General features: G+C 39.5%; 1 long non-coding RNA gene across 1 annotated transcript; it reads right to left on the reverse strand.

Annotated features, from left to right (window-relative positions):
* Positions 1-38627: 38627 nt before the first annotated feature.
* On the reverse strand, positions 38628-57723 carry LOC125320335. Its single transcript, XR_007201080.1, has 3 exons — positions 57454-57723; positions 47966-48073; positions 38628-46073 (listed from the first exon to the last, which is right to left on the reverse strand). It is a non-coding gene; the product is annotated as an uncharacterized LOC125320335 (long non-coding RNA).
* Positions 57724-72089: the final 14366 nt, after the last annotated feature.

The following is a 72089-nucleotide window of genomic DNA, read 5'->3' on the forward strand; positions in this document are numbered from 1 at the left end:
TAATAAAATGTAGCTTGAATATTCATACCGTACAGTCATGTAATGCCTATAAAATGTTTCCTGCCCCACTACCACAAAAACAGTTTGCAGATGTCTTTTAAGCTAGAAATACTGTCTGTCTAAGGCAGGGGGAGAATGCCAATACCAGAGCCCTGCTCCTCTAAAATCCAAGTGGTTTGTATTTTCACATAAGGATCGCGCATATGCACTGGCACATCTGTTCCCTACGCAGTCCCACAGCCTGGAATGGATAATGCTGACTTTGGGGATTAATGTCAGCCTCACTTGAGCAAAGTGCCTCACTTCAGGCACAGCAGAACACTTGTACTCTAACAGTCCTTGCAGCACTCAGACAGGATACACTTTTCTGGACGTTGTGTCAAAATGCAAAGTACCATCCCATCCTGGCCTCCCTGGGTGATCACCTGTTTCTATTTAATGTCTTCTACTTAACAAATATAATATGATGGTGATAGAGCCAGAGTGTTTCAGAAGCATCCTGGAACAATACTCCATGTGGAAAATTACAGTGTCCCATAGTGCTTCACATCTACCCCAACTATATTAAACACTACATAAAACAATCTGAATTCCAGACATTCTCTCTAGATATTGTAAGTATGCTATGCCAGTATTTATGAGATCAAAAACATGCCAAGGTTTTAAATCCATGATTCTGAATAGAAACTTTGTGTTTCACACAAGACTGAGCTCTCAGCATATTGCTCCCCTCCCCTCAACATGCCACAGCTTCAGCTTTGAATGTGACCAAAAATGTCACCCTGTCACTTCTCTTGAATCAAAAGACAGAAAAGCAGGAGGGTTTATCACAGTGGAGGACCACTTTTAGAGACCAAGCAGTTCAGGTATTGACATCCAGTGACTCCCTACAATTCATCTGATGCCTCTGCACCCAGACATGGCAGTGCCTCTTCTGACTCTTGGCTGTGTTGGTCAACATCAGGAAACAGCCACTGCTATTTGGCACTCGGTAAACAATCAGGGCTGTAAGAGAAACGGTTTCACAGGCCTGAAGGGAGACGCAAGGGAGATGTGTGAGAGGGCAGGGAGGCAGCCACATCCCCTCAGGCTCACAGGCAGCAAGGTTTGCCATCATCTCCAGCCACACACAGGATTTGCACCACAAGTCCTTTGCATTGTCATCCCAGCCATTGCTGAAATTTCTCCCTCCCCTTCCAGGCCATTTCAGTCTCACTTACCTGCTTAAGTCTGTAGGAGTGCCAAGAGCAGGGGGCTGAAGTACCAGGATAGATGGACGGAGCAAAAGAGGAGTCAGGGCCAAGGGTGAAAGCTGTTTGTCCTCGATGGAAAAGTGTTCCCATGGTTCTGTCCCACTGGACAGAGGTACCTCAGGACAGGAAACCACCTGGCACAATGTGAGGGGAACCATCATGACGCAACTGCTTTACACACACACACACACACACACACACACACACAGACAAAAGTAGCTGTTCTGGGGGGAAATGATGCAGGTTGGAGTCCCTTGAGCTCAGAGAGTTTCACCTCAGGCCAAGGGGCTATGCGATCTGGGTAGTTTTGTGGTAGTTTTTCTTTTTCCCAGGGGTGGATGAGGGTTTCCTGAAATAATACATGTGCACTTCCATGTGCTAAATTGCACTTTTCTCTCATGGCTGTCCAGAGTGAATTGTGGAGGGCTGAAGCATGCTAATGTGGAGAGCTTGCACTGTATGTACTACATAAGCCATTCCAGGGAGATTTTAGTCTCCAAGGATAGCAGCCCAACATACTTAATGAACACTGTTACTTTCTATTATTTCCTGTAAGAGAAAGTGGAGAGACATGATTCACTAAGGAAATCTGCATAATTAGGGTCCATCATTTCCTACAGATGGGAACATCACAGGCAAAGCAGAACACTTCCCCCTATCCTTTTAGCAATTCTTCTCAAGTAGCTGCTAGCTTCTCCACCTCTGGGAAGGGAGAATGAAGAGCTAATGCCAAAGAAATCTTCACCAGGAGAACTGCTTCCCCCTTGCTGCAACTGTTACTTCTCCCCAGCTTTCTAGCTCCACATCTTTTCTGCTTAGGAAATGTGCAGTTCAATTTTATTTTCTCTTATGATGCTTGGCTTTATGTCAATTTATAAATCACATACTAACCACAAACTGAATTTTGGTCTGGCAGCTCAGGAACAGCATGTTGGTGTGGTGAGGCCTGGTCTTTGCCAGGATCTGCCCAATGCCATGGGAATGGCACAGACTTCTATCAGATCAGTCCTTGAAGAAGAGCAGTCTTAAATCCCTGCTTTGGCCAGCTTCATATTTGCTCTGCCCCTGTCCCAGCAGACAGGGTGACCCTGTGTGAGGTTTACATGCGAGGGATTACTCAGCCAGTGGTCACCAAATGGGGAGGAGGGAGGGAAGGGGGATGCTGAATAGTTCAAAATGGTGAGAAATGTGGAATCACAATTTTTTTTTATTTTGTATTACCTTACAAGAAATGAGTGGCACACATTTCTTAACACTTAAAATAATTTCTAGATAGTGCTGTAGTATGAGGTAAAATTCACTGCTACCAACAGTGTAGATCCCACTCTACTCCACTAGCTCCTGTTCAGGGGTAGCTGTGGCATAGATTTGGACAGCCCTCCTCCCTTTCCAGGGCTGGTTTAACTCACTACTTGGGCAGAAAACTAATTGAAAGAGGGTGAAGAAAGGACAGGAGAGGACTAGGAGAGGGTTAGATTCTGCTGGCTCAGTGAGTTAAAGCAGCCTAGGAACACATCTGGAAAATGACACAGCAAGTGTAAAGGAGAAAGCAGGGCCATAGTGTTGCAGTGGGGATCCTGCAACACGCATATATCAAACCAGGAGTCCCGTGGAAAGGAAATATATATAGACGGACAGATTCTTGATAGCTGTTTCAGAGAGATGTTTATTTCTCCAGCCGCATGGCCGGAGCTCTGCTCAGGAACTGTTCCAGTCACGGGACCAAGGGTCCTTCTGCCCGCGCAGGGAACACAAACCAACCAATGGGAACGAGGCTGAGCAGGGGCAGGGAAACCCCGTGTCTGTGCCCTCAGGGCCCCTCTCCCAGGGCTGCACGGCAGGGGAGGGACCCCAACACCTCACCCGTTTTATTTTTAATAAAAGGAGAATGAAAACAACTGGATAAACATAACAAGAACAGATTCAAAACAAAACAAGCCACCCTCCTGAGTCTTTAAATGTCCAAACAGATTCTCTGGAACATCTTAGGGCTGACAGAAGGGAGACAGAACTCTCTGAGCATGCTTTGTGGGGAAACTGAGGCAGGAGAGGGTTTAACTTCTTCCCTCCCCCTTTTTCATCCCCCACTCGGCATTGGAAAGGGATTTTTGGGGAAACAATTGGCAAAAGCATGGTTTTGTGAGGGAAACCATGGGTGAAAAAACGGATTGGGAATACACTGGGGGTAATAGGACATAGGGTAAAAGGGAAAGGTGGGATTAGGAAAGGGAAACTGTAGGGGGGGCTTACAATGGAGATACTGTCTAACATGACTACGATTTTTTGCATATATACTGCCTTTTACAGGAACACCATCAGGCCCAGTGACCTGCGATGCTTGTAACCCTTTTCTCCCTAGTACAATATTAAATTCCACCACCTCTCCATCTCCCAAGCTTGGGATGCATTTTTCAGGGTTATTCTTTTTAATAGCAGTTCTATGCACGAATATGTCTTGCTGGTTGTCACACCTTGTTATAAAACCATAATTTTGCTTAACATTATACCATTTTACTATCCCTAAGGTCTTAGTTGCTATGATCTTTTCCTTTTTCCGAGTGGCTGCTGTTTTCTGTCTCGCTGCGTCTTTGCTGTCTCTTTCGGTCGCTCCCGTGTTGGAATTGTCGGAGCTGCTGGTGCCTGCGCGCTCTTCCCGGGGTCGCGTTCGGGGCCGTGCGGGCCGGGCCGGGCCACGCCACTCAGTTCTCCGTGCGTCGCCTCCTCTGGTCGCAGCTTCGCTGCCGCTGCCGGGCGCTGCACCCACGTCTCGGCCGGGCCCCCGGGCGATGACTCCCCCGCGCCCGGCTCCAGCGCGCGTCTCGGCTGGGCGTGGCTCCGCTCCACCGCCATCGCCGCCAGCCGCCGCCCGCGTGCCGCCCCTCTCGGTCGGGCGTTCCCGGGGCTCGCTCCACCACGCGCTGCACGGGACCATTCGGGCACCGCCGGGTCCCGCCGCTCCCCGCTCCGCCACCGACACTGCGGCTCGCGTGGCTCCGCCCGCGCGCGGGAACTGCCTCGCTGCTGCTCTCAGAGCGCTCGGTGCACGTGGCCTGGGCCGCACGGTCCCTGCGCCACGCTTCCCTTCACCAGGACACAGCTGACATTGCTCAACAGTCTCGGTAACTAAATAATATTCACGAAAATATTCTTCCATCGGCATATATTTTGACTCCAGTATTAACTGTGTCCAAACGGTTTTCCAAAAGCCCTTGGTAAGAATTAAATCCCAAGAAACATAGAAAAAGTTCTTAAACAACCATGACAGGAAGTGTTTCAGTTCTTTTTGAGCTTGAATCAAGCTAAAATTCACAAATCGTTGTTCAAGAATCATTTTAAGTTTAAGATAAATGTCCATATGCGGCTCTGAGAGCCAAGAGTCTTCCCACGGTTCCTCCATAGTTTAGATATGGAATAGCAAAGCAAAACCAAGAAGAGGAATCCAAAGTTTCCAGGGTTTACTCACACAAATCAGTCGCTTAGGGATCGGGGATCGTTCTGCTCACAAATCTCCACCATTTGTTGCAGTGGGGATCCTGCAACACGCATATACCAAACCAGGAGTCCCGTGGAAAGGAAATATATATAGACGGACAGATTCTTGATAGCTGTTTCAGAGAGATGTTTATTTCTCCAGCCGCATGGCCGGAGCTCTGCTCAGGAACTGTTCCAGTCACGGGACCAAGGGTCCTTCTGCCCGCGCAGGGAACACAAACCAACCAATGGGAACGAGGCTGAGCAGGGGCAGGGAAACCCCGTGTCTGTGCCCTCAGGGCCCCTCTCCCAGGGCTGCACGGCAGGGGAGGGACCCCAACACCATAGGGCTAGGAACAGGGTAGGGGAAGAAATCAGAGGGAAGATCAGTATTTCAATAGCAGCCAATTCTTTTACAGTCTAGATTGCTCTTAGAACAGCACTCTTTGTATCAGCATGAAGGCAAAAAATACCAGTCTAGGACAGCTGTAAGTTAGGCATCATCAGAGTGGGTTTGCTTTTAAAACCACTTCAATGCAAAAATCACCTATATACAAAGGTTGGTGGGGGCAGACACAAAATGTGCAAATCAGGCCTGAGTTTACCTTCATTCAGAAGCTCTGAGCAACGTCAGAGCTGGAATGTCATGCTTGAGGATGTCTACTGACCTGTTCTACCTTCAAAACTTTTCTCAAGGTTTTTTTTCAGTTGGGTGTTTGCATTTATGTCTTACTCTCTTATTCTGCAATTCTTATTCTTATTCTGCAAATTGATAGGAGAGGCTTGGAACCTGGATATCTTTAATACAGTTTTTTAGTTTTTGATGTGTTTCAAAAAGAAATTTTATGACAAGTGAACAACATATAACTCTTCAAAAGAAAATCCTCAGAATATTACACTATGTAGCGTTGATCAAATTAGGGTATCAAACAGCTTTTCTAAAAAGTGTTCTTGTGTCAACAGATTATCATAATCTCAATTTTCTGGTAAAGCACGTAGACTGTATCCTTTCAATTTGCTTTTCTTTTTTACTTCTCTTTTGTTTTCTAATTTATGAAATTATCTTATCTCCAGTGTTAATCCCCTTTTCTTAGTAGCTCAATACATTATCTAAACAATCATTTTTCACAACTCTGAACTGAAGTCCAGCAGAAGTGGGAAGTTTCATGGATCCAGTGAGAAAGCCTTTCCTTGTAGGGCCCTAAGAATTATGAGTCTGGATAGGTTTTGTATACAGTCATAAGCACCTCATTTTTTTGTGCTAAACCTTCAAAAGGTAGAAATTAACCCCTCTGCCTTCCACCTTTTAAAATGAGAATCATTACCCTCAGCTCCACAGTAGCTGGAAACTTTAAAGTTACATCTAAAATCTGTATTGTATCTAAAGACGGAATGAAATGTTTTTTGCTTTTTTTTTCTTCCAGTACTGTTAATACTGCTACTGCTGTGTAGATCAATAGTCGCTTTTCCTAGACAATAGCATACTTCATAAATCAGGGGGGTCGTTTTGGGCAATAATAAAAAAGCCATTTTTGTGCTGTGATTAGTTTATTATAAAGTATTCATCAGCACACCTCTTTGGGGAGGAGCAGATTGTGAACAGGGCTAACAAATGGCAGCCTGCCGCTCACAGAGACCACAGACCTCACTGATTTGCCCAAAAAGCAAGTGCCTGAGGTTTCTTATCTCTTCTAAAGTTTCACACTAAACCGAAGACCTCTACAAGAACTTCCTGTCCCCTTGTAAAAGCCCCTCACCTAAAAACTGCTGGAAACTTGTGACCTTCAAAGGTGAGATCTGAATATCAGCTCTCCCCTTGTGCCACTTTGCAATACAAAGGAACCTCTGAGCTTTAATTGTCAGACAAAAGACTCTCTTTTAGCCTACACAGTCCCTTTAATTAGGGTCTGCATGTGTATACATCAGTGACCTTTAATGGCAGGCCATTAGCACCTTTAAACATTACACCCTGATTGGTTTAGAGTCTGTGTGCAGAGAATGTTTTCGGTATTAAAGGTCTCTTTAATCTAAGGGAAAGGATAATAAGATCCATTGCTTGGAAACAAAAGTCTGAGGAATTTTGTACCTGCTTGTTCTACACTGAAGACACCTTGCCACTGACAAACCTTCCCCAGGTGTGGTCTCACTTGGAATTTAAAGCCCCTTAGTGTTGACAAAATGAAACCAGTAAAGAGTGGTAAACAGCAGGAAAGGAGTGTAAAGCGTAGAGGGGTATTACACATCTGGCCACAGAGCTGTTTATGACTCGGTTAACAGAGCTCAGCTGAATCACTGTAACCGGCTCTCCCCTGGGGCTCCATTACAGTCCTTGGGGCTGGATTCTTTCTCCAGCCCTTAGGCCAGTGTTACCACCATCAGCCTTTGTGGTGCTACAGACTGAACTAAGCAAATGAAATAATTTGGGGGGCGGGGGGAAGGGAGGAAAGACAATGAAGCCTGGCCCCCAGCCTAGCCTTCTTCTCAGTTGGGCCAAACTAGATTAATTCATTGATCTGCTTCGTGGCAAGACCTCCTCAACCACTGAACCCACAGAAGAAGGAAGAGTGCTTTGTGGTTCAGGGTAAGGAATCACTGCTGCGGGGTAGTGCCACAGTACTGCTGCCAAGCATTTAGCTTTTGCCTTTTATATGTTGTTTTGCAAGGTGAAGTAGTCAAAACATTGAAATTATCAGTTTAGTTATATGGAAAAACTGCAGAACAAAACCCAGTAGAAATCTGGAAGGTTAACCTCAGTTCTCTGGCCAGGTCTCCTGCTAGAGGATTTTCATCACCTGCAGCTTTCCAATAAGAAACCCCTTCCCCTCTAGGAAGCATTATCCTCCATGGTCCTGGTGACCGTGTCTGTTACGGTGATACTTTTTCAGGCCTTCGACTAGGAAATAGTTCATGTTCCTTTTAAAAGAAAATAATCTGAAACAAAAAAAGGTGTGAATTAGTTCTACAAAGCCATAGTAGCAAGCTTACTCCCACTTGTATCAGGAACAAATGTACCACTTTAAAATATAGTACTTTCCATTATATGTGGTCCCCTTCTAATTCACCCAATGATTTTCATGATAACTTCCCCACTCCTTTGCACCCTTTCAGGACAGGCCTATCTGGTCACCTTCTGCTCTCTAACACTCTAACATCCCAGAGACTGCCATTTTCCATTTCATATTCTGGACAGAAGCACATTTTTCACCTCCACAGGCATCCCAGGGATGGGGACTCTGGGATCCCACCTATACCTTTACCTTCCTGATAGCTGTGAATCTCTAATCTATCCCTTCAGAGCACCTATAAAGATTTTCAAACTCTCTGCTTACAAGGAAAGCAAAGGCCTAGTGAGTCGGGGAAACAAGGGCAAGCCTTAAAACGTGGAATTTGCTAAACCTATTGCATTCCAGGTAGATGTCAGAAGTCCATGGACAAGGACTTAGAGGAGTTCTGAGGTGGGTAAGAGACACTAATCATTATTTCAGTGCTGAAGGTGCCACCACCACTTTCAAACAGCAAGCTGGTACAGATTGCAAAGGCATAATCTCAAATCATATTTTGCTGCTGATACCTGACCTGGGTGAAACTGGGAAAAACAGTGTGTGGATCCTCAGGAACCAGGACTCAGCCAGCCAGCAGTCAGTTTTGCATCCTGATCCTGCACAACCAGTAGATGCTCCTTCCTGCCAACACACAAACAGCTGGAACCACTTAGATTATTGTTGTCGGATGTGAGAAAATGTTCCTTTACCTTCCTTCAGCTTCTTATTTTCTTTTCTACTGGTCTTCTCCTCACATAGAAGCTGTTGGCCAAATCTGCATACAAAGCTCTCTTCCCTTCTCCCAGACTTGTTATCTGGCTTAGGCAGACACCCAAGCCCCTTCAGACTTCAAAGTTTTCAGCGTGCATGCCAAGAACCAGCCATGTTTCGTTCACTCCTTCTCCTCTCAACCTCCCCCTGACATCTCCAGGCTGTAAAACTCCAAAACAGAGTTTTCAGCTATCCAGAGATCAACTGTTTATCATAGCAATACCCACCAGGGTTCCTGGAGGAGTCACAGCGATGAGACTGAGCATTCCATAAGCACTGGAGAGAGCAGACATAGGCCCTCTCTTTGAGAGAATGCCCATGTGATGCTGACCCTTCCCCTGCCAAAGCCCAAAATAACTTGTTTAGGAGAGTAAAAACACAGTTAGTCATCACTCCCTGCAGATAAGCACTTGTAATCTGACAGTGCTGGGTCATGTTTGCTGGGGAGATAAGTTGGAGGCTGAGGCACAGGAAGTGCTTTGGTCAAACAATGTTTGTGGGGATGCCTGGCCTGTCCCCAGTTCCTGAATTAGCAACATCCTTTTTCAGCTCTGCAAGAGGTCTAGTGGCACCAGTCTAACCAAAGCAGGGAAAATCTTTGTAAAGAGGTTCTTTTGCCACACTGACCTAGAGCATGGCATTTATAAGAGGAATTATCTGTGGTCCTGTGCAACCAATCTCCTGCATGATTCTAGTACAGTCAGCCTGCCTACACCACCTCCATTAAAGATCCGTGACCACTTGGAAACTCTTTCCTCTTTTTCTCTCATGCAAGAGCATCATTCAGAAAGCAGTGTGCATCCCACACTGTGAAATGTCGGGGGCCTCAGGGTGTCTCTCCAGAACACCAGCTGTTACGGCAGAAAAGAACTCCCAGACATCAAGCCTCCAAATAAGAAATATTTGTGAGTATGAAAAAAAGGAAATGGTGGGGAAATCAAGAATCTGACTCACAGGCTACTGAAAGAGAACAGGAAAATATCTGCTTCTTACATTTCCTTCTTACCTTCCAGAGCTGGCAACTCAAATCATGTTGGTGATTACAGCCACTGAGCACCTTGCTAACCTGGAGCCAAATAGGAACAGTGTCCAGCAAGGGCTTCTAGACTCCCAACATCACAACTTGTATATTCCAGAAAGATCTGATGGGGTTTCACCACAGATAAGGGCAAAGCTTAGAGAGAAACCACAGGTCTTTGGATTTTCATTAGCTGAGTTCATTCAGCAGACATGGTAAAGCACAATCAGGGGGATGTAGAAGTCCAAAAGGATGCTCTGCACCCAGTTAAAGGGTAATATTGCAGCTTAAAATAATAATGTATTTTACACTGTGTGGCGAAGAAAGTAGTTCTACCTTCAATAAATAAAATGTACTCTACTTGACGACAACCCCTTGAGATCATTCCAGCCATATACAATGGCGCACTACACCACTGGAGAGACCACAGCTTCTCTGTGGCAGGCAGGGACAATAGCAGTCTCCTGCTATCTCATTTCTAACCATGTTCAAAGAAGTGCTCTTTTACCATTCAAGGTGCTTGCAGCAGCTGAAGAGCATTTTCCTCTCCATGCATTCACCACTGGAACATGCCAAGGCCAACTAGCTGGAACTAATGCTAGCCTGCTTTCTGAGCGAAGTTGTACCCACCTCTCTTTGCTCTTGAATGGGCATTTAAATTCTCCTTTCAGTATTTGTACTACAGCTATATTTTAAAGCTCTGCTCAAATATTCATTGTCTGGTTTTGTTCTAGATAAAAGTGCTAAAGGACTTTGTGATTCAGAAGGTTTTTGCTCATTTCACTCAGTATCTACAGAAATCAACTGATGAAGGGGGTTTCCATGCAGTGGCCTGTTCATCTGTGGCAGACCAACCAAATGTACTTGGATTGCTGGCAAAAAAAAGGAGTTCACCTACAGCAGCCACAAATTTCACATGGGGAAAGGTCAATAATTAAAAATTAATTGATTAACAACGGAGTTAGAATAGCAAAAGACATCCACAACCATTAACGATGTGTGCCAAGATCTTTATAATTTATTGGCTGTATTTTTGACAGGCAAAACCACTACTTTTTTTATTATGACTTCTCACATTTTGTAATTGAAATTGTGGCTTTCGAAAAGTTTATGCCAACCAGTCTGTGGGGCTTTGGCCTCAACTCCATACATAAAGGAGGTCTTCTTAACCATGATGCCCATCAACAGTGTCAGAGACTGTAAGGAGAATTTCTCTGCTAAATGCAAATGTGATGGTTATCTAGGTTATCCTTAATATCTGGTATCTGGTTAGTGTATCTAGTTTTTATGGAAGCCTGGGGTGAGCAGGATGGGTGCAGATGTCTTCTCTGTGGATAATTAAGTGAGATGACTCTGAATGTGTTCGTTTGCGGTGCAATCTCTTCCAGCAAATCCACCTTTATTTTCTGTGTCCTGAACAGACCAGAGAGAATATCAATGCAAGCCATCTTCATTAGGTGTCTGTTTATGTTCATATCTTTGGGCAGATTGCTATCATCCTTCCAGAAAAGGATGCAAATGGTAAATTGCGTGTTTCAGAAATCTCCAGCTTGGCCCCTTAATCTTGGAGATTTCTGATTAGACATCTTCAAATACCCCATAAACACTTAGGAAAATATCCCATATTGCAGTGAAACAGAAAAAGCATATAATTCATGGGAATTGTTCCTGCAACTAGAACAGATTTTTGTTCACATTCAATGCTTTCAAATGGAAGTGCAACTGGACAGCTTTCCATTTCCATGGCATTTTCTAGTCTGGGACATAACAGAAAAGGATCTTAGATATTTGATTTAGTGGGTAAGTACTGCTTTGACTAATTTGGCTATTTGAACTCAGCAGATGCAAATGTGGACAATTTGGAAAGCACCTGCTGTCTCCAGGGATATTTGTGAAAATGAGGTGCTGTCTCCCTTGAGGCTTATCTTGGCAAACAAAACGCAGTAAAACTAAGCCCAATATTGCAAAACATCTCTTACTATTTTACATGTCTACTTTTTTGGTGGTGGTGGTTGGTTCAGGGTTTTTTTAATCTATGAGAGCAAATAGATCCTAATTAAGTTAAATCAATTGAAGGGAACAGAGAGAGAAAAGGAGAGAAGAATATTTCAAACAAGCTATTTTTGGTTTTGCTTTTACAAAACTCTTTTTCTTTCTTTGTTTATATGGCTGGGCTCAGATTCAGCTAAAACAGCTGATTCCAATAAAGAAGTACTGGCAGCTTTCAGACCTGCTTTCCCCCTTGAATCTAAGAGAAAAACAGAAGAGAGTTTGCAAACTTTTCCAAGTGGACCTGGAGGGGCTCACCTTCTAGAATTTGAATGTCTGGCAAAAGAACTCATGCTAATTATAACATCTTAATGCTCTCAGCTTCCCAAACCCTTTCACAGTCTTTTCCCAGAGCAGGAAAAAGGAATGTGCAAGACTTCTATTGCCAGAGAATGGTAAAATCAGGAGCCCCCATTTCTTCCCTTTCTCCAGCTGAACCCACACCTGCCTTGGACAGGTCCATCCATAACAGATGTAAGTTGCATGTGTCATCCTTGTAGCTTGGAATTGCTATGATGTGAGACCACGGCAAATTGAAAGCCTGTATCCTGCTAAGACAATTTGTCAGCCTTCATTTGTAGCAAGCCGTGTGGCGATGCCACTGCTAGTTAAAGGGTCAGTATGACTTTTATTTCAGATTACCTGTTCTTTTTGAGGGCCTCTATGCCTTCTCTCTTGTGGGCTATAGAATTCCTTTTGCAACAAGCCACAGATCTGCCTTGGAAAGCTAGGCCCATAACAGAGTACCTGAGAATGCATGCAAGGATGACTCAATTACCTGCTCCTCATTAGGGACTCTGTCTTCCCAATGGCTGCATCACTGCAGTGAAGAGCAGCTGGAAACCCACTGTACATTTTCAGACTAAACCCTTCCTTTGCATAGGCATAGATTATGAGCAAATAGCTAAACGTTTTTGGCTCCTTAAATATTCTCCATTACAATGCATTAAAAAGGACATGATTTTTCAATCTGGCCAAACAGCACATGGGTTCATTGTGAGAGGAGCATGAGGAGTCCTGCTATATATGTGTTTCAGGAAAGCTGGGTACAACAGTGATACAATATGATTCTGGGAATGGATCAACATCCCCCCAGAGATTCTGGTTTGGCCTGGGACTGAGATGTCCTGAGGAAGAATTTCACAGCTGGCCCTGCTTCCTTTTCCAAATGTATCTGTAGCACATCCTCCAGTGCAATTCTTTGGATGTCACAATGCCCCTGTATGCCAAGAGAATCTCCAACTGCCCAACCAGGGATGCTTTTTACAGCCCTTTCTGTACAGCTGAATAGTGGATGCCATAGCTTGACCCAGAATGCTTATCTTGTAAAAGAGTCTATTATTCAAGCAGGAATTGTAAAGTGTTTTAAATATTTTTTAAACAATTATTTTAATATAAATATCATGCCTTCTATCAAGAGCTAGTAGTTTATTTTCCAAGTTATATTTCACCTCTGAACACTATTTTCTGTCCATTTATTTCTCAAGCTTCCCTTTTTTTCATGTTTTTTTGTGTGTAATGACTTACTTATACATTTAATGCAAATGGGAAAAAGCATGGAAAATTAATATAGAGCAAATAATGTTTCACCTGCCATCACAGAGGGAAAACAGAGAAATCAAATAAAATGGTATTATCTTCTGAGCCCTATAATGTCCATATGTATTTGTATGCATTCTTCACCTTTATCGTTGTTCCTACCTTCTGATATTTGTTTGTAATTTTTGTCCTGGACTTCTAATACCTTATTCAAACAATGAATATCTCCTAATTTCCACTATCTTTTCTGATAACCTTGAGCCTCTTTTTATCTCAAAAACTAAGCAAATGAGCCTGTTTTATTTTTATATGCTGTTTGCTGAGCCTCAGCTAAGCTTTGGATTTGAAATACTCAGACTAAGTGGAACCATAGGTTTGAATACAAGCAATTTAAACTTTCCAACACACAAACCTGAAGTGGAACACCATTCCTCAATGAATAAATTCTTTCTCAAAATCACACCCAAAATGACAGGCTTGAATGAACACCTTAAAACCAGGCTTTCTTAGAGGTTGCCTTATAGAAGATGAGTAAGTTCTGAAGACAGAGCCCCTCATGGGCCATAAACTTCTACTTGCCAGCTCCTGTTTTATGGAGCTCAGAAAATAAAATGTGCATCTGCACAGATTTCTGCTGCAGCAGTACAGCACACAGGGAGAATGTAGTTTCAAGGGACAAATGAAGCTAGTTAGTATATTGTAAATCCAAATCAACACACTAAACTCCACCCAAAAATCAATAAGCAATCAACATAAATCACAGGGCACCCAAAGTACAATAATCTCAGCACTTCTCCAGTGAATAGCTGGAATCCTTTTCTCTGTGCTAGCAAAATTATTCCAACAGATTTAAGAAGCAGAGTTTACATAGATCATTTTAGTGTGGGTTTGCACCTATGCATGAAGATTGTACTTGTCCACATACAAAGGCAAAAACAGCTTTTCCAGCTGCTATTATGATAATAGTGGAATAATTGAGAATCAAATCAGACAGTTCACTGGTAAACAAAAAACTCCAAATGGCTGACAAGCACCTGCAATCCAACAGAAAGACATATTCCTCATAATAATCCCATTTTTTTATCTGGTTTGGGCATAGTGACAGGATGCCAAACTGGCTACCATAGGACTGGGTCTAGACCATTGCTCCACTAAGAAATCTTCATGGAAGACCAAAGACAAAACAAACAAATTTTATTGGGAAAAAAAATGGGAATGCAACTTTTCAAATAAGGAAAATGAAGTAACCAAGGACAAATGAATAGGATTGTTGTTTGTACATAATCTTTTTCCTCGTCCACTACATCCTTACTTCCAGGCAACTTCTTTACTGTGGAGTAGAAAAAAACTCTTCCCTGTACATTTTGAGTCCTAGACATGTTATTTTCGTCACCTCTGAGGCCTGACTGGCTTCTCCCAGCACCATGCTTCCATCTCCCTGTTCCTTTGCCAGGTTCATCCTGCACTCTCTTCATCCCTTTGTGTCCAAACATGCTCATAGGCCTGATGAGGAGGAGCCACCTCCCCTTCCCCCAAGCCCCTCATCTCCCAAGAACTCCCTTAGGGAAAGACATGTAGAATTGTGAAGATACCAGTAGAGCAAATGTCATCCAACACAAAGCTCAATTAAGTTTCCTATAACCATGTGGCAATACCAGTCAGACCCAGGAACTAGGATTTAACAGTGCCATCTGGAGCAGAGGAGAGAAAAGATAAAAGCTGATGTGTGTCTGTTCAGTGAAGGCAGCCTAACCAGGACTTCACACCAGCACTTTCAAAAGCTTGTTTTCAAGCTGAGCAAGGGAAACAGAGCAGGATAAACTCTTGCAAAATAGTAGTTCTCAGAGGAGATAAACTAGTTGTCTGAGGTTACTCATAAGGATTTTCTCTGGGTAAAGTGTAAGAGCAGAGCAGTGCACACTACTCAGGCTTATAGACATTTTAACAGTATCCCGTGAATAGCCAAGGGGATATGCATAACTGCTCTGACTTCATCCAACAGTAGAGAGAAAGTCATTTGCCAACCCAACAAAGTCAGTCTTTGCATTATGCTCTGACAAGCTTTGATTACATATATATGTGTATATTGCATTTATATGTGTGAGAGTATACAGAGAGAAAACCTGTAATTTTTGTCTCACTGTGACCTTGCCCATAAGCTTTATATCCACACAAGCTTCACCAGCCATATCACTGCTGTTTTAATTGAAGTTACTGACCTGGGCTCTTGAAGTAACTACTTCATTTACACAGGACCTAGTGCCTCCTGCTAGAATTTAATAGCTGTGAAACGCATGGTTTCAGCCTCCAAGTTGTGACCCAAATGTCACCAATCTCTTCCCTACTACACAGAGCATGACAAGAACAAAAATTAAGCAGAAATATTGTAGCATTTCTGCTGGGGAAATATTGCACTAAACCCACAGTGGCAAAGTCCATCTGAAAGCAGTCTGATTTTTCTCTCAAGTATCTCATGTCAGCCATGGAGTAGAGCCAGGTAGGATTTTTCTCCTAGATATCTGCAACCTAGAGCAACTGGGGGATTTGGTAAATCCTTTGGGAAATAAATTTCTTCTTTGCTTCCTATGTTGTGAAGGGTATTAGAACTTTTGCCATAGTTTTGCTGCAGTCAGGTGACTTTTGATTGACAATACTCCAGTGAGGTTACCTCCTGCTTTCTTGGCCTCTAGAACTGCTCTGGATGGTCACAATCAGTGTGATCTCCAAGGGAAATGTCACAGAGGGGGTTACCTTGGGGCCAGCTCTGGGTCAAAATCCATCAGTACAGTGCCAATAGAAGAAGAAATTATCTTCCTCAGGGTCCAAACAAGACTTTCATCTGTTTTTTCAGGAGAAGCCATCAAAACAGGAGTCCAATGCTAACAACAGAGCCATGACCAAATTTATGATTACCAGCCCTGTGTCCAAACCTGGTCTCAGGTCAAATAGCTCAAAGATTCTTGAGGCTCCAAACAGCCGCTAACTCACACCACGGACTGCCAGAAAGACCTGCACCGTGCAATGAAACAGAAAGCTCCCCAACTCATACCCCCTTTTTCCTGTGGCTCCCCTTTTGCAGAGGCTGAATGAATCCCCAGCCACCTGTCAAGCTGTGCCTTTCCTCCTGCTCTCTTGGCATCTTGCTTTTTATTGCCTACCTGTCACACGTAGGCAGCAGAGCTGGCCACCCAACACCTTCTGCTATGAGTCATCCCTCTGAAAAATACCGCAGAAAATCCTCAATCCTGCCAATCATTTTAAAGAGCCCTTCAGTAGTTTTCACAGTGGGTGGTATTTTTTTTAAGAGCCATGATTTTTTTTGTCAGTTGCTAATCTGGAAAGAAGGTCAAAACCTCTGTGAATATATACACTGTTGAAAGCTCTATTGCTGGTGTATGTTTAAGTTATCATAAAGACCTGTGAGAGAGGAAAGTGTCTCAATTTCTAATTGCAAAAGCAAAATTCTTCAGAAGGGGAGCAGGACAGAAGATCAAGGAATTTGGCAGTGTATATAGTCTGGAAACAAATTATTTTCATTTCTTTCAAGGGTGAATAAAAATGAAATATTAGAGGATAGAAAAAAACCTTTTACAATAACTTTTGAGGCTATACGTCATCTTATTGTTTCAGTAATCAAATACTTTATCAAGCAAAAAGAGATTTTAATTTGCTATTTTAAAAATTCCCCAGCTGGAAATAGTCTAATCTCTAAAGGAAAGAGTGCCAGATGCATAGGACAAGAACAGTAAAAGCTCTAACCCAGCAGTCTTCCTCTTATCTCCACTGATAAGAGGAAATGAATGAGTCAGCAGATCAGAGAGGAAGAAATGGAGTGTGTCGCTCCAGCAGTTCTGAAACATGTGAACCCAAGAAAATGGCTGAATTATCAAGCAAACTTTTAATGTTAATAAAGAATTTCATTGGAAGTCAATGGAAAGATTTCAAGTTTGGCAGCATAATAAGCCGGAGTTTCTTTGTACCCATCATTATTTTGGACCTTGGTTCAGTAATAATACCTAATTCTCACAAAGTATTTTTCATCATTTAATCAGAGACTGCTTTACTGAGGAGTTCAGTATTCTTCTGTTGTTAAATTGAAGCGAAAAATAATCTAAAAAAGAAGTGAATCTTTATTGATAAGACATTACGAGAGCTACAGGGCAGTCAGTGTCATGTGATCTAGACTGAAAGAAAACACACAAATGAGTTTCCATATTTGTCTTTGATTGATTAGATTGTGCTGCTCTTGCAATAATGATAAGCATGTTAACTAAGATTGTAACATATCTTAAATGGCAGGAAACTGTCAAAGACTGTAAGAAGTCTTTGACTAAATTAATTTAGTACTGAAAAAATGTTTAAAAAGAAAAACTTTGGGGGAGAGAAATAACCAACCCCAGTTTAAAGTAAAATTCCAAATGTTTCAGAAATTTTTAGATAAATATTCCATATGTTAAAGGTCAATCCACTTCTTTTAACCCTCAGTCTGATTGAAAAGCTGCAAATCACACAAATTCTAAGAAGATTTCAAATACTAGTTGCTTTCACACAATCTGGAATGTTCTCAAAATACAAGTCTCTTTCAAAGTACTTGGTATTTTCACTTGTGGTCATAGATGTATGTGTTAATTTAAAAAAAATTCTTCCACTTTGGATTAAAGATATTGACTAAACCACTTCAAACCTGCTAGGAGAGTTGAATTTTCAACCTCCCTTCTATTTACTTAACTTTGCGTGGCTAGAAGCTACTTAACATATTTCTGATGAACTGTATATCGTAGGTACCTAGAACGAACTCAAATAAGGGGTTTTACCATTTTCCCATTTTCCCTACAGTAAATAACTTCAGAGGTTTTTACTAGTTGACCAACTGCAACAATCTAAATATCTTGTTATTTTTTAATTCCATAGTTTAAATGGAAAGAAAAAAAATACAGAAAATAAAAAATAATAATCCAAATCAAAAGGTGAGTTCATGAAGCATACAGAATTTTTAGCTATTGATAGCCTGTGAGAAGGTGAAATTGGACCCCAGTGGTTTTCATTTTGCTCTGAGCTGGTTAGAGAAGCGTGCCACTCATGATTAGTGCATGTGGACTGCTGTTTTTGAGGAGCTCTGGCATTCTGTGCACATGAGAGGAGATATCCCAGCCCCTCTTGTTATACAACCAAGCCTCAGAGATGAAGGGTGAAACTCTCCTGCCCTGCAAAGGTCTACCAGGCAAAAGCCACCAGCTTTTCCAGGCCAGTTTTTTTCAAATGCTTGTAGGGGAATGTCTTACCTACAAAAATAACAGCATTTATATCTCAGCTTGTTCCAACCTTTTGCCTGAGATCCGGTAGTGATCATGGTATTATGTATGGTGATGGCATTGACACTGTGCTCTCTGAGCATGGGCTCCTGTCTAGTTTCACTGGAATCATACTGAGAAGATACATTTCCTTTACTTAATGAAAATATATAGGCCCCCCCACCCCCATGGTGCCCACCAGGAAGCAAGGGTGGCTGTCACTGGGAGAGGACACTGTCCCCACTGTCCCTGCTCCTTCCTGAGCTGCATTTGCTTGACTTTCATGGGCAAAGTCAAATGTGGAAAGTGTGGACTCATTAACAGATTACTCTCAAATTCTTAGACTGAAAGTCTAATAAACATGCCTGGAGAACCATTTTTAAATAGCAGCTCCTGGACATGCCATCACCAGCAGCTAATTCTCATTCAAATGAAACAACGTGAATGAGACTCTGGGCTGCTTTATTAGGAGTAGAATCACTCAGGCGTGGCACTCAGCTTTGGTCCAAAATGAGCTTTCTCTCACCAAATGGCTTCCTTTAGCAGGGTAAACAGCGACCACCTGCTATTCTCTGAGCTGCAACCAAAGCACAAGGAGCACTTTTTTACTTTAACTAGCTTGCAGCCTGAGTTGCATATCCCCATGGATATTAATCAGCAAATTTAGAGCTGTAGTGCTATCAAAAAATGTAACACTTTAAATTTATTTTCGTAAAGTACAGGGTCAAAGTGAATGTTAATCTTTAATGGGATGAAAATATGTCATTTCCTTGTGGGAATTAAAAAGTAGACATAATCTATAACTGACTTATAAAGTAGACAATAAGGCAGTCAGCTTTATCCAGGAATAAAATATTTGGCATTTTAGAGGAGTATTTTCTATGAATTATTCAAAACAGAGATAGAACTATGCCTCGGCTGTGAAATTATTTCCTGGCATTCGTCAAAGCTCTTTTCCACTAATTAACTAAATATCTTCAATCAGTGAATTCTGTGTTTATTTATTAAATAGGCCACAATACATTGCAAACCATGTTGCCAAGTTGTCTTTTATTTTAAAGAAATAATATTTAGAAACCAAATCGCCAATTAGAATGTATGCCTCTGAATTTCAGGGTGCCATTCAGGTATTAGTAGAAATTAGTTATCTCAATGTTTGTATCTTAGTCTCCTGCTACCTGTGGTGAGGTTCTCACTTTGGAATTCAGTATATTGTCTCTTAAATGATTTCTCTATTTAAAAAAAAAATAAAAATTATTTACAAAACATGATACATAAATACCTTAAACAACTGTTTGATTGGTCAGTGCTTTTCCACAGTTTGGTCTGCTTAAAGTGAAATAGAAAGGGGAGTTTAAGAGTATCTGTATTTCCTATAAAGAAAGAGAGCATCAGTCCTGACATGTACTGGGGAAAGTCTTTTTAACTTTTATTGTGTTATGCAAATATAAAACTGGAGTGGTAACACCAGTTACTTTTCCTCTTTTTAGTTATGGTTTCGGTGGAATGATTGTTTCAGGATTTGCTAGTGAGATGAAATGTTTATGAATTGTTACTTATTAAAATAATAATTCAAAAGTTAAAAATGCTGCACAAAAATACAAACTTCTGCACAGAAATCACTATGTCCCTTTTGACAAATAATAGTCACTTTCTGTGTAAAGACAAAGCTACTGTTCAACAAGGCACAATGACACTACACAGCAAAGAAGATTGAGGACCAACTCTCCCTCTTACAACAAAAACCTGGTTTCACGACCTTTTTGTTCTGCCTGGTTGCTGTCATCTAAATGAGGTTCAGGTTCAGATGCTCACAGGCCACCACTGCTTGGGACTTCTGATTGGACTTAGCCTTGAGAACGTGATTTTTTTCTCAGAGTAGTAACATTAACCACATTTTCCAGACTCACTTTGTTTTGTATACATGGTTGAGAAAGTAAATGTAGGTGTTGGGGAGCTGTGGCCTGCCTGGAGAGGGGCTGGGGCTGCAGGGCTCCCCAGGGGTAGGCAGGGAGAACCAGCCCAGTCAGCCAGCGGACAGGACAGGCTCCGTGGGGATGGGGATGGCCAGGGCTGGGAGGGAGGGACATCAGCCCTGGGGGCTCCCTGGGGCAGGAAGCTGGGCAGGGCACAGCTGTGGCAGGGCTGGAGACAGCATCCCATGGATGGGGCAGGACAGGCTAAGGTAGGGCCAGGGGAGATGTGAAGACCTGTGGGTGCCCTCAGGGCCCTGATAGTACGAAAGTTTGCTTGTTACAGGAAAAAAAAAGGATTTAAAATTATTATTGTGTTAGTTGTCATTACAACAAAAATTTCTAAGTGGAACACCAGCAGAAAGAAGACATGGAGGTGAAGGTCCTAACTAACCAAGGGCCAATGCTCAGCCTTGTGTCAGCTTCGAGACAGCGAGGAGCATTTACAGACATCCCATTTCAGAGCTGGGAGTCCCAGGCTGGAGGCGCTCTCAAGTGCTGAGTAGCTTCAATTAGAAACATTAGAAAGCATGCATCTCCAAGCCAAGGAATGATTGGGCCAGCAGAAATATTTTGAAACCAAACCCATCTCAGTTCACTGAATACATTTCCATCATTTTGTGGTATTATTAACTAATGATTGACATATTTTCTGCTACACCTTTTTTCTTTAAATAAGCAACTTTGAGCTTTGTGACCTGAAGTGTTCCTGATAGTTTTAATCCCTTTTTAAAAAAATATGTAAACTGGCCAACTTAAAGAGAAGGACTTTTGTCCACAAATTCTTTATGCTCAATCTTCTTTTTACCTTTTTCACTGTCATTTAATATTGCATTGATGCATTCAGAGAAGTCCCCAAAATTATTTTATCTCATAAAAATATGTTTATAACCCCTGACAATGTACCTGAAGCAAAACTTACTTTTTTGTGCACATTTCCCTGCTTTCACTGACATTGAACTTGATCTTGATATGGTAAGTTATTCTCTAGTTTTCCATGGCTGAGAGATTCTTTTGTAACTCTTCAGAGTCAGCTTCAAGACAGACTATGCCAAAAATGTCTATGTGATGTAGAGACTTAACAGTGACTGACAAGACTGATTCAGCCTCATTTTCAGTTCCAGACTATGTTGAACTTACACGTCCCAGTACTGATCTTAAGAAGATTTTGCAAAATTTTGGGTATATAACCCTTCTCCATTTCTCCATTGTATAAATATGTCATTTGTTTCTAACCTTCTTTGATCACCCATTAATCCATAAGAAGAATTCCTCTGTTATCCCAGGGGTGATTAGTTTCTTTAAGAGATAATGTCAAATGCCTTTTGAAAATCCACGCACATTGTATCCTTTGGATCAGCCATATGCACATGTTCATTTATTCTTTTCTCAACTGTAATAAAATTATGACTTTCACCAAAAGCCTATTCCCAAGTATGTCATATTCCTCACTGCATTACTAAATTTATTCATTATCAGGTCATTTAATTTCAATGGTTTTGTGGAAATCAGATTTACTGATTCATATTTCCCAGATTCATGAGTGGAGCTTTACTTCAAAGCTTGATGACGTTTCCCATGTTCTTTTCTTTGACAATAAGACAGATATAAACAATAATCTCAAGTGTTAGTTAGAAGCTCAACAATTTTATATTTACCTTTTTTTAGAAGTCTACAGACAGCGCTACTAAGTTTTAGTGATTTGTTACTCTTAAGTGTGTTGACTTATTTTAAAACTCTGTCATTGACAGATCAGTCTGAAACATTTCCTCGGGCTCATTCCCTTTACAGAATGATTGTGATCCAGTCAGCCTGTCTGCAATCACTACATGTTAGAAAAATATTCTTACTTAACAATATCTTGGAACTAGGCTAGCTTTCTTTTTCTGATAGGTTTGAGTAAGAAGCAGATTCTCTATCACTAAAGATTAGTTCCTCCAAATTTTTGGCATGTTTTTTGTGATTTTGGTTTTAACTTGTCAAGGATTATGGTCCTTTTTAGCCTTCTTTCCTGGATATCTTTTTCACATTTTGGTTTTTAAGACTTAGTCCAGAACTTGCTCATATACGTGCACTTTCTTGTTTTTCCTTCACTCTAGTTTTCCCCTTTATTTTTTAATTAATTAATTTTTAAAACATTTCCTTTGGTTGCCTTTTTTTAAAGCTTCCACTTTACTTAAAATTTAAGAGGTGAGGGAGAACTCTTTCTGTTTCACATATGAAATATGAATACACAAAATTTCTCCAAGACAAAGGAGATCCTTTTACCTGAGCAGAGATCACACCATCAACTGGTTTATTCTGTATGTCTTCAGGTATGAAAGGAGGACCTTTAAACGATGTCTTAATACACTTATGAAAATGAATTAATGGTAAATGGCCTTAAAATCTCACTTACAAAACTCAAATCTCTGAGATGAAATTTAAGAGCCAAGCCACTTCTAATGTCACCTGATTGCTAGCTTTAAGGGGGTGGGACCTTACTTATTCCTAGTTTTCCCATTTACCCAAGACTACTAAAATAATCAGGTTTTTATAGCTTTCTGTATAATTTACATGTGTGATAAAACTGTAGAATTAATATAACTTACAGATAAAATGGATTCTTTGATTAATAGATTCCCTATATCTCTGACAATATTTAGCAGCCAGAAAATAATGTACTGCTTTTTAATTACCACCTAGAAAGGAGAATTTTTTCAATTTCATATTATCATGGTTAATATTCATATAATTTTTAGGGATGAAAACTTAAAAATGTTGAGCACTTATGTTTTTCAGGAACCATAAGATTACCTGAGAGTGTCTCAGTATTTTTCTGGTTCTTCTACTAACTATTCTCTTCTGTCACACATATCTCTTAAGGAAGATTGTCTTTGAGCACTAGTCTCTGTCTTTTTTGCTATGTATTTTTGACTTTGTCATTGACCTTGCAACCAGCTGTGTCTATTGGTGGAATTGTAAATTCAATAAACCTTTTGGCTGACTCATGTAGAGGTCTTTCAGACCTTTCCTACCCTCTTTCAAGGCTTCTCTTTTATACTTAGCCCCCTATGTCTTCAGACAAACCCCACAGAACTTCTCATTTTTGTCCCACCATACTGTTCGTGTGACAGTAAGAGATGCTGCAAAGTCTGAATAATAATATTGAACCTGTATATTTTTTTTTCCCTAGATCACACTGCATATGACATTGGACATCAGCAGACAGCCAAGAGCTGGTTCCCTTTATGGCTAAGGCTCTTCAACAGAAGGGTCAAATGTCAAGGGAAAAGTCTGTGTCAGGGGGTAAGTCAGTTGTGGGAGGTGGAGTCAGAAAATTACTCTTACCAGGGCAGTTATAAGAGCACAAGGTTAATATTTCTACTTCAACTTACACTTGTGATTTTTCCAAATTAATCTGTCACTCCCTAATTAATGCTAAGAAATAGTCATGAGCAACATTGCAGAGTGCCACCACTTAGGATAATGCTAGTATCCCGTACTACACATCTATAAAAATTCCCTCTGAGCCAGAGATCCTTAGCCTTTTGTGCAGCAAAATACAACATTTACCACTCTGACAGCCTAAGGGTTGTGTTTAATTTGCACGTACATCTAAATATATTTACATACATAAGTTGTCTTAAAAATACACTGTAAAACCCAATACTTGTTATTAAGACTTAACTGAAAATAGCAGGTAAAGTCTGTATTTAATGCAAAAGAAAAAAAGAAAAGACAAAGTTATGTGCTATAAAACTTGTGCAATGTTCTTTCACGGATTATTTTGTTTACAAATGAATTCTGTCTATTCTGAGGATGACTTCATAAGGAACATTCATAAATCCATTCCAGACCACATAATTTATGGCTTAAAATTGACTAAAATATAGCTCGCATGTTACTAGAAGTTGATCGATTTTCAACACTATTCACCAACTCTAAACAAAGTTCTTCTTTAGGTGAACATTCTTTCCAGGAAAATATAACAACCAAATAAACAAACCAAACCAAACAAAGACATGAAAATAGATACAACTTGTCTTTTTAATTTTATTTTTTTCTCTTTCCTTTTTTCTTCTCTCTTATCTTCCTTCTGTTTCATTCTCACTCCTTTACTTGAAAGAGCTTTTATACTGTTGTTGCAATTTCAGCATGAGAACATGTTGACATTCCTGGGTAACCACAAGAATGGTGAGAAAAGAACATCTCAGAAAAGCAAAGCTCATTACAACAGCCTGTAGTGAGAGCTGGCAGGAACATGCCCTGAGAGCTGCGTGTGAATGGCTCTTCTGATCACAGCTTTTTTCCTCCTGCAGGGAAAGGCCACTTTCCAGAAAGATGCCCACAAACCAGATTTGAACGAGAGCATAAGCTACAAACAACAGGTCCAAAGGCATGTGCACTGATGGCTTATGAGCTTTGTGACAGAAATGTAATACAGATGGATAATGCAATACAGTGCCCCCATAACTCACCACTTTATACATTTGGTGATCCCTTAAGAAAGGTGGACATATTGACCTCCTAAGGGAATCATAGAATTGCTTTGAAGAAGGGTGATTGTGCTTGATGGTCAGTGACTGGTGCTTGCTACAGAATAGATTTTCCTGTCAGATAAGCTTCTTTCCAAAAGATTTCAGGTGGATCACTGAGACTGTTCCCAAAAAATAGGGGTGTGACCTGCTTTTCCAGTGGACCAGTTTTTCTTAGCCCTTTCCCCAGATTTCCTCCCGGGAAAAGACAGTCAAAAAATGCACCGTGTCTTCAAGTTTCATGTTCTTAATACCCCTTTGCTTTGCTTTACATCCAGTTTTAAGATTTAGATGTATGTTTACTTTCATGTAGGTAAATATATCCATAGAGTGTCAGCACAATATATCTGTACAGTCCTGCAAAGATGCTCATAAAAACAGTATTGTTTTCTCTGTCTCAGCCTATGAGTTTAGTCATGGTCTTTATTGTCTTTAGCTGATAAATGGCCTCTTCCTTAAAAATAGCTTTCATGTACTACAAGAATCCAAGTCTTACCCATAACATTGACATTGTCATAGAGAAGAGAGATATTTCACTTTTAGCAAGCAACAAAGTTAGTGATTTTGTTGATGTGATTAATTAAATTTTTGCTACATTTATGCTGCAACTGAGGTATCATGATTTGGAGATAATTGCTGGAGCCAGTCAGTTTCATTTAATATTCTTCAAACCCAGTCAAGGGCATCCAGAGTTTGAGACTGGCATTTATTTTGTTTTATGTAGGTAGAAATCTAGGCAAGATTTACATATCAGTGTAAATCTGGAATAATTCCACTAAAAGCAAGTGAGTCAGATTTGTGCAAGCACAGTAAAGATAAATTCAGACCTCATAATTTCTTCACTGCTATACCCAATGCTATGCTATGAACTTGGAAAACATAGGTCTCTGTTTTTCTTCGTGGTAACTGACAACACCTTCAGCAAACATGCACCTCCATAAACATTTTCATACTTCAGGTAAGAAGATGTCCATATTAGTACTGGAACCTGAAACTGCCAAAGTATGCTGGGTTTTTGTTGTAAAATATTTCACCATTGTAATAGTCACAAAGGGTTAGCTTTTTTTCTTTTTTTTACAATTTCTCAAAAATTTTGCTAGTGTTTTTAAGCTTTTTTAATCAACATTTTGGCAGATACAGGAACTGTTCAAACCTACATATATACTTTTTTTCCAGCTAGAAACTTTCTCAAGTGGAATTTGAGGACTGTGCACATGATCATATAAGGAACAAGATTTGCCCAACAATCAAATCAGAGCAGCAACAGAGCAGTACAGGAATCCTGGCTATGTCCACAGCATCTATGGGGATCAAGAGGACAACAAATGCATAGAAAGAATCCAGACAGCACTGCACCTCTCACAAACATACTGTATGGTTGTGGGAGCACATGAGTGTAAACCACATAAATCAGATGCTGCCAGGACCTGCTGGGCTTGTGAACTTCATCCTGTCTGAGAAAACATAGAAAAGAATATGCCAGTGGGTCCTTACCTGCATTCCCCTCATTAATGAAGCAAAGCAATGGCCTCTCATTGGGAACTGATCCTGTTCTCCTCTCTAATACAAAGCACAGGCTGTTCCCACTAGAATCTTTTGCATCAAAATTGTCTGAGACTGGAGCATGTGATGTAGGAGACTTTGTTCAGTGTCTTTCTCAGATGAAGATTATCCAGACTCCTATTTTGCACCCCCCAGACGGGTGTCCTAACCATGGAAATATAAATGAGGAACCTCTGAGCTCCTTAATGCATCTCCCAGCCATGCTGGGCTGCATTAAAGCAGGCCCACATCTGTCTCCATGAACAGCAACCACTGCCATGAGACTATGCAGCACAGTTTGACAAGATGCCCAGATTTTAAGATTTAGATTTACAAATGCCTTCTCAGGTTTTCTATGCTTCCAAGGGACCTAGGGGACTGATTCCCACAGGTCATGGATATCACTAAGCATCCAGTTCCCTGCTCCAGCTGATGTGGCTGCTCATGTGCATGTGTCAGTCTTGTATGTCTGCACAACTTACCGTGTTCTGGAGAGTGAGATGGGGTCTGGTATTGAATATGCATCAGGGACACATGGATCTGAGCCCATGGCAACCTTCACAGGAGTCCTGTGGAGCAGACAGAGAGGCTGTCAGGCTGACACAGCCGAGTGCCTTGCATATTATTTTCTGTTTATTCTAGTCTCCAGCTGACTCTTACTGACTTTGCCACTGGGGTTTAGATTTGTGACCAAGTGCTCCCACCCCACCTTACACTTCAAATCTTATTTATGCAGTCAGTTTAGTAAAATAGTATTAAAATAGCACTATTGCACCTCACATTTTCACCATTCCTTCATGTCTGTTGCAGTTTACCAGGGTCAATAGTATTTTTAAATGACTTGCAACAAATGTGGTAAGTACTCAAACAATAGGCTCCATCAGTTACAGAGAAGCTGTTTTATTCTACTAAGTCAATTATCAGTAGTTTCAAAAGTCCCTAAATAAGTAGTTGTCTGACAGATCATAATAGCTCCTTCTGTTACTCTATGCCAACTCATATACTGCTGCAGAATAATTTGCCTTACTCTTTTGTTTAGGATTTGAAAAACAATCATGTTGAAAGGAAGCAGAATATTATAATAATGGAATAAGAAAACAAAAGCAATTTGGGGAAAAAATAAACTTCCTGCTCTAAATATTGCTGGGCTCTTTTAGCAATGCATTTTGCCGTATAAGCAGTGGATTTACCAGAAGTCCCAGTTCTCTGGCAATAACATGCCACAGTTGCATTGGCTGAAATCATCTGCCCCTTATCCCCATCAGATTGGTATTCATTGCCAGCCCCTTTCACAGCTGATGCTGAGCCTTGGGGAAACCACCTGGTTGCCTGTGCTGTAAGGGAAAAAACCTCACTTCTTGCATATCTTTTATGCCATAAACATCGAGACTGGAGGTAACACTGCCAAAAAAAACCAGAAAAAAAAAAAGGTTGCAGTTTTATTAATGGGCTCCCTTCAGGTGTGCTGTATCCTTTCACTTTCCATAATTGCTTTGGAGACTGAGCTTTGCTGAGTGTTCACAAAGGCCAGTCTTCAGCTCCAGTGTGCAAATGGCTGCAGTGCTTGGTTGCCCAGGGTTAGCTTGTATGCTCTCCACTCAAGGGGAGAAAGCAATACTACAAGACCACTTGTGATCTGCTGTGACTCTCCAAACCAGTCAGCACACACATTAAGAAAACCCTTTGTGATCACTTGCCAGACACACCTTGGATGATGTCTGCAAAGCTACAGGATCCCCACGGATACCATGGGCTGTGGACAGGCAGATAGTCTCTGAGACAGCAACAACTGGAGTTGGCAGCAGCTTCAGGATCAGGGCCAAGGGAGGGTAACGCTGAGCAGCGCTGAGGCTGCCGCGAGGTGCTCTTTGTAGCCTATAGCAGCAATAACCTGAATATAGCCTCTGAAGCATTTTCAAGCAGTGTCTCAGATAAAGGAAATTTCACCAATAATGAATGGAGGTGCTTATTACATGCTTAGCCAAGGCCAAATTTCAGGTTGGGAAGAAGCCACTGATTCCTACCTATAGCAAGAAGACAGAGAAGAGTGAGGTGTTTTGCCTTCCATTGACCACACAGAGCACATGGGACAAATGTGTAAGAGGAATTCAGTCATTTAATGAGCAGAGGCACATATTCTGGTTTGGCTCCTTATCCAAATCATCCATCCCTTTCAGCCAGCATTATTCCACTCCTGCATGTCTGCTGTTGGAGCCACTGCGTCTACAGTCAGTATTGTGTGGAGAATTACACTATGAAAAGCCAGTGTCCATAAAGGAGACAGAGGAGTCCTGCAACTTTATTCGAATAACGGGAAAAGTCCACTGGGCCATACCCCCGTGGGGTTTCTCTCTCGAGGTTTCAGAGGACACAGCCTCCTTTTACCCTAAACTCCCGGCCACATGTTGCCCTCTTCCTTTCCCCACTGGCTGAGGTGCTAGGAAGGTACAGTCTTCCTGAGCTGCCTTGAACATATCATTTCCCCCCAAAGGTTAGAAGTTCAGGCTGTCTGGGTTCTGCAAAAGACTTTGCATGGACAATTTGTCTATTACCTTAAAGCTCAGGAGTTCAAACTGTAGTCAAACTGTTTTGAGTTCTGTAACAAACTTGTGCGGATTGAGGTTGGCACAGATATTAACACCCATTTATCCTAAAGACCCTCACCCATCGAGTTGTTTGTAAAGACATTAGCACTCACCTTTCCTATCAGTATCTGCAGGCAGTGTGAAAATGTTGAGTTAGGACAATATCCGCTTGGAGGTGGATCACCACACTTCCAAATACTGTTTTTATGGACTTCTACCATCCAATTTTAGTCTACAAGCACCTGCTAACCCCATAAAGTTAGAGGAGGTGTAGAAACTACTAAAAAGGAAGTTATAAAGTAAACTGACATGGACATGTGGAGACCCCTTTCCAAGCAAAAATACATTTCCAGTGGAATAATAAAAGAAAATAAAATCAGTAACCACAAATCTTCAAAGAATAGTTAAACCTGGCTTTACCTGTGCTTGTTGCTGACCAGAGAAAAGCAGCCAAAAATTGGATCTGGTGTTTTTGTTTAGCTTATACTTCATATACAGTTCACTATTTGCTTTCATTGCTGACATTATCAGATGAATCTTTCATTCTCTGTGCATGACATGTATTCCTACTGTCCAATGTTTGGTTACTATCCATACATAAATCCAAACATTTCTAGCAAATCTTGGGTCAATTTGTGGAGAAGTTCTTGAAAACCCGTAAGTTGTTCTTATGCGTTTGTTTTCTTTGTCCCTCTCTCTGTGTATATTGTGATAGGGGAAAACTGAAGGAAATATTGTCTTCTTCATTAGAATTCAAAAACAAACTTTCTTTGATGCTTTGCTCATTATTTTTATAAATAGCCATAAAATAGTGCATTCTTTATCCATAATTTAACAGATCACTATGTTTATTTCCATGTACTTTTTTTTTTCCCCTGCATACTGCAGATAAGGAGTCACTCATATGTGGCATAAAGCTCTTTTTAAAAAAAATTAGTCATGGTGACTAATAGTTGGAATCTTTCAAACTTCTGGCTATTCAGCTACTACATGATTGAGATGCAGAATCAAAATTCATAAGAAATATCAAAAATCTTTTTTCAGACTGAGAAAACCACAGGAGTATGAAGTTGTATTATCTCAGAGACAGTGAGATGAGAAATAGTGGCATACCCAAATTTTAGAGAAATTTTACAAGGTTTAGCCAACAGTACTCAATGAACATTGTTTTTTCTTAAGGCAAGATGATCTGAAATATTTCAGAACAATGCCTAAGGTTATCTACCAGGGAAAAAAAAAAGGCGATATTATTTATTATTAGTGTTGGGCTTTTAAATACATTTGGCCACAGGCCATCAAAGCAGAAGATAATATGGTTTTTTAGCATGAACATGTTTTCCATGCATAATAGGTAATGATCAAAAATGCATTAAAAAAGGAGTAGTCATGGATAGGAGACTATTTGTGGGTTTTCTTACCATAGTGGGAAATGGACTTTTATTACTTCTCAGAATTTGTATCAAAGACTATTTTTATCTACTTGGCTGTTGTAGTCCAAGTAACCTCTATGTGGGAGGCTGTGCTAACAATCTCCACATACATCTCAAAGCATTGCTCTTTGGAAGAACAAATCAAATTTGAAGATATCTGAGACATTTCTAATTCTTTTCTTTTGAGTGGACTTTCCTGCCACACATAGCTGTATGTAGTCCATGAGAACTGTTGTTCACTGGCAACTAAACAGGCTATCAGGCTAGATACTGACTTATTTTTCTGACAAGACTGAAAGCATACTTTTTTTTCTAAGACAAGATATGCTCCCTGGAAGAATATTTGAACCACTAGCAGGAGACCAGAAGACTTTCTACATTTTCTGAAAGCTTTTTCTTTCAATTATTTGGATGCCTTTCACGGAAAGGTGTTGAAATTCTCAGTTATGTCTCATGAAACTACTCTTGTGTTGGGGGAAATAACAAAACAAAACAAAGCACCCAACAACACTAAAAGAAACCACAGATTTTTATCTTCAGGGCCTCACAGGAAGCCCTCCAAGACACAATCCTTAGTGGTGATCTCTAGATTTCCCTGCCTGGAACCGATTTGTACTTCACACAGTAGCTCCTCTCTGCACTGTGCACAGGTCTTCTTGGTCCACCCCGTTTTAAATTTTGCTCACTGCTTCTCCTATTGGTCCCTCACTAACATCACTATTTCTAAATCTGCTTCCAAGATTTAATCACTCCATCATATTTTCCCCACCTTCCCCCTGCTTTCTTTTCTTCAGGGCACTTGTATGACTCCTATTTTCCAGGGCTCTCACCCACCCAAATCTCCCCTGCTGTTTGCATAGCCCTTCCTTCTTAGGCCTACAGACATTTTTCAGCTCCTCATTTGGTCCAGTATTTTAAAAGCATAAACTCTCTTCTCCCTGTATCAACATTTGCTTCTTGTGGTTGTCTCTCCCTCCTCATGCTGCTCTGCATACATTGGCTGGGCAGCTGCAGAAAACATGACATGGCCTTTCACTTCCTTGCCTGGGGGCAGGATTTATTAGATGCTGAACCTCAGAAGGCTCGATTCTCTCAAGATAGTTCAAGACACAGCGCCAGATTATCAAAAATTGGTTTTTTGGGCCAGACTACAGGGGAGCAGTGTTCGGGCAGGCCGTGTGGGAGGAACACAGGAGTATCGTCTCTCCCCTCCTGCAGCTGAGTGCTGGCAGTGCCAAACAGGGATTGCACTATCCTGCTTCCCATCTCAATGGGCCTCAGAGCAGAGGAGGTGCAGGTTTCTCTGCTTTAGTCATTAGCACTGTTTATGAAGCTGTATTGTAGCCCTCCAGAAAGTGTCACGCCAAGAGCCCTGGCTTTTTTTCCTAGGTCAGTACAACTTCCTGCATCCCCCTGCCTGTCACTGTTGTAAAAACCCCTGACTGACCGAGTCAAAGCATGATATTTCTGTATGCAAACCAATGTTTTAGAGTTCCTGTGGCTAAAATCTCTTATCTGAAGTCTATTATCTGCATGGGCATATCATCTGCTTGCAAATATACCAGGCAGGAGAGAGAAAAATATGACCCTAAACTAATGTTCAAATTTAGATTAATACATCCCCAAGCACTATTTCCATTAGTGCTAATACAGGAATGCATAGATCATAAATTGTCCTTTCAGGGTCTGACAATTCTAAATTTAGTACCAATGTTAATTAAGCAAGAGAAAATTGGGCAATGCAACAGATTTGGAGAGCAGGCAGTGGAAGGGGAGAGATAGGTCATCAGTTTGACAGCTTTGGGAGGTAATAATTTAGTGAACAAACAATCATGAAGATAAACCTGAATATTTCAGTGCTTTTAATAACTTGTAGCATTTAAGGACAGCAGATTATTTTTTTAGTTATTTGGATTCCACATAACTAGAGAATAATCTTGATTTATCCTTCTCCCAGCCTTTTCTGCATTGACAGAAAGAGTTCATTTGTTACTCTGACATACATGCTAATTACTGTGCCCATATGTACACTCAGCACGTTTTATTGACTACTGTATGAGAGAGATTTCGAGGGGTTAATAAATGTCAAAAAATCTTATGTCAACATTTTCTTCTCTTTTCTTTCATACAATATAGGAGTCTGTTTAATAAATCCCAAATCAGTATAAGGTCACAAAGTGTTTGGCTTTAAAACTGAAGTTAGGGTAAGTAATTACAAGGCTCCACTGTGTTCCTTATTTAGTTGCATATTACGCAGAGCTGAATGGGATGATTAATAATCATGTTCTACACTGAAAGAATGTAATTTATAAAAGTTTATGTAAATACAGCAGCAGAATCAGTTGTTCATTTACCATTGCCCTGTTAGCACGTATGGGAATTCCAGCATTTTTAGAAAGCAACAAAGCCAAGATCCTCACAGGAGTTCTGTGCTTAAATACCTTGGAGAAGGCAGGCCCAAGGTACTAAAATAGCTTACCATTATTGAATGTTTAGTTAAAATTAGACAGAATACTGGCATGTGTAGTAATGTTTGTTAAGAAGTCTGGGTGATACTGAGCTATGTTGGCAGTGGAAGAAGACTGGAGAGAATGAAAAGCTTTTACAAGATCATTGAGCTAAAAAAGAGCAAAATAAATAAAAATTAATCATCAGTATAGAATAAATTGCATTTTTAAAATGAATATTACTCAGAATCCAGTACAGGATGTTCTTTTAATTAATTCATTAATGTCAAAATTTTGATTTAAATCATATGGATTTTTTTTTTGTTTGTTTTAATCAGCATGATCTGTGAGAAGCCTGGGAAAAAATGAGTTCTCTCCAGCACTGTCTGTAGCCCATGGTGCACTGCCATGACAGTAGTGAGTTGGTACTTCCCTGCAGTAAGCACCAGCAGGCACATACTGACCATCAATGTGATCAACAATAACTCTGCTCCATCATGTAACCTAGCTCAATTTAGAGCACACCAAATACATCTCTTTCACCTTCTGAATGGATGTTGTTACCGCACACAGATTCACTGAGGCTAGAAAGATTTCCTAAATACCTCAGTGGATCCAGCAGTTAGTAAGCAGTATGTGCAAGGTAGCTATTCATTTTTGAGAGAGGAGTAAAACTTGCTCCACCATGTCCTCATGAAGACCGAATGCTAAGTAGAAAGTATTCTATAATTTTCACTTTGGAATACAGCATGGTTAGTCTTTTATGAAGATGACTAGATCCTGGGTTGTATTACACTTTAAATTCATTATACTTTTTACTGCTATTCATAGAGATTCATGTTCAGAAAAAAAATCAGGTTTATATCTATTTATATTTGAGATTATATTAAACTCCCAAATGTGGTTCATAAATAGGGCAGTAAATGGGGTTGCTTTTTTGAATGAAAAGTCCTTGGTAACTAAATGAGCAGGTAATAAATGGAAAGTGCTTGTATTCTGTACTGAAAAGGCTGGATCATGCACCGCCATGGCCAGTGGGAGTTCTGCCACTGACTTCAGTGGGAGTGCTTAGCGAGGCTGTTTTGTTCCTCATTCAGTTTGGTTAACAAGATTTGTGCTCCAGTCCCTTTTCACCAAAATGCTGGCAGACTTCTTACAACATTACTGGAAACTAGACCCTACACAAATTACTAAGGCCTTTTGTATTTTAATGTCTTTTTTGTAATGATATTCAGTCCTTTGGGGCAGCTGCCTAAGAGAGACATTAGTCAACTTCACTTTGTTTTTAGGACAGATGAGCCAGAGCCAAAACCATAGACCTGAATAACTTGAAAATCCAGAGGAGTTTGGATCCAGATTTGAGCCCCACAATTTGAGGCCCTTGCTGATTAGTGGGCCGTGCTTTAACAAGCTGTAGTCGTGCTAAGAAAGGAGCTCAATATTTGCTGCCAGCACCATCAGAAACGAAACACAGGGCTCTCTAGCAGTGTCCTGGCTCTGACACTGTCCTACAGCCATTGCCTATAAAAGAGTATAGAAACAGGGAAAATACAGCAATATTCCCTTGGCACAGCTCCCCATCTTCAGCAGCATGCTGGGGTGGATTCTTTGTGTTGCCAGAGAATTTTCTTTGTTAGCACCAGCCATTCCTTTCTGGATTACCTATCGCTGTTCCTTGCTCTTGCTCCCGAGGCAAACATTTAGAAGGGAGGGCTTGTGAAATCTCAGTGCTGCTATATATGCGTGTGAGAGAGCTGAGAAGGGCAGATCTGAAACAGGGATCACGAAAAGAACAAAGAGAGAAAGAGGAATAGCTGCAGAAAGTCTGTGCTTGGAAAGAGGAAAATCCTGGGGTCTAGGATACCCATGATAGCTTTATACAAAAGTGTAACAATGTCCAGTTAGAAAATGGTTGGACTTAAATTAGTACAGCATTCTTGCTTAGATAAACTCGTCACTTATAAATGCAGTTCTGCCTTTTTAGGACAAATTACATGCACACAGACCAAAAAGTAGTGAAAGTAAGGGCAAAGTATTTGAAATTATGTCTGTGAAATGCATATGCAAAACTAATTAACTTATAGATGGCATTTGTCCATATCGCCCATGTGATGCACTGACAATCTCTCTGGTATTGTAGAATTCAAACGCTTTGAAAAGAAATTGCCCGAGGGATTGAATGTCTTTCCTTTACATTGTTTTTAAAAGGAAGAGTTTCTCACACTGTGTTTATTTGCTGCTAAGATACTGTTACACTAGCACCCTCACAGCCTGTTTCTCACTGCAGTATCCCATAAATTAGGTTGTTGCAGGGAGTATCAAGAATGTGCATACGCTGCCTGACTAGAGCAATTTTATCTGAATAATGTTTTGTGACCTTTCTTGCAAAAAGGTCCTGACTAGAAAAGCATAGATTTACCAAGCATCCTGGCTGTACTGAAAGATTGCAATTACCATTCTATTTTATCAGTATTAGTAGAGAGAGTTCCTGCCCTGACATCTCCTCTCCAAACACAAATTAAAAGTTGGGAAGCTGTATGACCCAAGTAATGAAGTACATTAAATCCAGGTACCTGTTTCAAATTCAACAGTTGTGGAAATGATGGAAGAGCCATCACCATCAAGATGACTTTCCAACAGGCTCAGTGAGATGATTTTGTGGACTCAGTCCAATTCTTAATGGACATAAGTCCACATTACAAAAAGCAACACACAACTGGCAGTAATTGATACTCTTTTGGCACTCAACAGAGAAGTGAAGTATTGAATGAGCATGAAGAATGGACTAACCTTTCACCTCCCCCCCTGCATTCCAGGTCAGGGATGAGACATCTGATAGAGCTACATAGGAAGCTTGGGCTGCTGCTCTCCGTGCCACCCCGTGCCGTACCTAAACAAAGGATTTCCTTCTTAACAAGCATTGGGCTGACACTTTTCATGAACTTTAAATTTATGTAAGATATTTGGAGGCTTTGGAAGTTAGTGTATAACCTCAGGATTCTGCCTAAAGAGTACAAGCCACTGCTCCACGTAAAACTGTGTCTCTCTGTCTGCCAGCTGCATATAATTCCCTGTTATACATACGGATATATAATGTATATGTACATGCATAGCATGTATGTTTATACATAATAGGAGAAGTAATGCCTTTAGCTAAGATTGCCTAATGCTCATTTATAAGAACTTACTTTCAATTACTTATACAGTTTGACAAAATTTAACTGTTACAGCTTAAATTTTCCATGGTGGGTATCTGTCTCTAGCTGAATTGGGTTTGGAAAGTCTTGACTAAAATGGCTCAGATAATTCCAAGGACACACTCAGTAAAAATACATCCTTTTAGTCATGTTAAGAACCTTTGCAACCATCATATTGAGAGATTCTAGCATGTCTGAGTTTTGGAGCTGAAGTTTGAAACTCCATAAGGAAATTACTTTGATGTCAAGACTTATCTTCTGTCACTCCCGTGGCAATCTGATCCAGCTGTAATCTCCTAAAACACTAAATTCTCACACACTCATATTCTGTTAAAATTCAAATTCTCCAAATACTCTATTTGCAGTAAGCATGCTGTCTTTTCATACAGCTGTGACATCTGAGGCACAGCATATATTTGCATTATCTGTGGAGAATACCCACACATATATGTATATAAAAATACGTCCAAGGGCTCTCCCTGTCATTCGTACAAATTGCATATATCAGGAATGATAGCCCTATAGACCCATCTATCCATTGCATTAGAGTTCAGCTCTTCTCAGGGACTAGATGATTTTAGTTACAACCATGAGGACAGCAGTACTAGCAACAAGGACCAGGAAACACCTGCCTCATGAATCAGGGTGCTTAAGCCTACTCTCAAGACTTCATCTCACAGTGAAGGCACCAGGTATCTAATGCCTCGTGTCTCAAAGAGGCCATGCCCAAAGACACTGGGGACTGCCCTGATCAGTTTCCATGACCACAGCAGCCAACTGCTTTGACCTGAACTTTGCTGAACCCTCTGGAGGGATTGGATATTGCTCACAGGGTGCTTTACAAACAAGTTTAAGGAACCACAGGAAAAAGGGTGAGCAGTTAACATATAGAAGGGTCATTAACTTCTGAAGGATTCAGAAGCGACAAAGTGCTTTAATTAACATTGTCCTTTCAAGAACTCCAGAGTGAGCAAGCGAGGTAGAAATCTACTCTTCTGTAAGATCTGAAAATGAGGACTAGAAGCCAAAATATCTTAATGAGCTCCCACCCTCTGATCATGATATAAACACACAAGAGGAAGTGTAATGATTTTTATTGGTGATAAAGGTTTGAGTAGTGTGTATTAAAAACAAAAGCTTAGACACATCAAAAAGTGAACTGGGTCAGCTTAAAAAAACATCAGCATCTAATTCGTCTTTTGTGAGCTCTCTGAATCCAGTGCTTTAAATAATATGAGGGCAAAATGGAAAAAATAACTTTAACACATGTAATCAAAGTTCTGTTTAAATACTTGCTCAGGAGAAAGACAAATTAAGGTTATACAGACCACTTAAAAACTAGTACTTCCTCACTTTTCAATCCTTGTGTCTGTTAAAATGGTTGGATAAGATGACCTACAGAGGTCCCTTCCAACCTCAACCATTCTGTAATCCTAACAATCTCTTAAATATACTATTTGGTATGATAGACATACATGTTTAATTTCTAGATTCCCCCCTCTCCCCCCCCCCCCCCCCCCGAAAGAGACTATAAGCCAAACCTAATGTTTTCTTCCTTTTCTGTAATGTATTTTGAATTTTGTTTGTTTTGCAAGCTAACCCTCAGGTTGCAAGCACTTTTCCACTTTGCCAGCCAAATGAATATGATGAAAGGACACCTGTAGGCATACACAGAAGCCAAGAACATTCTGTACATCCATTATTTATTTAATTTTCTTCTTTAGGTCTTTTATATAAAGAAAAAAACATAGGTAGAAAGAAGAGAAAAGCTAATCTGCTATGTAGTTGAAGTAAGAAAAAGCATAGAAAACACTACTTTTTTTACCTTGGCAAATAAAATAAAAATGCTCTCCACTGTGCAGTCTGTGCAAAATAAGTCCCACAGGAATTATGCAAGCACATTCTCATTATGGTAGTTATGATTTAGATTGCATTACAAAAGTAAAAACAATCATTCAAAGAGGCTTAGGTGCAGTGATTTGGAGAGAAGCTGCCACTCTGCCAAATAGAAAAAGAGAGAGAAGGGGTGGGGGCAATGAAAGAAATAAACCTTGCCAAAATGAACTCATGCAAAGGTGAAGCCAAAATGCCAAGAGGTACAGATTAAATGCTCTTATGAATGTCCCAAATGTGTGTGTCAGCAAACTGCCCAAATAAGGTTTTGAACTGAAAGCTCAGGCTTCTACTAGAAACACCCAGAAACACAGAGATTAGATAGTGTTTGGAAAAAAGGATTCTGGCTTGGTTGTCTAGAATGAGCATTTGAAAATCACACATCACACAAGAGCACATGTTAATGCAATAGAAATGTGTTTTTGGAAACTGAAAAACAGTCCTTTAGTAGTTTCACAACAGAAGAAGTAAAGGACCACAGAAATTGCTTCCTTTTAGTTCCAGTTGTTCTACGTTTGTTGGGGTTTTTTTTTTTTTAGTTTAAGGTCTGTAATGGCCATTAAAAAAAAAAAATGGAATCATTCAGATAATTCTTTATTTGCCCCTGACTTTAATGAAAAATTTTTGGAAAAAACTTCTTATCTTAAACATAGCTACCAACTTCCAATATCTCATTTTTCTCACACAATAATCCCAGTGTTCAAAGTAGGTATTGTATTTATCATCTTTGTATGGAGCAGAATTTCACTTCACTTTTCTTTATGGTCTTATCGCATAATTTACAAACACTTTATCTCTGTAACAGAAAATAAATGAAACCCTGGGCTTTTGATGAAATGCCATGATGAAATGAATGGTCCAAAAATCTATATTGAGATGACTGACTCCTGTTTGTAGAAGACATGATAAATGTTTCATGCATATAAACTGAAGGATGATGGATTTAATGATCATAGTTTAATGGGGAAATGTTATTTTGGAATAATTAAGTGTTCTGTCATTTGCAAGTCTAAATAGACCATTGTTAGATGGTGCTTTTGTCTGTCAACAAGTCATTCTATTTTGTAAGGGTTATTTATCACTAAAACAATTGATGCAATGGAAACATACTACCGGTATGTGTTGTTAACAACACATTTTGTGAGAACTTGATTTGGATCCATATTTCAGGGGTAGTTAATTGATGTACATTTCTGTCTTACAGAAGAAATGAATAAGAGGAACCTTTGAAGGATTGGAGGTATTTTTCTCATGTGAAGTGTTACATGTGAACTGTATTTGTTGTCCTTCCTATAAAAATTTGCAGAGTCAAAAATACCTCCGTCTTAAGGTACACATGTGAAAGGAGTTTACACGGGGTTGTACTGCGCAGTTTCCAGTTGTAGCTCCAAGAGGGTGTAAGCATCTGCAGATCATGGTTTGTGTCTGCTGGCTCTTACAGCTGTCCTGGACACCCCAGATGGTGTCTCAAATAGATGTCTTTGTTTGGAGAGGTTAATCTCTCCATGAGGAATATCTCAATGGGAAGTACACTGCGCCTGTGCTATTTTTTTATTTTTAATATCTGCATCAAAACAACTGCAATCAAGACAGTTACAGTATTCTGATTTCCCCTGTTACGCATACACAATTTTTTACTGACTCTGTATACAGAACTGAATGTGAGTGCCTTTTTATCTCGACATTCAATAGCAAAGAAAATAATAAGAAACATAAGTAATATGGAAAAGGTAATTATTTTGACAAAAAATAGCAGCTATACATTTGGTTGTGTGAGGATAGTGTATGATATTTAATATCTGAATGATCATCACAGCATGGGAAGGTATAAAGAAAAGATTAATTTGTATTTTAATCACAAACACTATTTCCTGGGATGCAGGATATTTATAAATATTAGAACACTTCATATATCTTCTTGTCTCCTGATACATATATTTTCTTACCACTCAATCCCAAACCAGGTTTAAAAGTATTTTGTGTCTTTTCTTGATTTCATAGTTTAAGGACTAAAACATATGAAGGTGAGGATCTGCAATAAAATTTAACCAAAGGTCTCTATCTCCTGACTCCCCACTCTGCCCTGGTGACATTTCAGCAGGAGCAGTGTCCTTGTGAAATGTCTTGTCACACCAGCTTCTATACTTTGCCAGATATAGAAGCCTTTTATCACAGCTCTGAGAAGCAACAGTCTCTCCTTTTTACTGTCCAGTTCATTACCTTGCCATGAGTCTCTACTCTCTGAAATCGTACAGCCACACATATGGCTAGTGAGACCTACTAGCCAAGTAGAAATCCAAGCATGCACAAGTGTGGAAGGTGTGAAATGGATATATCTGATCATCAATGATTTTGCCCTGGGCTGTGGGCAGAAGTACTGAAAGTATTCCCAGATGCCTAGAGCTGGGATCCACAGTTCAGATCTTGACAAAACTGACTGATATGTTGTGGTGTATATATTTAAGTCTCAAAACTCTTAAGAGATTCCTTTCACACTTCTTCGCATGAGAGTCTTCTGTGTCACTGCTTTCCAGGTCATTTTCCTTATCATGGGTGTAGACAGTAAGGAATGTCTTCAGCAGACCCTTGAGAAGGGGAAAAGGGGCAGCAATGTCTGTTCCAAGAGAACTTTGAAGAGAAGAGTATTGATGGGGTTGGGGTTCTTTTTCATCTTTTAAGAGAAAACATTTTTTGGAGTTTTTGTACTGAAGGAGATTTTCTTAGTCCTAAAGTATACTAAATTCTGATATTAATTGTAAGTCTTGATTTAATGAATGGATGGAATTTATAAGGCCTAGGATACATTTTGTTTCTTAAAAAACATTTTGTCACAATTTTTTTCCAACAGTTCCACAAATGTATGTAAGCTTAGCAACTACTTAGATGCATTGCATTATTGACACAAATACCCTGGAGCTTCAACACTGCTTTCAGCATACAATTTGGCTACAATATAATTCCCCATTTACCTTTTTTGCTATAATATTCATTTCTTGTTAAAATCAATTCTTTATTTATGGGAATAATCTATGCAATTATATGCTCCACAGCCTAATTACCTAACAAAGATAAACTTTGTTCCTTTTGGAGTAGACTTCCCTGAGGGCTTGGATTTCAAGTCTGTAAAACCTGGACAGTTCTACAGAAATAGACATGCTTTGGGGGGCACACTACCCTGAACTTGGAGCCATTGTCTTGAAACTGAAGCCAGTAAGGGAGGCTACTTCAGTTGGCCCCAAACACAGGTCCTTAATGACTGTTGTCTAGGACGAAGGACCAATGGGGCAATGTCTCACCCTGTTTATGCTGAGGATGCACAGAGGCCTGAGCAGAAGATGATTGCTGCCAGGGCATTGCTCCATTCCTCAGCTGTCTCAGAAAAGGGGCCTTTGTGCCCATCTTCCAATTAATGGCACATATTGCCACTTGCACAGGAAAAATAATTTCTAGTCTCTCAAGCAAAAAGCAGTGAAGTATTATTATTTCACTGATTGCTTACACTCAGACACAATTACAACTTAGTTAAAGTGCAAGAGGCCCAGAATAGTCCTGATGACCTTGGTTTGAACAGACATAAGACCATAAACATCCAGGCAAACAAATAGTCACAGAAATTAAGATGCTGAAATTCTCAAGCACTTGCAGAATCAGACATTTTGCTTGTAGTCAGCTCTAAATATGGCGTAAAGACTGGGTCTGGAGGAGTGATTTCAGTACTAAGTCCATTTTTAATGCCTAAAACAATGGAAGTCTTAATGGCAAACCCATTGAAATTATTTTCATGACACACAGTGAATATTTTGAATATATCAAGTCAAGATTTCAGTTAAATACATTCATATCATGTCAAGCTTAGCAATTTCTTGAAGAATCTTTACCTAATTTGATGTAATTGATGTTAAAGCCTTTTTTCCTAATATACTGTTTGTGGATCCCTTTTAAGTATGGATAAGAACAAATGGATTTGTAGAAGATATTTTTAATTGATTCCAAAGGGAATAGCTACCATGGAATCTGCTGACAAGTTCTGTGGGGGTCTACACTCCAATTGTTCAGCATCTATATTTTTAATGACAAGATGCTGCAGTGTTTAAAAAATGAATTTGAATTATGAACACAGATAATTAATGTCTGCTCTCTCCTAACATCTTATCAATAACCACTAAGCCTCCAGTTAAGGCAAGGACCTCTGTGTTGGCTTAGAGATTCAAATTGCATAAAAACCCAATGTCAGTAAAACTGCATTCAAGGTCTTTGAAAGCTTCAGTCAGACACTGCATGTCAAATCCTTGATTTTCAGTTATAGAGGAGAGATATCAGCACATCACATACAACACACTGCATAATTTGCCACCACTGGTTATTTTGGCATTTGTTCTTCCTCAGTTTTCGCGTAGGTCAATATTTATTCAAAACTAGATAGTGTAAATCCTTTGGCCACCTCCATGGTAGTCATCCTCTCTGTGTGAAGAATCTCACTGGCTCCCGGAGATGGAATTGTATGACTGAAGGTTGCTCGGAATTAATAATGATCAGGCTTGTCATTTGTAGTGTGATTTAAGTCTACCTCTGGGTAATAAGAAGCAAAACTCTTGGGATGCTGCTGATACTGCTTCACTGTGTAACAACTGGACAAGATATTTAACAACATAATTTTAAAACAAAACCAGCAATGTTGTTACACATCACATTGCTGCAGCTTGATTTAGTGAATGCTCCAAATGACGTTCTGTAGATTGATCTGTCCAAATTATATGCATTTTACTAGGATATGAATGTGTAAGCAGAAATGTAGCCTATCAGATGTACTAAGTAACCTGTCACTTCACTTCAACAATGACAGGGACTTAGAAGAAATATTTCTACTAGTTTTGGCTACTACACTCCAAAAACCAGCTGTGGACTTTGTGTGGAAGCCCTGAGGAGAGGAACAAAAACAATCAAAGGTACAAAAAATATGAGCTATCAGGAAAGATTGATAGAAGAGAGAATGTACAGCCTAAAGCAGAGAAGTCTATGGTGCCACACAATAACAACCTCCAGGTGAAAGTGAAAAGGGGGGCTGAAGCTACATGTGCATAAACAATGTTCTAGTGATACACAAACAGGGAAATGCAACAGATTTCTTGAGGATAATGTTTTTCACTGGAGTGTTTAAAGGATAAGACACCTGCCAGGAATGGCAAATACAATCAATGTGGTCTTTGGGCAGGGACAGAGTGAAAGAAAACTTCACACTGCTTTATAATGTTACAATTCTACAGCTCTGTGATTGAAAGATGTTACATAAATGTAAGTGGCTTTTGCATTACTGCATTTTCACTGCCACTTACCAGTCAGATAAAATTACAGGCATCACCTGTACATGGAATCTGTAAAAAAAGTCCTATGCACCAGGATCCTGCCTATCACTACAAAGACTTACTGCAGCTAAAGAGTATCCAAAAAATCATTGTTTAGAAAGTAGGATAAAATAGTGCGCTACTTCCAGCTTGACAAGGACAGATGGAGATGCACTCTATCCATGCAGGCATGAGCAGAATAGAAGTGACCTGAAGCAGAAGGCCTGTTCAGACTGTGAGGTCCCAGTGAAAAAACAGTCCACTTCTTATTTAACTCCTTATATCCAAAATGTTTCCAAGGCCTCAAGTATTAGTCAGGTAAAGATCAGAGTATGTCTTTAAAGGTTGAACAGATGGGCACATCTGTTTGTCTGACAGGAAAATGTATGTGTTGCTTGACCCGGCAAACACTTCTTGGTGCAGTGGAATCACTGCACAAAATATATCATACAGTATCTGAAAAGGATCCCCCAGCAATAGATCAATAATTGGGATATGATGGTACAAAGCCAACAACAAAATTAGTTTGATAGCTCAAACTCAGTTAAAGAGGCTTTGATCAGTTTGATGACTCTGAAATTAGCTGTGCTAACCTGTGCTAAATGTCTCTGTCTTGCTGTGTTACTCATGAGAGATGTTCCTTTATTTTTTTCTTTTCAGTGGAGTGAGATGTATGAAGATACACTCATGACAAAAAAAACAGAGTTAGCATTTTCAGAAAGGTATTCTACCCATCAGGGTTTTGTACCTTCTGTCTAACTCTGATGATAATTTAACAGGTAACTGGGCACATTTCTTGCTCAGGTGACACTGCAAAGTTAGTCCTTACTGACTCAGGCCTAGCAATGTGCCTCCAGTCTTATCTTTCAGAATCATGCAACAAAGTTAGTTTCAATCTAACTCTATTTTTTTATTAAAATAAAAAAGAGATTTCTGTCCCATGTTTAACACTTGCAGTGAGATCTGCTGATACCCTCAGTATCAGTAACATAATTTCTTAGCATCAGATGTTGGCACAGACAAGGAAGATATCCCTGTATCCATCAGAAAAGATTTTATCCTCTCTCACAAAGAGATCCTTGGGTTAGTACTGGCCAATCTGGTATAACACAGCTCTGATTTCTGTTGGAAATACTAGCTCTAGTCCTAAAAGCTGCATAATTACATTAGTGTTGTTCCATGCCCGAGGGAACAAGCTCTGCTCCTCTGCTGTGTGACCAGCCGGAGCTCAGTGCCGCTCCAAATGCTGCACCCAAAGTGGGACCTGGCACTGGCTCAGCAATAACAGCCTCACCCAGAAGAGTTTTTACTCTGGTAAAATGGTGCCACATTTTGATCCACAAGAGAAGCAGACTGAGATTCTGAAAGTCCAGATTCTCCAAGTTCCCAAATCTCCCTGTAAAATCAGTAGAAACTTTAATATTGTTGAAAATCAGATGCAGTGCCCATATCATGAGGGCATCTGGAATGCTAGTCACACAAGTCTTGCTTACTCACAGCACTGTCTCTGGATATTTTTATAAAATCTACATTCTCAGCAATAAAATATGTGTTGCTATGGGGCATCTGTTTATGTTTTTATGTGAACTGATAATTACCCTGGAGTTCCTTCTGTCTACAAAAATGGTAGAGTTTTACAGTGAGCCTATAAACAGTTATCAGTTAAATGTAAGGATAGTCCTGAATTTTAATCAGAAAAAACAAATATATGGGGTAAATTAGTGCAAGCAGGTAATTGCAGGTATGAATCATATGTTTTACACATGTGACAAAATACAGTTTTGTCCCTTTATAACCTTTTAATCTCAGCTCTCCTCTGAGCTCAAAACACAGTACATTCACCTGCCAGCTGCCAGACCTCACAGCAAAGCATCCTAGGATGGGTAGATCTCACCTACATTTCTTTGAACAACAAATGTCAGGCAAGTGATAGAAACACAGCACCATTCAAAACACATAGGCTGATAGGCAGATTTTATATGTTTGAGACAATTCTACTATGACATTCACAAACCTCAAACACACCAGAACTACATATTTACTATGAATAAGACAGGAAAAGGGAAGTAAAATAAAGTAAACTATGGTTGCACCTAACTCACACAGTGCAAACATTAACCCTGTGAGGCAAAATGTGCAAGAGCAGAGTCTCCTATGGTCCAGCTTCTTAATTTATGTTTGATCTTTTTGCCCGCAAAACACCCCAGCACTGCCATAACCACTGCTACAGACACTATTTGTTAACTGCCCCCTCACATTCTTTTGGTGAGTCCAGTCATACTCCTTGGTATGAAATTTGTCTGCCTCCATTATCTCACCCCTCAAATGCAGTTATAGAAAAGGTCTCTGAAAATACCACCAATAGTCCCACAGTTACATGGGGAATTTTTGATCCTGGATTTTTTTTCCTGTGTCACAGGACTCTGAGTGAGGATAAAGCCTTTTCTTTAGGGCTGGCTTCCACATCTTCCTCAGGATCCTGCCTTAAAAAAAATCAGGATTTATGACCTACTTACTCGGATTAGAGGTTTCTGTCTGTGTCCAGTTCATTTTTTCTTCAAAAAAGATAGGGTTCATATTTTCTTACAGCTTCCCAACTTTGTTCTGTTCTGTGTCCGATGTAATTGATGACAGATTAATGCCCATCTGTCACAGTTCCACACTGTTCATTTTTAGTGTAAATATTCTGTGCTTACTCTTCTGGGTGTTACAACCTGAAAAGAAGCAAATCCAAATCTGTAATAATAACATTACCAGAATTAGATATCAATGACAAGTCAAGGAAGCATTGCATATGCATATACATATGTGCTTTGCAACACCATGGTCAGACAGAGAAAACTACCAGTGGCTCTAGGATAAGGGCGTATGCAACAGAAAGAACCACAAAACTGGGGAGCAACGACCTTGGAACTACAGGAAGAAAAGGGGGCCAGAGACTCAGCAGACAGACACATGGATGGCCATTAAAACAGATGTGTAGTTGCCCCTAAGGATACCACATGTAGAGTATCTTTAAGATTTATCTATACAACAGCAACAAAAGGAATTTGTTGTCTTTATGCTGTACTTCAGAATCAAGTGTGCAGAATTTGTCTCAGATCCTATCCTGATCTCCTGTCTTAATGCTGTGGTAGTGGCATGAAAGTGTTTAGTACTGTGGTATTACTGTCTTACTACCATAAACATAACTGTCTTTTGGTGCCTGATCTGGTCACCTCCTCTTGGGGCCTAACTTAACTCTGCTTGCAGCAATTGATGGAGGATGCAGGCAATGTAGGAAACCAAGCAATACTGAAAACATGACATGAGGATAGAAACATCCCCCATCTGGCTTGCGTGATGTAGCTGCAGTTCAGTCCCACAACCTAAGGACCCTCCTGCAACATTTGTCTTTTTGCCTTCGCCATTTGGTACTAACAGTTTTAGATACCCAAACATCCTATGAAATCAGGAATCAGTACCAGATTCTGTAACAGACCCATAACAGCAAAAACTGAACCATGGATTGAAATGATTACAAGCTTTGTCTCATCATCTCTAGGATGCGGGAAAATGAATTCTTAACTAGAATCATGGATTTCACAATGGGGTCCCAATACATGAACAGAAGATGTTTTCCATGGGTCACTAGAAAATGCACAATGAGCTCTTGATATCTAAGTGTTAATATGAAATAAAAAATTCAGTTACAAGAATCCAATGTGTTCAAAAGATGAGCCATTGGGTATCACAGTGTACAGGAGACGAAACCAGAGGCAGGATAGAAGACATTGAAAATAAAAACAAGGATGACAAGGCAAAAAATAAAAGGATAAAAGAACCCCAACAAAGTAGAACAAAGAAGGAGAAGATTAAACAAAAGAAGATTAAAAAATAATTAGAACCAAAGACCAGAAGGTGAGCTATGGAATTGAAACAGAAGGTAGAAAAAAATGAATGCTGACAATGTAGCAGTAAAGAACTCTGAGCAGCAGTAATGCTGAGGTTTCTAGAAAAAGGAACACAACACAATAAAAATGAATAACACATCCTTGTAAGAGGAAGCAAGAGCTAAACCATAATTAAGTGAAGCCCAGGCTACATTCAAGTTGTGCTGGAAGATAAAAAGCAGAATCAGAGGAGAAATGTGATCACATGCTGTGTTACCACGAGATATGACAGTCTGAAAACATTTTTTTAAAATACCAACTTAAAAGCATAAGCATAAAAAATACATATTGCAACAGCTGTACAAGTGAGGAATAACACCTTGAATGGAGATATCTAGTATGACCCCAATCTCGTAGAACTTAATGTGAATCCACATGAATATCATACAATCTCTTCTTTAACAGGAGTATGCAAATTAGTAACATTAAAACAAAAAAAGGAAATGGTAAAACTAGTGATCACCAAATTAATTTCCAAATCAAGGACAAAATAATGAGTCACTATTGCAGCAGAATTGGATGCTGATCGTGTTAGAACCAGAAAAGGATATAGGATTCTTAAACAGGGAAACCATACAAGTTGGCTAGTAGGAGGAACATACAGGGCTAAACAGTGAAGATCAATCTTTAATTGAACAACCAGCCCCAATGAATTTTAGCTGGGCTATACTTACTCAAAAATGCAAAGTAACCCAAAACGTAAAAGTGTATTAAGGAAGGGAGCTTAACAGGTTTGACACTTCATTTAAGGTGCTGGTAAATTGTTGGTACATTTTTTCACCCTGCAGAAAAAAGATTAAAATTAAATAAATATTTAAATTAAAATCACCAAGGGATACACACAAGGAAATAAACTATTGGGTACCAGAGCCAGGGTTTAGTGACTGAGAACGTTGGCAATATTTAGAAAGAGGGTTTCACACTAGCTGTACATGAAGCACTGAATCAGGCTGAAGAGACAACCAAGCTCAGTAAATCCAATAACCATGAAATTGGAGAATTTCATAAATAGTATTTGAAGAGCTGAAGAAATTTTACAAGAACAATGTGAGAGTTAAAATCCTACCAGGTTAATAAGTGGAGGGGAGGGGTGGAAAACTATTCAAGTGGTAGCCTTCTCTAATCAATGTCTAAAGGGTCAAAAAGATTTTACAGGTGAATAGAATCATGGATAAGACTGTAACAGATTCAGCTGTGTATACAGCAAACAGGGTGAAAGTGTTAGCCTGGTCCTAAAAGATACTGCAGACAAAAGCATGGGATAGCAAAAGAAACAGGAAAGGAATAAAGAGAGGAATTAAGTGTTTTATTGTTATTCTCAGATGTATGTGAAATACATGGAGAGAAGACTACATATTTGAAACCACCATGGACAACGGAAACATTTTTCAAATTTAAAGACTTGAATATTGCACAAATCAACTTAAGTATTCCTCTGAACACAAGTTTTTGAATTATCAGCTGGAACATATTTTGAGTTAAATCCATGCAGACAACAAATTTAAAAATATATGAGTGCAACGGAGAGATAGATACCTACGTTTATTGAGAAGTGTGTGGGTAGTGAGAGGGGTATTAAATAGTATAGATCTGACATGCTTATCTAATGTATTTGCATTTATCATTGATAGGCGATGACATGATGAAAGCATTTATATAGGAAAAAGGAAGTTTGCACTTTCTAGAACATAACAAAGTAGGCCCATAGTCTTTCTAACATCTACTTTTCATTAGCTTCAAGTGTTATAAAAACAGCACAAGAATCTATCTGGACTGTTACCTGGCCTGTGTGATGATCTGGTATGCAAACCTTGTTACAAAAGAGAAATTTCCAAAACTTAAAAAGGTAAAAATGAAAAAAGTTGGCTTTAGTAAGTTCTATTTCAGAAGGCTGTACACCCTTGTACGAAGCTTTACAACATCATATTTGTGATCGAGGACAGTTTCTGTAGTGTTGTATTTGGAATATTTTAAAATAAATATTTGTAAGTTAAAGGCCTTGTGTTTGTCTTAAGAAATACTAAGAAATGGTAGAGGCCATGAATTCTCTAACTGTGGAGATATACTGATAATCAAAATACTACAAATCTGTATGTGCAAGCATGTACTAATTTAGTAGAAAGATTCTTTGGCTTTCAAGGAGCTAATCAAGTAGCTTTAGAGATGTCCAACAATTGTTCTCTTGCTTCGGGAGAATAACAGCAAATATCCATCACCTTGAAGAATCACTCAATGCAAAAGTTATCTTTTTCAGCCTGGAAAAAACACTCACTTCATGTACTTTGTCATGTGGTATCTTGGCAGTTAGATCACACTTTGTAATTGAAAACCAAACTTTATCCAAAGATGTTTGGTGCTCTGTGCTCTCAGTCAGATGGCTTCAAGTGCATAATAAAACTTACACATTTGCCATTGTTGTAATTGAAAATAACACACTGGCTTTAAGCTCATTTAAAACTACTCCAACTGAGCCAATGGATGGAAGAATTTATGGAAAAAACCTTATACCTACATCTATAATGAACTATTCAATAGTAGAATTCCAGAAAAATTAAGGGAAGCTTCAACAAATCCAGGAAAACATTAAAACATGGGCATTAAAATTTGAAACAATAGTGATGTTTTTATAGGATTATATATTTTGCAGTTCCACAGCATCTAACCTACCACGTGTATTATTTAATCCACTTATTGCATTGTTAATAATACAGGTTGGGAATCTTCTAGGTATCATTATAATATTAAAGTGTTTATTGAAAACTTTTGCATATTACAGCCATGTTATTTGCAAATAATTATCAAAAGGTCAGTATCTGGCGAGGCAAGACCAAAGCATTCCAAATGCTGTCCGAGCAGCAGGCACACAGCAATAACCAGCCAATGCAGGTCAGAGAGTGCATGGTTTAGGCAACTGAATCAAAAGATCACAATTACCTGAATATATCTCTGTAATGAAGAGGTGTTCGAAACCTGAACGGGACCAATGTAGGAGAAAGCAATCCTAATGGTGCAGCAAGGACCCCCCAGAAAACCAAGCACCAGAGACCCCTGAATGCTGAATGCAGGAAGAGGAGGGGACCAGAAACCAGACAGGCATTACAGCTACCCACTGATACAGATGTGTAACAGTGTAATGAAGCTGTACCTGTAACAGGTACCACACATGGGCTGGTTTCAAGGTGCGTTTATTATAAGACTGCCATGAGAGCAACTGGTTACCCTTACCCTGTATTTCAGAGCCACATATGCCCACTACATGGTAAATACTGTCTGAGCCAAACCTTTAAAGGGACCCGTGTTTGGATGTTTGGCCCAACATTTTGTTGATTGAATTGGGCTGGTTTGGCTGGATGCTTTTGTGGAGCAACTGTTAAATTTAGATGCATGGAAGATGACTGGCTGGAAAAACAGATTAAAACTCTGCTTTTTTGTCCTTCGTCTATGAAGTCAACAGTTTTTGTGTCTGGGTAGGTCAAGAATTTCAGAGTCCTAAGTAAGAATGTTAACCTCAGAAGACTGCTCGCCTCAAGACAAGGACAGATTTGACAGGTTCAGAGGGCAATACAAATGAAAACACAGTGATGGTGAGGCCATCAGCTTTGGAGCTATTCATTTAAGAGTAATTTGTCATCAGTGTTAGGAACTCCATGTTGATGCTTGAGCATTTAATGTGATTGCAGAGATGTTTTAAAACAACTTCCAATACAAAATGGAATCAAAGAAGCCTGTGGAGCTCCTCAGCAGAGAAAAATCCCTGCTGAGCTACATAGAAGTGTGTTATAAATGAACATGGAGTGTCTGAGCTGTGACCAAATGTCCGTTGCTAGCCAACTTTATTTTGCGGTGGATTGATCTCTCTTCTTTCAAAGCTCAGCATTCATAAATTGTTCTGGAAAACCTCAAAGTTATTTGAAAAGGTCTATAGCAATATAAATTTCTCTATGCAAAATGGCTGTTTAACAAGATTGTCTCCTTGAACTTTTCACATGATTGTGACAGCCAATTTCATTAACTAATGGAAGTTTTATAGCGGATTTTCCCACTACTCCCACATTACTGTTTACTATTATTTTATGGAGAATACTTTACCAATTGGGTTTTTGGAGCAAAGGAAAAGACATTTGGTGACATTCCCAGACTGCTATGTGGCTTGTTAGCAGGGCTGCCCAAGAGACAGCTTGCAGGAGAACCCCAGCTCATATGAGCTGCAAAGTTGTGCTGCAACTAATTGGCCTATGGGGGTTAATTCAACAGTCATTATGGTCACTGCTGAAAAACTTATTTTGTGTTAGCCCTGCTTAGATTAAAATTAGGAAGAACAGAAGCTTCATGAGGAGTTGTTCCTCATTAGTCATGGTGCAGACAGCAGAAGGATGGTGTATGTGTGTAGTTAGATTTTACAATAATAGTGATCATTTAAGAGAAAAAGGAAGAGAAGTTTACGGAGTAAGTGGTTTGGAAGGCATCTGAGGCTTCATGAACCCAACATTCATCATACCGTAGCTGGATGAGTTTTGGAACTGATCAGGAACTGACTCTTTTCTCAAGTCACCAACAGAGAAAGTGTTCACTTGGTATTTTAGGAAATGTCCCTTGTATTCCATCTGGAGAATCCCTGGGTAATTTTATGTTAAATTACTGCATTCCCTCAGGGCAACAAGTAAAGATGTTTTCAATTGCCTGATGAGAAAGAAGAGACTAGAAAGGAAGAAAAAATATCTGGAGAAAAGAAGACAGCTAGTCTACAGCTAAGTGCAGACGTTTAAGGAAGAAGAAAAGTGTGAGCAACAGAAGTGAAGGAATGATTTATTTATCTTTTATTTTTCCAAGTTATATGTCTTCGTGAAGTCTCTGTTGCAAAAGACAAACCTCGAGTTTGTCTTATTTGCCATTTTTCATTTTGTGCAGGAAAGACAGTAACATTTCTCCTAGCAACTAAAGATTTTTTTCTCCAACAAGTTATAAATGTGAAAAAAAAATAAATAATAAATGTTCTGACTTTGAACTTCGGTAGAGAATCTCATTTTTACAGTCAAACATCATCTTTCATAGCAGTAAGAAAAAAGAAAGATATTTACAAATGTCTTTTTTTTTTTACAAGGAAAAGTAGCTTTCATTTTCAGCGAAGCTTCAAAACTTCACAGAACCGTGAATACTTTTTTATCAGTCAAAAAAAGTATTTTGTACATTCCTAAATGTGACACAATGAACACTTCTCAACTTTTGAAGATGGGTCATCCTTCTGAACCAGGGTCATCCAAAGTCAATGCACTATCCTCAGCAGTAACAGTGTGAAGCTTATGATTAATCACTTGTACACATGGGATAAAGGCATGAGACTGCATTTTCCTTCCCGATACACACATAACATTGCACAAAAATTGACGGGAAGAAAATTAGCCTTGAGACACGCAGAACTGTCACATCTCTAATTGATATGGCTTGTACTTACTTCAAGATTAAATTTGATGTAGTGGTTGTACAATGTTCACTAAGAACTGTTTTGATTCTGGCTGTGTGGTTTCATAGCAACAACATTCACTTTAATGCATACTGGCATCACTGTAATTAAATTTAATTCATAAAAGAGCTAATTTTAAAAACTTTTATTTTCCTTTTGTTTCTATATAAATGCTAAAATTGAAAAATCTAAGCACACATAGTCACAGCAGGAGCCAAGGAACTAAATATGCAGTTCTACCTCCAGACCCCTTAAATTGGCTACTGTTGAGGCACATCATCTACATCAAAAGGACAGAATTCCAGCAGAGTATGTCCTCATCCATTACTGTGGCAAGTGAGGAGATGCACGATCAGATTACAATTACACTATGTAGATGCAAAGGATCAGAATAGCACCTCAAAGACATATACTCTGGGCTTCTCAAGTAAAAGATTTCCTAAATGTTATGCAAAATATTATGTGGCATTTAATCTTCTAAGAGATTTAAAGAAAATGTCTTCTATTTTATACATTTAAAGGAAAAAGTCTTTTGTTCATCACATTGGACAGAACTTTTATCCTTAAACTGTCAAGATGATAAAGGCATCAGCATACATTTAAATTCCTTACCTCAAAAGATGGTAAATGATGTATGCAAAAGAAAACCAGATTGCACAAGAAACTTCTTTACACAGGGATTGTACCATGGAATAAAGTTAATGTAAAAAAATAGGTGTGGATTTTTTAAGCTAATGTTAATGCACGATGAGGTCAAGTGCCAAACAAATCCAGTCACCTACAGGCTTTTTTTTTAATAAGAGAAAGGTATGTTTTTTTCAGATAGAAGATTTTTTTTGCTTTGCTTTTGCTTATATTGATGGACTGTGAAGGTCAAGAAGAGATTGATCCACAGAGGCCAGTAAAAGTTAGAAGTAATTTAATTAGAGTTGTCCAAATCTGAAATATCTTCTAATCCGATTATATACTTATTTCTTGAGAGACAGTGTGTGGGAATCTATATTTGCTATAGAAAGATCTTTTTTTGTAATCTAAAATGGTTCAGTTATCAACTCTTTCTTAAGAAGCAGAATGAGTCAAGAAAATAAAAACCCAAATAATTTTTCCAGAGTTAAAAAATAGAGTATGCTTCTATTACTTTATATTTCAAATTAACAGTGTGTATGTGTATTTTGTACATTATACTACATTAAATAGTCTTTTGGAGTCCAAGTAAGTGGAGGCACAGTTGCTTAGATGTGTCATGCGAGGATCTGTTTCCATGTGTGCTGCCTGCTGTATGTAGCTGGTGTGATTCATGGTAACGAAGGGCATTTAGAGATGTAATTTTGTCTAAATCTCTTAATACAAAATAGACAAAATGCTTTCTGTGAAGAGGAAGGGTGTCATCCATCAAACATTTTTAATCCCTGCTTTGCCATGGTCAGCCCTTGAGGGTTTTAAGGGTACAAAATGCACAGTAACTGTGGGTACAAAATCTGAGGTGACTCTTAACAACTGTGAAAGCAAATGAGTCATGATGTGAAGGTGAATATGCTGTAAACGACAGAAGAGAGGCTGGGAAGCAAACTGGAGTATCAACGAAGGGCAGTGCTGTCTGCATTATGGAGCCCTACGCTGTAGAGCAAAGTCTTCTTCCAGTGCCCCAAAATAGTAGTGCTACAGAGAGGTTTCTAAGAATGCATCCCACCCTCAGATAACAGATATTGCAGCACAGGAGAAGAGATTTGCCTGAAAACTGTTCACTAGAAATCCTGAGGAAAAGTAGGTTTGGGTGTATAGAAAACACAGAAGAGTGAGTCCCTTCCTCTCCCTGTGCCTAATTGTAGAACCAAAACAGAAACAAAGGGGGTTTTCTTAAGAGTAAATTACATTTTTTAAAATTCCCCTCCCTTTCTGTTCTTAAATCCAGAGCCAGAAATAGCAGTGCCGAAATTCTGTGAGAAAGACCACTCTTGCCCTTCTGGGAAATACCATTGTTATCTCTATAAAGTCTGTTGCTGTAAGATTTGGAGATGTTTTGCTGACTGCAGAGATCTGGATGTTCTTCAGATAAGGAATTGAAAGTTTGCCTCATTACCAGATGCAAATCTCCACTCTAAGGTCCATCCATTAGCAGGTTAGACTATTGAAGTACACTGAAGTATAGCTATCGTAGAAATCTGGTTGGGTGTCCTTGACATGAGAGTTTGCAGCTCTGCTTTCAAGAGATTTATAAATACGAATGGACTGCTGATGCCAGCCAACATGATTAAGATGCTCCCTAAATCAACACCACCACTGACTTGCCCACAAATGGCACAGAAATAATTTTATTTTGATAAATAAATTGTCAGAGATAAAAAGCCCTGTGAACTGAGTGCTGTGCCTCCTGAGCTTTTACTTCTTTACCTTAGATGAGCAATTGATACAAACAGCAATTAAAGGCTTACTTTAAGCAAGAACTTAAGTTCCATATGCTCAAGTGCTTTGCCAAGCAGGAATGAGGTTGCTCATATATTTAAATATTTGTCTTGCTATTAGACAAAGAATGCAAAATTTATATCCATGCAAATTTATCCACATATAACAGTTTTGCAAATCAAGAAATGTGTTGTATTTTCTAGAGCTTGCTGCATCCTGGGAAATGAATACATTCTTCTGTCTCACTCGATATTTCACTGCACAACTGAATTTTCTGAAGAGTATTGGGCAGACCATGTATTCCTAATGATAAATATGCCAGCATGATGACAACTGGTTTTACCTTGAACATTTCCCTGAATAGTGAATTTTTTCTAAGCTGATAATAATATGGCTCAGTCCCCAAGAGGGGAAAAAAATACTTTCCTAGGAGCAGTGTTAGTCCATGTTGAATGAGGGCTCTAAAAGTAAGAAGTCACATGAATGGTTTCTTAGACAAAAAAAAAAAAAAAAAAAAAAAAAAAAAAGAGAGAGAAAAGAAAAAGGCAGACCTAAAAGAGTTTACACAGCTGTGAGTGATAAAATATAGCAGCCATGGCAACCCACTCTCCAGTATTCTGATAATGCATCAGAAATGAGGCTATTAGAATTATTAATTCACATTAGCGGCTATTAAAATTACTACCTGCAGATTCACAGCCTGAAAATCCTTTTCTATTTCTAAGGGAAGGTTCAATTGCAGAGGGAACCTTTTTGCTAAATAGGTGCACTGCATTGTATGCTAGACATTATGGGAAGTCCAACAGATAATAAAGCTCACATTGAGCTTTATGTAGCTGCTTTGTAATGCAAGCCTAGCAGATGTAATACTTCATTCTTTTAATGATGGCTAAGAACCAATACACCCCTAACAGCAGTAACAATAACTGGACTCTTACTGGTTCCCTGGAAGCTAATACTAGAAATTCAACTTACCGCAGGGTATTTCATTAAATAGCAAGTGACATACAAAACGTTCTACACTGGTCGGTAATAAACAAAGCTGACAGAAACCAGCAGAAAAACTGAGCCAGGCCCATAGAAAGGTTTTGTAGAGATGCTGTGGTGAGACTCAGGGAGTCCTGCAGAGATTTGGCTACATCCCTTCCATCCCCCATTAACTCAACTCAAAATGCAATTGCATGCTGTTTTAAGTAAAAGAAGAAACACTATTACACCAAGGCCACAGCAGGATATAATCAGGGGGAACAGCAACATGGCAGAGAAAGAACATTTTATTTATGGAAATGAGCAGAAAAAGTAACACACAAGCTAGAAGCCAAATAGGTACCAGTAAAACTGAAAAACAAGCAAAGAACATGAGCTTGGATCACAACCAGTTTTTAGGAACTCACATCACAGTCTATCTCCTTTAAGATCCCATGTACCAAAAACGGATATGACATCCAGTGCTCTTTCAAAAAATTATCATTCTCAGAAAGAGAAGAAGAAAACAAAAATGACTGTAAAATGAAATTTAGTACATCTCCACAGGCTAGATACAGCGAATGATGTAGGTGTGCACAATGAGGCTTGAGTAGCCTTAACAATAAATGCTATTCTAAATTCTTTTTCCCTGGTCACTCAAGAACAGCCTGAATTTCTTAGGGATTTATTTTTTTACAAAGTTCCCTCTGTGCCTACAGACATTTGTTTCTACATATCCAAAATTTTACTTCCTGCAAAACTCTATCAATAATATCCATATCTGTAGAAGTAGATATTTAGCCATCTAAGCTTCCTTTGGATCATGGAATGACGCTCCCAGCAAGTAAAGACACTCTTACTTTCAAAAATGGTGGCAAATACTCTCCTAACAAATAAAAAGGTGGTAATACTTAAGGTTATTAATTAGATGACCTAGGGTTTATTTCTTGCTGGGGATGTCCAGACTGACAAACACTGGATGTCCATATTGCAGTCTCCCTAGTGCTTTTGGGGCTGTTGTGCCTAGAAAAGTTTAGTTTAGTTTAACTGTGCCAACAAAAAACAGCAACTCTGGGTGCACTTATAATACTAAGAAGGGGAAAGTAGAAATTTGGCTTAGTCTAGTTTGGCATGCAAAGTCAAAGAAATTAGGCATACCAGAAAATGTTATTGATGGTCCTTTACAAGAGATGACCGAGTAACAAAAATATTTGTCAATGACCTTAACTGTAAAATTTCCAAGGACTACAATTCTGTGGTATCAGTACCCTGTCCTTTTCCCATTTTTCTTCAGGCATTCAGACAAACATTGCTGGATATGGTATTACTCACACAGATAACAGCATCCCTGCACAACCAAAGGGCTTCATGCGTGAAGAAAAGTATTTGTTATTTCTTTCTTCCTGCTTGCTGTTCATCAGCTCAAGTTCAAGTCAGCAGGATGACTCATGTGCTTCTGTTTAGCACGTGCTTAATGCTCAGCTGAGTGGAGCAGAGCCCAATTTGCCAGCAGGGATGCGAGAGGAGAGCAGCTCATGCCCCATGGCCCAGCACACTCGTGCCACCACACCGGCAACTGCTGAGCACTGCTTCATGCCATGGGGAGTGCTCGCCCAGGACTCCGCAGATACAGCCACCCTTCCTAAGGTCACAGAAGTGTCAGGGAAGTATTTTTGCCTAAGAACTTGCTGACTTGTAAAAAACGAAAGTTCCAGGAACTTGGTTTTGACATCACGTTTTGTTTTGTTTTCCAAATTAACGCTGGGAAAAAATCTTAATATTTTAAAACCTTCTAAAGGCAAAATCACCTTCCCCTATACAGTTTCTGTGCAATGGACTAATGAGCAGTTATTTTTCCCTGGACCAAAAGAGATTTTTAGGAAACATTTGAAGTGAGAGACAAACAAAACTTTGGCGGGAATAGCTGGAGAGAACACGTGAATCAGAGCAGGCACTAGAAAACATTAGAGTCAAGTAGGCAAAAATCACCAAGAGTTTCTTCAACTTTTGCACCTTTTTTCAGCTTTTCATCTCACAAGGCGGAGACCCCAAGAAGTTGGCTGAAGGCGGCAGAGGAAGTAGTGGATGTGATAAAGCACTTCCTTTTTTTCTTCTCACACACCATGAGTACATTTGCAGAGATTTTCAGTATGACATGTTAAGCCCCTGAAAATACACCAGAGTACATATCCCAGAAAGCAGCCCAGTACTGGAAGAAAAGTTGAAGTATCCAAGTACATTATTATTCATTACAAAAGTGTGCACAATTTAAAGAAAGAGTCGGGTTTAGAGTAAAATTAAGCTGGACAATTGCTGAAGGATACATGATGAAATCTTCAGTGGGTCAGGGGAGATGGACTCCAGGAATGCACAGGTCATTCCAGACACAACTCCTGGGAGATGCTCCCCACGCCCCACACATCACTGCTTCAGAGTGGCTTTGCAGAGGGAGCAGACATTTCCACAGCAAAATGGGCTTTCCCCATTTAACTATTTCTGCTAATAATATCATCTGACATAAGCAGTTTAAAATCATTTGCTTCTTTCTACTTTAACATTATCTGTGTGTTTTCCTTCAGATCATCATCTGTTAAGTCACCACAAAGGAGCAGCTTCCATACATTGCCCATTGACTAAATGACTGATGCTACTTTTAGTCAATTTGATTTTAAATTAATCTCACATTAAAATCTAAATAAGGGAAGATTTCAGTTTTTACTTGGAAGATGGAAGGAAGAGCAATGTGGGACTGTAACAGCTGCAGCTTTAGAGCTTTATTTGGAAGGCTACAAGGACACACTTTATTTCCTTAAGGATCTCAAAGGCCTGGACTAATTAGTACTTATTAGAAAACAAATTAGAAATGCATTTTATTTCTCCATATGGTGAAAGAAGGAGCTACAGTAAAGGGGTGGGATACTGTAAGTGCTGAGATGTTGATTTGCAATGCATAATTTATTTGGCTAATTTTGCCTTTTCTTTTATGTCTATGCTTTGTCTATAAAGTGGTAACAACTTCCTTCAATGTAACCATTGTTCTAAACTATTTGAATAAAAATTAAATAATTTCTGCTATGTAGTATAGGAGTGTATGGTGTTAGGGCGATTGGGAGATCGCTGCTGTGCTCCCCAAAACCGTCTCGGGCACGAGACCGCTCGGGTGTGTCAGTTCACGCTGGCAAGCTTCTCCTTTCGGCCCCGCGCAGATGGTGAGCGCTGGTGACACACACACACACACACACTTAAGCCAGACAGCTCAATATTACCAGAGATACGGAGCCAAGGAGGGCCCTCCGCATGGCGCGTTCCACAGACGAGGTTTATTTCATCCTCTGCAGAGGAGACCAGGGGCGAGAGAGGTAAAGCAAGTTCAGGATCAGGTTTACAAAGGGTCACAGAGCCAGAGATCTGAGGGCATGGGGGCGGTACACAGGCGGGACCAGGGAAGGGAACCGCTGAGCAGAGGGAAGGGGCTGAACGGGGATCAGGTCAGGTATGCAGCCCCACAGGATGCTGCGAGAGGTAGTTTTCTTCAACCAGGGTCTGGGAGGTGTGTAAGGTTACATTTCATCCTTAAGGAACTGTGGGAGAGGCTTTTCCTTTACTCACACAGAGGTGAGAGTGGTATCTCAAATATCTGAGTTTTTCCACCAGCAGGCCTTTGCTATTCGGGGCTCTCTGGCCCACCAGCTGGCTCAGCTGTTGGCTCAGTGACCCCAACAATGTAGCTCATCTGTGAACAGTTCATTGCATATATTTGATCATTACAATTCAAAATTGTAGTGGCAAAAAGAATTGATATGCATGTTACCTTAATTTTTTATTTGATAGCATGGATACCACTATGACCTTTTTTATGTGAGTGTGCTTGATTTTAGTTTTTTGGTTTTGTCTGCATAAATTCTTCAAATTTAACTTAAAACTGCTTGAACTAGAATTGCTATGTAAGAGAAAACAGACACTACCAGAATTAAGTAGAATTCACAGAAGTGTAGACCTTATTCTCACTGTTTTGTGAATGTTTCTCCCAAGATGTACTTCATGTATGTAGAAGGTAAACCTGGTCAGTGAGTAAACACAGTAATAGAAATCTGATTTTTAAAAGTTAATGAATACTCAGAGGCAAAATAGAAGTGATCTCAGTAGCTGCTGTCAGAGACACCTTATGGCAACCCTGTCATAACCTCATAACCAATTCACTATTTGTGTTTGTAAAAGACAGAGATTTCCAGTATTTTGAGGCTGGAATGAAGAACTTGGTGTTCATTATGCAGTCAGTACACTAAAAATGGGAAAACTGATCGCTTTGTTGATTATCTCCTGACACTGTTCAGCACCAGGTGACACCAGCGCCTGCAGAATGCCACCACAGAAATGCCTACTATCCTGTGGTGTTGGAGGTCAGATCATCTCAAATTCACAGCTCTTAGTTCTCTTTCCTGAATAGGACGTAGTGGTCACCAACATAAAGCCATGATTTTCAGCCCAAATCCTCACCTACAGTGCTGGGACTAGTTTAAATATGGAAAGATGGTGTTTTCCCCATGCCCGAAGTTCAGGTCTTTGATTTCTGAGTAGACTCCTATTCAATGGGCTTTTATAGAAACTGTTTCTAGTAATCTGCCAACCACATTTGTTGTGAACATCGCGTGGTGTGGAAGTCAGTATTGCCAGTGTGCTAGGTGTGCTTTCAGCCCACCTACAAATCAGGGTTCCTTAGGAAAGAATGTGGAGAAATGCCAGATTTGCTCATTCCAAACAATTTCTCAGATTTGTCTGCTCCAGGAAATTTCAAAAGAGAAAATTATGCACACATAGAAGTAATTATGTCTATATGCATGCTGACCAAGTAATTGCAAGAACAGTGATTCTAAATATTCCTTTAATTCCCCCTCCACCTGCCTCACTCTAAACTGCCATCTTTAGATCCCAATATATGGAAGGCACATGTAGCCTAGTCCCATTAGTAAGACATCTAAATTCTTTGGAAGCAACCACATACCCTTCACACTACTAAACGTTCCAAGAAAAGGCATTTTTTTATACCCACTACAAGGAAGAAATACAAAAACAATCTATCTATGTAGGCATGAAAATCTGGAGGAACTGATTTTATCCCTGGATTAAAGGTTTTTGTTCACTATTTGTAGATTCCAGCCAGACGTAATTTATTTTACTCCAGTGAGAGGAAAAAGATAGGAGATATGTTACCTTCCTTAAAATATTTTTTGGCTAGAAAATGCTTCTAATTTGTATGATGCATTTCTCCATCAATGTTACAGAACTACATGCTTAATTTATACAAACTGTGTGTATAGATCACACATGGTTTTTCAAATTATGAAAGACTTGTTCTTCTCTGTTGATTTCCTTTCTTGACAGGACTGAGCTCACCTTTCAACCACCTCTTTTAACAGCACTTTGTTAATCTATAGGTAGTTTATAAACTCTTTTCTCCCTTCAAAAATGTTTTCTCCAGTATGTTGCACATTCAGAACTTTATTTCAAAGTGCCACTTTAATCCTTTTTATCTTTCTGATAACTTAGGGATTGGTCATTACTTGGTTATTCTGGTCACATTTCACTTTCTTCACTGAAATCTCAATAGAGAAGGAATGCTTTAGGCAAAATGAACTCTGAACTTTTGTGTCATCAAAATCTTGATGTAAGTATATTGAATACAGCCTGCACAGCTAAGCCTAAAATCATAAGAAACACATCACATTATAAAAATTGCACCAGCACAAAAGCAGACAATTTTGTGAAAAATAAATTTTATTTCTTGGTGTTATTTATTACAACTCTGGGTATTTAATGAATCTAAAAATAAAAATAAAGTTTTGAAGATATTTATATAAAATAGAAGAATGGCAATGTAAGGAAGCTAACTCCAAGAACCTCCTGCTCCCTCCTATACAAACCATAATGCTTTTTACTCTCCATAAGCTATTAAATGATTTTGCTTTCTAAAATTACAAAACTAGGACGTTTTCTTCATTTGAATACTTACAGGTCATGATGACACCATAAAAGCTAAATGTGCATACTCTTTTTTAAATACCATTAGGGCTCCAAGGAAGTAGTGCTTATCATAAAATTGTGTTTAAATTAAAAAGAGATATTAGCGTGAGTTAAAGTGTCCTTTTCTCTTTCATTCTTTTAATACTTTATCTCTCAGGAATCATAAGAAAACTACTTGTTTTCTAAAATAGCCATTTCTGACATAGGTGTTTTGGTACATACTTTTCATATATGTCCCCACATCATTATTACATTAAATCACCACTTCTGAAGAGGATTTTGTCTTCTTTGCTTCATGTTCTGCATTAGTTATCAAACCTGCTGCTTCCTTCTTGATACAGACCAATTTTTCACAGCTTAATACTCAAATTATTATCTTAAAATTCTTAAAATGCAGTTCCACCATGGCTTAGCCACTTCTGCTGCTTTTAAAATCGCTACTTATTAATGTTAATCATGTTAGAATGCTGGGTTTTCTTAACTAGTATAAGAGCTTAAGTTTTTAATCTGAGTCTTTTTTCCCCCCTCACAAATTTCCAGAAAATTGCTAGGATTAAAATACCATAAAGATTTCCTTTCAACCCATGTGAGCCTGTAAGCCAGGTTGCTTGGAAGTGAATCTTTTATCCTATTCAAAAGACATATGTGCAGACTGATGTAAAGCATGATCTGTAGCACGTGTGTGTTCACTCCAGCAGGACATTTGCACACCTTGCATGCTGTGGAGGAAATCTTGTTAGAAGCAGCTATTTCTTCCCTTCACCTTCATCCTGCATCTATCTATCCCCCATCTTTTATACACCTTTTGAGTGTCACTCCAGGTTAAATATGTAAGGCTTTTAAGCTGTGCAGACACTGAAGGGTAGTGAAAGCTGGGTTTCCATTCAGAAGAATAAAGGTGACCCTACAGAGGAAGCCAAGCCAACCTATTTCATTGTAATTGATTACCTGGGGGAAAGGAGATGGACAAATGAACTCTTCACCCTAAGTGCTCTCCAAGATAGGCAGTGCATCCACCTGTGGTCACACTGGGACTGCAAGAGATAAATGTGACTTCTTCTCTGGCAATATGTCAGCCAGTTTAAGCAGCAGCTTGGAAGCTTGAGGAATGACTTAATTTTGAAACCTGAATTTTGGAAGTGAGTTGAGCACAAATACATTAGACCAGATAAATAGTTCTGATTCCTCATAAGAACTAAAGATAGCATTTTTGCGAAACTATATAACCATTAGTTTTCTGAAACAATGCATGTCTCAGTCCTTGCAATTCTGTTGCTATTATATTTCTCCACAATCTCCTTTCTAATGGTCTTCAAGAAGGAAGATGGGGATAAATAAACCAGTCTGGAACATTAGTGTGTCCTTCAACCATTTTTTTCAGGTCCATTTGTGTTAGAAGAATAGTACAGAGACTGTTCTAGTCTCACTGATTGTTGGCTTCTCCTTAGCAGTGGACAAAATCTCAGATGTCTGTTGTAATTTCTTAGATCAGTCAGTGGTGGTTGATACCTATGGTCCTTGGTTGTGATAAACAGCACAGCTTTTATGCTATCACTCACTTGAGTGATTTTGTTCTTTTCTCTCCAAGTGTCAACTCCAGTTCCCACTGAACTCAACTGCAAAACTGCTTTAGGCTTCAACTAAAACAGGTTTGGGCCCCAGGAGATGAAAGAAAGTGATTTTGATCAATTGCTCATCTGCACTTTCACACAGGTTCTGCCAGGCTATATTTTAGTGCATCTCCTCTATGTGATGCTGAGAGAGATAATAACACAGTTTGGGCTGTTGTGCTTTCAAGATGCAGGTGACACGCTGCTCTATGCCTCATTTTCATCAAACCCAGATGGTGCAGCATCTTTGCTTTGCCTGTGCCTGGCAGAGATTAATACTTAGATAAGGGCAAGCCGACAGAAGCTTCACTTGGACAAGATGGAGGAGGGGCTATTTTGTAAGGGAAAATAGCCGTGATCTTTTCCACTTCCCATTTGGGAGGATTTTGACCTGGAGTGTGTTTGGATTCTTATTTCCATTTGAAATCGCAGGTGGGTTTGAGGGCCCAAGACAGCTTTTCATATCTGCTTCAGTTAGACATCTATCACATTTCTTCTTGGCTTTGGACAGTGCCACCTCTAACCCATGCCTTTTTAAATTCTAGACTTAATTATTGTGATGTGCTCTATATGGGGCTACAGATGAGGACCAACTGGAAACAATAGTGCGTGCTGAAACCAGCTGCTTGCCTGGCTGGCAATGGGAGCCACTGAGCACATACTAGATAGCTTCTCTGGCAAAAGTTCTGTTTTCCTCCCCACCAAAGGAATGGTTCCCTCTCTATTGAAACTGGCTCCTACACTGAATTAGTGTTAAATGACCTGGGTCCTATCTTCTTGAAAAAACATCTCCTGCCAAGTGAAGTCTCAAAGCAATTTCTGACAGTATAATGTTAGAGCTCTAGATTTAAACAAATAGGAGGCAGTAGCAATGCTTTTAAAACAAACAGCTCTCAGCTTCAAAATTGGCTTCCCCGACTACTCCAACAGAGCCCAAATGTGTTAAGCTTGGCACAGTAAATGACCCTTCACTTTTCCCTAGCTTTGGATTATCACCACACTTATCACAAAGGACTCATTAGAGAATCCTGAAGTAATTGTGTCTGTATTCATGATCTTTTTAACAACATCATTAATACTGCACTGGAGTTATGGACTCCTCATGAAATTATACTAAACTGACACCAAGAGCTTGAACTTTGGATTCTTATTTTAAAGATTCCATCCGTGACCCATTGCCCCTCAAAATGTGTGGTTCAGATAAGCACTCTCAGGATTCAATATTTTTCTGACCTGCCTCTTGGGTCAGCGAAGTGGTTTGGAAAGCTCAAGAGAGTAGCCTTATTTATTACATTTCAACACTTATTTTTTCTAATTCTCACTAAAACCAGAACCAACAGAGAGAAATTCTTAGGACATTAAAAAACTCCTCTCAAATTCCAGAAGGCCTTTATGTTTAGTCTTAAGATAGGAAAAGCCTGTCACTTCTTATTGCAGCCAAATCATCCATAACAGGAGACACCTTAAGCAGAATAACCCTGTCAGAAGTTTTATTACTATGTATTTAATGCAGGATACTGAAACATTTTCTAATAGACAAATATTTTTATCTGTATCCACGTCAGATACTGCTATTCTCTATCAGCAGTGAAATTGCCAAAATGTTGTAAGATACTCAGGACTGAGCTATGACTTTATGAGAGTAACAGTGGCAGGATTTGTTTTTTATGATAATAGACTAAGAATCTAATTCCTTCCACCATTACTCCAGCTGACCAGTTCAGATGTTGTTATCTGAATACAATGTCTCTGTCTCACATACTCTGAGTAAATGGGATTTAGATGTAATTTATAACTCTTGGAAGGGAAAATATTTCATTACTTCCTATATAGACTACATATGCCAGTAATAATTTAAATTCCTAAAGATACGCAGGTGCTTGGATGGAAAAAGTAGACATTTCGATTCCTTAGTCTCTGCTTTGCTTAATTGGATTTTACTGAGCATTTTAAATCGGCTGAGACTTTTGATCAACAGCATATTCACCGTCACTTCCAAGAGCTTTCATAACACTACAGACCTGAATATCTATCTGACAGACATACTTTTGAATCTACTAACAGTTCCTTACTCAGATATTTTCATCAAAAATGTAAAACCTTATAAAAAATTCAAATGTTTTGGTTCAGTTGAGGCCCTCAGTTAGAATAATGTCATCTCATGTCTACATGGCATGGTGTTGTTTTTATTTGGGGGCTTTTAATGCTACAGTGATAGTGATTTCAAAGGTTCTAGCTCCTTTTTAAGAGATAACTGCACTATTCTTGATTTTGATCTGTCACCACCTTGACACAATATGATATTCCAGGTTTCTTGTTTTGAGTAAATGTATTTTTTTTATCTTTGCAGCTTGATAAAACAGAAGCCCATTTTGAACAATAAAGCATAAGTAATGTATTTCTATTTTTATATGTTTTCCTGGACATGATTGCAATTTATGAGAAAAACCACTAGAATTATGAATGCAAATGATTTCACAGTTACTGCAACAGATTTTGTTTATATATGTTAAACTATGCTGAGAAAGAGCCGGCTTTGATCTGGGAAACTCATTAATGTCTTTGCAAAACAGCAATCAGAACATGGTATACAGCAGCGATAGTGACTGTGGTTCACCAGGATGTGAGTCAAACAACGCCAGCTTTGAAATTCAGACACCCTCTTGTGTCAGTACACAGAGCTGGATCATAAGGAAAGTAGTAAGACTTTTTAAATTAAATTGTTTTAAGATTGTGTTTCTAGCTTGATAGAAATAATACTGTAATTTATTAAATCAATAGAATTATGTTTCCTACCAAGGCAAGGCAGAAGTTCCAGGGAGAACTGACATTGCCTATTCATATCCTGTGAAATTAAGGAGGGTGAGGGTGCAAGCTTGAGCATTCAGCCCTTGATGTCTGCTCTGCATTCTCTTTTGTAGTGGTTTGGACTATTCCCCTTACATCTCTTCAACATGAAGCTTGGGTTCATCCTGAGGTTAGCTTCCACCAAGGAGCAGCATGGATGAGGCCATACTGTGTTTAGCTGTCTCCATCTGTCACCATCCTCCAACATTAACCCAGAAGACCTCGTACTCTCACATGCAACCCAAAATATTCACACAACACTCCAGGGCATGTGTATACTCTCCACATCACACTTATTAAAATCCCACTCTTGAGGCTGTAAGGAGGTTTCCTCATTAGCAGCCTGGCCTGTGGACCCAGGCCTGACGACAAGTGCTGTTAACACCATGTCGACAGATGTCTGAGGAACACTGTGGAGCCAGCCTGGGCCTCACAGAGACAGCAACCCTCCTTTCAGCATGCAAAAAGAAAGCCCAGGAGGGGAGAGATAACCAGATGCCCCAAAAGAATCATCAAGGTGTTGCACCTTCCACAGGCCATACTGGTAGCACCACACAAGTCCAAAAAACAGTAGTTACCCCAAGAGTATCCCCACAGCAATATAACTAAAAGACATTCCTGGCCTTCCCCTTACCCAGTTTCCTGATACCTATTCACACTTCAGTGTTTCACTCATTCACAGTTGGCCCAGGTGAGCTTAGAAGGATGTAGGTAGGCCTTACACAAAGCATGGGGAATGTCTGTGGGTCATCCAGCAAACAGGCACAAGATGGGCACTGTGCTGGACAGCCTTGAGACCTGGAAGAGGAAGCTGGGAGGTATGGCATGAGAAGGGCAATTCATCACTGACTTCAGTGTTTTCTCAGAACTCACCGTCACACACAGGGGCGTCTACAGTGTGGTGGAAACACATGCAGGCCCCTCTTACAGAAAATGTGAGATTCTCTCCTGGATGTGGTGGGGAGCAGATCAGCACAGCAATATGGGGTGGTGGCCCTCTGTCCCTCTCAAAGACACCCTCCTCCCACCAGCAGCGCATTTGAAGTAACAGGCACTGGACCCACTCCCCCTTGCCAAAGAGCAAGATCTCACACTGTGGAATACTGAAATCCTTCCTAGACCTGTCAGCCAGAGCAGCTGAAAGCTTTATGCACCCCAGTTTGGCTACACAGAAATCTGATCTATAACCTAGTAGATGAACAATAGGAACTCAGGAAGGGGAGGAATGATTAATTCTTTGCATGTCCTCATGCTCAAAACCCTCCTAAAAACCCAGCCTGGAGGATCTGCAGGGCCTGATCCTGAGGTATCAGCAGAGGGACTGCTCTCCACAGTGGGCAGCTGAGCAACAAGTGGTAGTATGTAGGGTCACCCTTCACTTTGATTGCTCCCTCTCCATACCCAAAACGTGTTCAGCAAAAAAAGTAGCCCATCATTTTGGTTAACTCTCACATTGATAGTATTTGCTGGATAGCACCAGTTTTTGCAAAGATGTAGTAATTGCCTGTGCAGCTACTAAAGCTGTGTCTATACTTGTTGACCAAACGGGTTAGAGTTTGTGCTCTGGCCCAACAACCAGATGGCAACTAACTCAGCCTCATTTATGCAGGACAGCTTAATCCAGACTTTCTATGGAGAGTGGTTCCTGACCCATGTTGACTCCCCTAGGTGCTGCCTGCATACACTAGCTCGCAGTGAATAAAACCACCCTGAAATCATAATGACAATTATCAGTAGTGCTCAGGTCCACACCACACCTCATCATTATATCATTTTAACTAAGGCCTGCTTAATTCACTGAAATATGAAGCTGTTTCAAGTTGATATAAGTAGGGATTGGAGTGACTGCAAGTTCCAGAGCATACTCTATCCTTGATTTATCCTTTAGACAAAGAAACTTTCTTTGGACTGGAAAATAGGTTAACAACTGAACAAAATTAACCTGATCTGTTTTAATACATTTGAAGTTAAGTTTGATGGAGACAATTTTCCATGGGGCATAGGCAAGCAGCAGTGTCAGAAATATTGACTTAGTTCAATGAGTGTCTCTTAGGTAAATCTTCTGATTAGTTGCCAAGGAATTGTTTCTTTTCAATGTTTGCAATACCTTACTTTTCAATGAGAGCCGACTGTGGCTGGCAGCATTCTCATTCTGAGGCAGTGGGTCAATAGGTTAATGTCTTGGCTAAAGACCCTGAGTGTGCTTCTCTTGGCAACGCGGAAGCGTGGGCCAGAACACAGCCACAGACCATAATAGTGAGCTTCACTGCCCAACACTCCCCTTCACCAAGGGAGGCATTACACTCAAATATCCCCAGCCTCTCTAAATACCTGTTGCTGTCTTTCTGCTGGGTTTTAGCATTTACATGCAGTCTTGTCACTGTGTCTGGGGATACTAAACTTTTAAGCTACTTTTTTTTTTTAAAGCAGTCAATGCAGAAAATCTTCTCATTTAATCTGCAAAAGTGTGGGCCTCTGGAAAAATGAGCTTCATCATTTGTGTGGTCTTCTTTAGCCATAAAAAAGGTTACATTTAAAAGCAGAAATTGTTTGTTACCACCGTCTCATCATGAACTTAATATTTTTTTCTTCAGGTACCACATTTACATAATTAAGAACCATTTATACACTTTGGTTCTAAATTTTAATTCACCTTAAACTCTTCAAAATAAAGTGTCTATACTTTACTTGAATGGAGACTTGGAGAGATTCTGAATATATGGATGAATGCAAAATGTATTACATATTTACTGATTGCAACAGGATCATATATGTATGCCACAAAACATTCTTGTAAGACAAAAATCAAGGCAGCAAACAAAAAAGAAGCCCTTTCAATAAATCCAGTAAGTTCTGATCATTCTCAAAAATGTTATTTCAATTAGATTCAGGAAGTGATACTGCACATGTCAAAAAATCAATTTCGTTAATTTTCTAATGTTTCATCCAGATACTGTATCACAAAGGTCTGGAAGCCCTTTTCTAATTGTGGGTAATTGGGTGAGAGAACATTTGAATTTATATTAACTTGTGAACTTTCTGCATGAAGAATGCAGAGCTCTCCAGCAACGTGTTCAGTGTCTTACTAAGGAGCTGAAAAAACCTCAGCTCCTATTCTGTGTTGTATGGAAGCTCAGGTTACTCACTCTTTTATAAGATTGCTCCATGTCTTGCAGGATTAATTTGAAGTGGTGTTCTTGGCCATTGGTCACAGCATGTTGTTTTCTGCCTAGCTGAAATCATCTCCATTCCAGTCAATAAAACCCAAGCACTTTTTGGATTCACTTCATGCAATTGCCAAGCTGTTAAAGTGGGCTTTGACCTTTTTCTAGCCTATACATGGTACCTGGTTTTGTCTGTTTATTACTCATTAAGATCTTTGTGAAGGAAGAATTTGCCCCAAAGGAAGAGAAAATAATTGAAGGTTTTATGATATGCTATAGCATGATGAACAAGCCATGAAGGAAATCTCAAAAACAACATAACATATAAATGTCAGAGAGTTTGCATTCAAACACAAATCTCACCAGAATAAATCAAGGACTGTTACTAATGAGAGTCTGAAATAATCTTAAAGAACAAAGGTGTGTGTAAGACTTTAACTACAGGGATAAAAAAGGAGACTATATAATGATTATAAATTCTGCAATGATGACAAAGAAGCTTCAACATAGTAAAGCCAACAGAGCAGTTGAGAACAGAAAAAAGCAATGTCTCTGGATAGATTTAGAATAACATTGAATTTAATTTTTTTTTCACAGCAAACAAGATGTTCTCTGGCAAATGATATGAATCCTTTGTCAAGGCTGTCCAGATGGCCTTTGCGAATAAAATACTGCACACAGCAGTGACATACTTGTTGGACAGATAACTTACAGATTTGGAAACAGCCTGTTGGAGAGCTTCTTCATTAAACTAATAATGTTTCTGGTGATTTGGTTACAAGAAGCCAAAGGCCTGGTGACAATTTCACAAAAAGGAAAGTTTTAGCTGCTATGACAACCTGAACAACTGTGTTTCTCCTCATGACAACCTGTCTGAATTATATAAAGTCATGAACCCACAATGAAAAATAGATTCTAGAAAGGTCTGTAAGAAATGTTAAGCTATACCTGGGAGATGACAAAAAACCTAATATAATGATTCTGTTACCCTTTTCATGAAATAAGATTGAGAAGATTGTGAAGCATGTTGAAAACTGCTTTGGTTATTGCTTAGATGCTTCTTTTACCAACTTTTTTCCCCAGCAAAGTAGGTAAAGCTCAAAACAGGAGTTCTTCAGTTGACATTACTGGCAACAAAGTAGTCTCAACACAGTTAAAAATAAGGTAGAAAAGATAGGATGAAGAAAAGAAGAAGAAAAAAGACAAACAAAACAAATTTTCGAGAAAAGCAAGGCTTGAGTAAAAAAGACAAACACAACAAATTTCCGATAAATGTGAGGCCTTTTAAAATATATTTTCCTATCCCTTGTTCAGGCTCTCTTTTAATTTCTTTTTTCTAGTTCTATACCAAGGAGTTTGCCAATCCAATTTTCTAACACTCCCATTGGGTTTCTCTGACATGTCTCTACTGCCCCCTGTAAATTCAGTTTTAAAAAAATTTCCACAAGTATTCCATAACAAAAATGTCTTTCTGTTTTGATTGTGTCTTTCTGATAAAGTAACAAAACAAAATTCCATGCTGTGGTGGGGGTTTTTTTCAAAGCAATTTTATGAAACACAACATAGAGCAATATTCCTACAAACATAGCAATAAGGAGAAAATACTGAATCCAGCATTCTGGAAATGAACCCAGTAGATCAGACCTCTATGTTTCTTGCTTTCCACTTTCAAGCACTGATATGAAACTAATTTTACCCATGTAGAGCCTAAGAGCTTCTCCCCAGATCTCAGTCCAAATCCTTGCACTGCAAGAACAACAGCAGCAGACATATAAATTATATTTTATTTGTTTGAATAATACTCCTACCATTATATGTAATCACCTGAATAAAGATCTCTGTGCTAGGGGGTGCTTCCATCTCCTCCAATGAAGCTAACTGACTGAAGGTAATCCACTGCCTAAGAGTTAATCCCTCTGAATACGATTCCCTGAATTTCTAGTTAATCCACTATAGTCTACAAATGGGTTCTCCATTGCATGTATAACATCAAAGTATGCCAATGTAAATGTTCCCTAGTTAATAAATAACCCAAACAAACATTTAGCGGAAAAGCCATTTAACATCAGCCGTAATGAGTGACAAAGAAAATTATGATAGAGAACATCTCTTGAAGAAGATGAGAGAGGGCAGAGAAAGGGAATCTGATCTGTAATGAATGCAGTTCTACTGCTTGTTTACCATGACTGCTACACTGTAGCTAAAGGGGGTGCATGACAACCATGCAGTTGTTGCCGTGACAGCTTCCATTTCCCATTTAATAACATTGCACCCTTCCAAGTATTAGTCTAACCAATGTAGCACTTATAAAGTAGTGCATATAATT

This window comes from Corvus hawaiiensis, chromosome 1, assembly GCF_020740725.1.
Source record: "Corvus hawaiiensis isolate bCorHaw1 chromosome 1, bCorHaw1.pri.cur, whole genome shotgun sequence".
In the NCBI taxonomy this organism is placed as follows: domain Eukaryota; kingdom Metazoa; phylum Chordata; class Aves; order Passeriformes; family Corvidae; genus Corvus; species Corvus hawaiiensis.